Below are 72,089 nucleotides of genomic sequence, written 5' to 3' on the forward strand. Positions count from 1 at the left end.
ACCCGCCGACAGCCACATTCTTAAGACACACACACACACACACAGAAACATTAACCGATTAACACGCACAAACTGACCCACACATTGATTTGTTGATTTACGTACATTCCCACCAGGCTCTTGACCCACAGGAGAGGGAGCTCCTATGCACGTGTGCTGGACCACTGGGGAGCTGCAGGTGTTTATGGGCAACTGGATCGGTGGGGTCTCCCAGAGAGCACCCCCCCAATCCTAGGCTGCCCAGGCACCCACCTGATTCCCGAGATAACACCTTCCATGGAACGAGCTTCTTGATCTATGCAGAAAAGAAGTACAGGTTGAACATCCCTAATCCGAAAACCTGAAATCCAAAATGCTTCAACATCTGAAACTTTTTGAGTGCTGACATGAAGCCACAAGTGGAAAATTCCATTCCTGACCTCATGTGACAGGGTACAGTCAAAACCTTGTTTCATGCACAAAATTATTAAAAATATTATATAAAATTACCTTCAGGCTATGTATATAAGGTATATGTGAAACATAAATGAATTTTGTGTTTAGATTTACATCTCATCCCCAAGATGTCTCATTATGTATATGTAAATATTCCAAAATCCAAAATACCATTGGTCTCAAGCATTTTGGATAAGGGATACACAACCTGTATTAGAATTCCAAGTGGAACTCCCACCTATCTAAGTCCACCTTAATTTAGGGGTGACCCTCCATCTGTGTCCAGGGAGTACTATGACTCCCAACTTTGTCCAAAATACCCTGCCCCCTGCCACCTGAGGGTCTGGCTCTGTACTCACTGGGGGTGGTGGGAGCACAAAGTTGTCTGGAAAAACACCTCTTCTGCCTTGACACTCTCCTTCCCACCAGCCCTTATCCTCTGTGTTCTGGGAAAGAAACATGCCAGCCGAGAGGTGAGCCAGGGCCCCCAAGCCCCTTCTTTCCAGGGCCCCACCCCTTCTCAAAACCCCCTTCCCTGGGCACTCCCTGCCCCGTTCCTCTCACACCTTCCTCAGTACTTTCACTACGTCTCCTCTCCGAAGTGCCAGCTCGTCTGGGGCCTCGGGCTGGTAGTCAAACAGGACCCTGTAGGTCTCAGGGGGGGAGACTGAGGAGAGGTCAGTCCACTGAAGCCAAGCCTCCCCCATCAGTTAGCAGCCCCCTCCTCCATCTGCCTAGCTGGTCTCCCTTCCCCAAGTCAAGAGTGGCTTGGGAGTAGGGGGGCGGGGACACTTTGGCTGGCTGCTCACCTGTCCGCAGGTAGTCTGGAGGGCTGTCATAGGTCAGGCTGCTCAGCTAGTGGGGATAGGGGGAGGGAGGAACAAGTTGAGCTTCCAGCCACCCCAAGAGGAACTCACCATCTCTATGCCCACTCTGACCCAATTTACCTTGGGAGGTCGCTGGGGACCAGGACTGATTGAAGGCATATCTGGGTGACAAAGGCCTGGTGGGGGACAGTGAGGTTAGGGAGGATGATGATTCACAGGTTAGATCACGGGTGAGGGTCAAAAGGGTCACAGGGTCAGAATATGTGGATCACAGGCTCATGCCACAGGGAGGGTCACTGGAGATTGCAGAGTTTGGTCCCAGGGGGTCACAGGGTCACAGGGTCGAGGTCTCACTTGGGGGCCCACTGTCCAGCAACTCCACAAAGTTGGATGGGAAGGCGCCCAGCTGCCCGTTCTTCTTCCCCAGCCACCAGCCGTCCTCAATCTGGGGAGAGGGGGAGGACGCAGGGGCATCTGGTTCTGCCCAAGGACCCCATCCTCCCTCGCTCCTTCACTGCCCATCTCTGCAGCCCTCACGGATCCCATCGCGCACACCCTCACTTCACCCATCCCCCTCACCCAAACCCTCCGATCACCTCATCCCCTCACCTCCTTTATCACTTCCACAATCTCCCCAGCTTGCAGCTTCAGCTCGTCCGTCTGCTCTGGGCTGTAGTTGAAGTTCACTTTGCACCATCTTTGGGGACCCCGAGATTTGGCGGGGTGACCTGGAGTCAGACAAGAGCGCGGCAGCTTGAGCCGTGTGCCCCAGTCCGCTGAGCTGGGGAGAAGAGTGGGCGACAGTGCCCCTCAGTACCTCCAGGCCCCGCCCTAGGGCGGAGCATTGTACTCGAGAACCAATCACAGGTTGCAGACGGGCCTCGCGGCCCCTCCCAGAGCCGCGTCCGTCACCGCGAGCGGGGACCGCCCCGGCCGCGCCGGGTCCGCGCGCCCGCCCACCGGCCCGCCGGCGCTTACCTCGGCGGCGCGCGCAGCGCGGTCTCTGCGCCTCTCCGGCGCCGCGTAGAGGCTCTGGGATCTCCTGGGAATGAGCGTCGGGGAGGGCGCTCTCAGCTCCAGGGCGGCGCACGCCCAGACCCCTAGCCCGCCCCTGGCCCGGCCTCACCTGCACTAGGTGCTCAGGGAAGAGGCCGTGATGGCCCCCCAGCTCTCCGCGCAGCCACCCGCGTGCGGGCCCCTCGCGCACCTGCCGGACCACGTCCCCGGGCGCCAGACTCAGCTCGTCCCCCTTCTGCGCGCGGTATCCGGCCAGGACCAAGACCTCTGCGGGCAGAGGACAGGGCGGGGACGCGGCTCAGTAAGGCCCAGACGGGGCAGCTGGCCGTGGCGGGCGCGCCCCTGGGTGAGTCCCGGGCTCCGTGTGGAGGACAGCGGAGTGGGGTGGTGGTGTAGGCTTTTGCCATTTCCACACGTCTGCAGAGGAGCCACTCAAAACCCTCTGCCCATACCCATGGCTTCCCGGGCGCCCTCCAGAGCCTGGCCGGTCCCGCCGGTGGCCGAGTACTGGGCTCGCGTAGGGTGGGACGGGCCGCGAGATCGTGAAGCAAAGGAGGCGTAGACGCAAGCCGATAGGTCGGGCTCCAGGTGCTGCGAGTAGGTGTGGGAGAGGGGGCGGCCCGGCTCAGCAGGTTTGGCCCCCAACCCAGGGGCGAGGACGACTCCGGGGTCTCTGGCCTGTGCAGAGGTCACAACTCCCTCTAGGCTCTTCCCCGCCCACCTCTATTTTAGTCTAGGTGCCACTCCCCTTCTCCTAGCCTTGGCCCGGAGGCTCCCAACCACAATTTCCACAGATCCTTCCATGGCCCACCCTCTCCCAGGTAGCAAGATTTTAGCTGCAGGGGGAGAGGTGGGGAGAGGCACATACCAGGGTGGGCCCCACCCCCGGCTGGTAGCAACCGCTCTAAGCCAGCCCTGAGTGGAGGAGGTAGTTGCTCTTGCCCGCGCAAAGATATAACTGGTATACTTAAAACCTCCGCTTTCCTATAAGGCGCACCCCTCCCTGGTCCCACTCCTTCCCCAGCCTGGAGGAAGAAGAGAACAAAGACTCCTGCTTTGGAGGCTTAGGAGCCAGTTTGGTTTCAGAAAACACCTTCAGACTCTCCCTAGGGCTTAGGCAGTTAAGAACTTTACGAGCTTACAAGGCTCCCATTCAGTCAAACCCAGAGCTGGCTAGAGTCCGAAGGTTAGAGCTCACCTATAGCCAGTTCCATGTGGGACAGGCTAACTTTCAGGTAATCTTCCTGCTCAATGAACACAGAAAGCTGAGCCTGCTAACCACACCCCTTGACTCTGGCCCCACCACCAAGAAAGCCAAAGTCCTTACCCATGACACCCGTGAAAGTATCTGGTACTCCTGGGGTGGTCAAGGTACAGGATGAAAATCACTGCAGTGGGAATAAGTTCCTGCCAGGCAGAGGAAGAGCTGAGGCTCCCGGGGAACAGAAGCAAGTGTGGGGCTTGTGAGGACGCAGGTGAGCAGCAGGCCGGGCACAGCTTCCACAGGCATTTTCTCTTTTAGGGTCCCTGAAACTATGGAGGTATCTACCACCCCCACCACACACACATTCAGGGTGACAATGACCAGAACCCATTCACATCTGCCACTTCATTTATTTTTTTATTTGCAGGAGGAGTTGAAACAAATTTTAAGGGAGATTTTCATTTTTTTTTTCCCCTAAACATGAATCATTCAAGTAAAACCAACTTAACTATAGAAATGTAGCAAAGTAAGGGGAAAGAAGCACAACAACCCAAGAGGCAAAGGCTGGGGGGAGAGATGGGTGCAGTCCGCATATAACATATGCATAAATGCCTATGGCCCACCCGCTCTGGACTGCCTCCCCAGAAGGCAAGCATAAGGACCCATTTTAAGAGGATGTTTTCCCCCCCAAACATCTGAGAATGTTTCAACTTAAAGCTTAAGGTTAAAAAGGAAAAAAAGAAAAAAAAACCCAAAAAACCCCATGAACCACCCAGCCATAACCACCTTCCTTAATCGATCATAGGAGTTTCTTTTCATTTTATAAAAAGATTAATAAAAAATATTGAAAAAATTATTTTCTCATCTTATATTTGTTAAAGATAATAGAATTCATAAGTTTCTTAGAAAACAGACCAGAAACTGCCCTCCAGTTTCCACCCCGGTTGCTGAGAGGATCAGCACGACTAGAAAGTTTGGGATGCTGGAGCTGCTGGTGGAGAATGGGAAGCCCAGCCCAGAAGAAATCAGAACACATGGGCATAGGGACATGTGGGACGGGGCTAGGAGCAACTCCACGTGATACATGGCTGCACGGAAAAGGGGAACACAAGGTGGTCAGAAAGGCCTTAAACTCCTCCTTGACATACAAAACCGGTTTTTAGCAAGATCCAAGCAGTTTGGTCCCAAACTGAGGTGAACACTTCAATGTTTATTCACATGCTTTGTTTTCTCTTTTAAGAATCAAAGTTGCCCAAATTAAATCTTTCTAATATTACTACATATACCTAAAAAAAGAAAAGAAAAAAAAAGAGAAGGGCTTTTAAAATCAGGACAGGGAAGAAGAGATTGAAAACCATCAAATTAGTCCTCTTAGCTCCAAATGAAATGAAATTAAGAACAAAACTGTTGGTTTCTAACAGGGAACAAATCAAAATCCAAACATCACTCTCCCCCCCTGCCCCCACCCCTCACACCAACGACAAATGAGAAACACAGCTAGAGCCCAATGTGTTGTGTTCTGCTCAAGAGCTGGGCCTGACCCCAGGCTCCACGGCCAGCCTCCTCTGTCCAGTGGGACACAGCGCCAGGGATGCTTTCTGCTGTAGTAGGATTCTGCATGGCTGGTAGGAGGTGGGGGTGGGACTTTCCGTATCTTCTTGAGGCTCCTGTCTCGCTCCTCACCAGCCATCTTCCCAGCGCCTCTCTCCCCTGGGCCAGGGATCACATCCAGAGTGGCCCCTACTCAGTTGTGGGCTGTAAATTGTCCTTCTCTTCTCGGTTCTCTGTCCCACTCTCGTCATCTTCAATCTCCCCTTCCTCCCCACTGAACTTGTCATGGGCCCATTTGGGGCTGGTACTGGATTTCCGGAACATGAACCGGCCCCGACCCCGGGGAAAGGCTCCTCGGCCACGGCCACGGCTCACCCACTTGTCACTGCCTTCACCTTCACGGTCATCATGCTGAGGCGAAAGAAAATTGCCATCAGTGCCAGAGTGAACAAGAATTAGGCAGAACTCTCTTCTCTGCACCCACCCAAATGTGCCTTTCCCAAAAGAACCAGTGCCCTAACCCAACCTTCTGCTCCTTTTCTGCCCTTCTCCCTGTCCCCCACTCCCAAAATGCAATGGTTCAGATCCAAGAGAATATTAGTGACTTAGGAGTTCTAAGGTAATAGCTTGGGCATTCTGATGATGATGATGATGATAAAACCTTCACTGAGCACTGAAGTAACACATGTATGTGTGTATCTCATTTAATCCTCACATTTGCCCTATCACTATCACCCCCCATGATGCAAACAAGGAAACAGGCTTAGGAACCTTAAGCAATTCTCCAAGGATGGGTTTGAGAAAGCCAATCATGCTAAAACGTGAAACTATGTCTGAACTGGGTTGTTAGGCAGTTAAGAGAGGAAGCAACACTTAGAATCTATAGCTGAGGCTCTAGCTCTTCCCGACCTTCTAACCTCAGCCTCCCATCTTGTATCTCCTCTCTTTAGTTTTATGCAAGGAGGCAGCGTGGCAGAGTAAGAAAAACAACTTAACCTACATCTCAAACAATGCCTGCTCTGGTGATCCCATGGGACAGAGGAGAGAGCCAAAGAAAGAATGAATGAGAAAGCATTTTGAAAACCAGAAGTTGTTACCTCATCAACCCCGCCACTTCAAAGAGTCTAAACCACCCACCCACACAAGCCTTAGGCTCCCAGAGGTCCACTCAGCTAAAGTGCCAGCTTCCTCTGATCAAGGCTGCTTGTCTGCCACACTAAATGAATCAGGCTGGCAATGCTCTTTCAAGGGGCCGATGGGACAGGGGTGAGGGGATCTGTGTGGCATTTAATCCCTCCCCTACAGCAGTCCCATTCCAACCAACTACAATTGCAATATACCTGTACATGCATCACATCACAATTTTGGACAAACCAATTTAAGGCCTTGGTCTCAGCTCCGTTATGTGCCAAAGGCCCTCTGGCCCTTCCTGGTGATCCCCAGACACATACCAAGTAATACTTCTTGCTTTTGGGTGTGTACTCTGGGTCCCATTCTTCTTCCCGGTTTCGCTTTTGAAAATCATTGTTGCTGTTGTTGTTATTGTTACCAGAGTAGTTACCTCTGCCCCAGCCTCTCCCTCTGGCTCGAAACTGGGGGGAGAGGGGAGACACAACAAACGATCATGTCAGGAATGGGAAAAAACCTCCCTGCATTCTGTTCACACACATTTCTGGTATGGAATAATAGGCAGCTGTCCCTCCAGTCATATGGGCAACTGGTCTCTAAGCCATTCCATTTCTGCTCAAGTCTTTGGACAAGACAGATGATAAACATGGCCCAAGGGTCTCCCTACAAACAGCAGGAATCGAGGTACGTGGGGAAGTTCTGAGACCAGAAGTCGTTAAGAGGCTTTCTATGAACAGAAAAATAAATATGGAAAGCCTGGGAAATCTAAGAGGGAAGAACCAAAGATACTGGGATCTAGACATTAGACTGCTTATGTCAGAGGCAACAAAGCCAGTATTCTGATGAAACACATTGAGAATTGGTGGGAACAAGGGGCTTAGAGAAAGAGGAAGAGGGGAGGGTCTTACAAAGTTTCCTCGAGCCCTGCCACCTCCTCTTTCACTTGGACCCACAAAGTCTTTGGTCCCCAGTCTCGATTTGTCAAAGCCCGTGGTGCTCTCCTCTCTTTCCTCTGTCTCCTCAGTGTACTCTTCTGCTTTGTAGGAGTGAGATGACTGGGAGGAAGAGGAGGATGACCTGGACCGGTCTCGTGCTCTCCGGTGCTTCCTATTAAGAGAAGAGCCAGGGAAGTCAAAAGCCCATAGGGGACAGCCCTTGGCTAGGACCTTTTGCATAAGAAATACAGAATAATCAAGAGTGTGTCTGTGATGAAGAAACTGAAGGGTGAGTAACCTAAACAGCTCAGCCTCAACCCACCCACCCAGGATACTTGGGAGCACCTCCTCCCAATTCTGTCAGTCATGTTCAATAACACATCTATATCTGAGTCTATGACAAACATGTGACATGCACAGAAAGAGGAACAAAACACAGTCCCTGGCCTCCAGTAGCTCGGTCTAAGACATATGCATGAATTAGAGAGGGAGAAGGAAACTGACAGTGTATTGGGAAGTACAGTGCAGCCGGCACTGGGCCAGAGGCTTTATGTACGACCAGCTATCAGTGCTTTCTATCACTTTTAGTTCTCACAGGACTACGACCTGTCTTATGGGGTTGCTCTAAAGATTAAATAAACAATGTGTTTAAACACCTTACATCGAATAGCGAGCATGCAGTAAATGGCAATATCATTCAGTATTATTTCTCCTACTTTATAGAATGGAGACTCAGGTGACAAGAGCAGAACCTAGATGCCAACCCAGCTCTAATTATACCACGACTCTGCATTACCACCTCCCACTGAGCTCAAACAGGTTGTGTTACTAAGCCTAGGATCTGGCGAAACTCTTCCCAGAGTTATTTCCCTTCCCTTCCCTTCATCTAGGGGAAATTACAGACTAGGGCAAATTAGCTTAATACGATGAGTCACTGTCTATGTACTAAGGTCGGTGCCAGCCCTGCCATGTGGTAGCAGAGATTATCGAACGATTCTAAGGTGGCAGAAAGGCCAGGCTCCCAGGACAGAGGAGGACTTCTAGGGAAAAAAATAGCCCTAAGTGTCAGTAACCTATCGTTGTCTTCCTCCCTTCCCTCAGTCCCCCGTTATGAAAAGCACCCTGCCTTCCGCCCCCTACCCAAACACATTGGCTCTTCCATCTACTCATAAAATGGAGAAACTGAAGTTAGTGTCATAAAATTCTTATAATTCAGACGCATAACTCTGACTCCACTAAAAATCGGTGCTATTTCAAGAGGTTTTCAATAATAAGACTCTCAAAAGGCCCCAAATTTCAGTCTTAGCACTCTGATTAGCTATGTGACCTGGGTAAGTCATTCTTCAGTTATATAAGAAGGAGTTCTTATAAACTGTAGGGTGATATATTAATGAGAACAATGAATTATCTATAATTTTTTCCCTTGCCTCAAATCACAGAACACCAGCGTTTGCAAGAGACTTGTTCAGGGTCACATAGCAAGTTAGAGGTAGGCATGTGTTTCACGGAGAGGAATCAGAACTGGTTATCCAGACCCAACCCTGAAATGCTTGAGGAGTGCTGCTCCCTTTCCACCGTGGCAGCCTTGAGGACCATTGCACCGGCACTTCCAAGCCCTGCTGAGGATTATCAGGTCCTTCATCTATGGCAGACCTGGAAGCTGCTAGGGCTCCTAACACATAAGGTGTAAGTAACAGAGTGGAACAGAAAACAAAGTGGAAAAAAAAGATCTGAGTTTCGATGTTATTAATAGCTGATACTTGTGTGATGTTAAACAAATCATTCTGAGCTTAGCTTCTTTTATCTTTCAAATGGGCAAAACAGGTATTAAACCAACTGTTCAATTTATCTCAAAGAGTTGTTATCAGAAAACTGGTATGTATCTTCTGATGCTGGGCACTAAAAATTAAAAATAAAAAGAAAATGGATATAAAAATGTTTGCCAGCTGAAGTTCAGAAATAGCAGAAGAAATGCCACTTCTTACCAGAAGATATGAGCTTCAGCTGTGCTACTTTTAATGAGACATGATTGAAAAGTCATGGACCTTTCAAAAATGTAAACAGAAACATCAGGACCTTGGTATGAATGTTGCTCTACAAAGTTCAACAATGCCACCTTTGTTTAAGGAATATTTGGAACACCTCTCTTGAAACTGTCTGTGAAACTAATTTAAAAAGCATCAACAATCTTGTTCTGTCTAGTTCCATACCATTTCTTTGACTGAACAATGCTACTACTTGACAACGACTTTGAGCCATTTCTAAAATATAACTTCTCCATGAATATTTGCAATAAGAAAGAACGTGTCTAAAACAACTACAAAAAGAATTCCCAAATGATTCTCTACATCATCCCTGTAGTCAAATTAACAGATTCACGTCTCCCACAAAGCCTTCTCTGGACAAGGATGACACTTTGATGCAGAAGTTCTGTTTTAAAACTAGGGACCCTGCTTGCAGTTACATGGTACAAAAGAAGAAACACAAGTTGCTATAATTCCTAACCCCAAAGCCATCTAGCTTGAAAGGTGTGGTGGTGTACAGCCCAAAGGGGCAGACTCTAAAGAGTCTGAACAGGGTGACAACAGAGACAGGCTTACGTACTTCTGTTTCTTTGATCCTTTATGAGTTTTCTCTGTTTTCTCAGCTGATCTTTCCCTCGAGTGGCTTGAGTCTCGGGAATCCATTGATTCTCTCGATTTACCTCGTTTAAGATCTCTCTCCTTATGTTTTTTACGACGTTCAATATCAAGGCGGAGATCAACAGGATCATCTTTGTATTTTCCCTCAGCCTATCAAAAGAGAAATCAAAATTAAGGTTTTTGGGATTCAGGGCTGCCAATTCAACCACCCCACAAACTGTGGTTTTTACTCCAATGTAAGGGTGCAAAGGAAGCACTGGGAATGTGAGGCAACTTACTCAAGCTTGGGAGGTATGCAGGATGTCCCACAAAAGTTATTTCATGAGGCCCCTTACAGCACTCAACCCAGTTCCCTAAAACAATGAGGACGGTAGCCTTCTGAAAATACTATATATTGATCTCGCTTTGTTCCTTTTGTGGCCCACTCTTGACTGTCTAGTCTAAAAGCTGAGAAGGCTAAAGTTAGCTCTGGAAGGTGGGTGGTTAGGCTGGTTCAGGCTTAGTCACCACTAAGAGTAGAAATGTTCACCTTCCCCTACCTACACTGTAGCAGTCACCCATGGCTTACCCTGTACTTGGAAATTATCTGAGGACTGAGTCCAAACAGAGACAATGGAAGATTTAAGCAGCTTTCCAAAATGCTGAATTATACTGAGAAATTTCTCTACATGGAATATGAAAAACTACAATGGAGAATTCATAAACCGGTAGTACCAGGTCAAAGTCTACTTTAAAAAAAAAAAGGGAAGGGAAAAAAAAAAACTTTTTTGTTAAACTTCCTAGGAAGTTTAGAAATCAGGATATGCTGCAGATACAGCATGAACCCAGGAGCAACAATGGTACACCAACCCAGACCATCACAGCAATGGCTTTCAGCAACTCTCGGGAAACTCAGTGGGGGCAAAGATGCAAGGTAATTTCAGGGACATTATACAATAGGATTTGTCCCAAGGAAGTAAATCTTCTCTAAAGGAAGGAGAAATGAGCAGTTCACTCTGTATTAACGCTGTACTTACATAAACTAGTAAATTTTTTGAAATAAAGTTTAATTTTAATAGCAGGAGTAACAGAAATAGGCTTATTACTATTTTATCACTTCATTTGTTTCTAAGAGAAGGAATGAGGCATCTGTATCCTCCAAGATCAAAAAGGACAAAAAGACCAATGCAGCCACTGCTCCCTTGGGCAGTACAGACAGCAACTCTTAGAGTTGAGTTTTTGAGGCATGGAGGATGAGATCTCTTCTGATATTTCAAAACCTTGGGTTTCACACGGTTAGTGCCAAGCTGATGGGTACTTGGAGAAAGAGAAAAGGGGGCTGGGGAAAGAACAGAGATTGCCCAAGAGTGCCTCTCGTCACATTCAACCAACAAGATAAGTTTGTTTGGAGAACTTGAAAATTAATATTCTTAGAACAGGTTTCAGCAGCAATGGAAGAGCCATCTCTAATTTTAAATTTCAACTGTATATGTGAATGAAGATCAATAAATACTAAGACTTTAAAAACCCAATCTAGTTATTTCACAGTAAAAGATTGCATACAAGCTTTATCCTCTTAATAACAGTGTTTACGTGCACATCATTGCAAATGTAGCTGGGCCATCAAACTAATGTTTAGCTTTAAGGTAACAGTAACCAACAGATGATAGATATGGTACAATGTTAGAAAAAAACTGGACCAGCTGTTTAAAACAGTCTACTAAGTTATGAATATTTCACTCTCCTCTGACATGCATGTCTTTTTGAAATCATGGTTGGAAATAGCGCATGTATACAGTTGATTTGATAATACTTACAAGCAGAAAAATATCACAAAAAGTTTCTTCTCTCATCATGGGCACTTGTTCCAAAACTCCTCTCTTTTTTTTCTCAAGCTCACCTCAACAGACTTTGGGGTCATTTACCATATTCTAACCACTTCACAAAGGTTGTTGATACATTTAATAAAAATTAACCCTTTGTAGTTCATTTTTAGAATTATGCCCATCCTTAAAAGAAAAACACAAACTTAAGTAGAGAGTAATTTAAACAAACACATTTCTGTCAAGTTCATGCCCAACGCACTCATTTTGTTGGAATTACTGATCAAAGCAACAGTTCACCTTGTAGCCAGGTTCCCGGGGACTTTTCATTTCATCATGAGCCAAACCATGTTTTCTGAATGTACTGGGGGAAATGTCTATCCTCCTAAAATTGAAAACACAAACACTATACAATGTTCCATAGTGTGAATATAGTAATGGTAATATTCTAGTTCCTAAGTTGGGTAACAGACTTACAGGTATTCCTTTTTATCATGTTTCATAACTTAAGTATGTTATTACTTACATTCTTTACTTATACTTTCCCGTAGGCAGGGATAGGAATATACATACACACACAATCTCAAATTCCCAGTCAAACTCTAACATAAGTTAGAGAATTTTTGTTCCCTGCCAGTTTTATTCCTTCCTGCTACAGGCAGTAAGATGGACTCACCTATAGCGGTGCCTGTTATCTCATCTATAACCCTATCTATGCCCTGCTAACCTCCAAGAGCAGTTTTTATCTTGAGAATTAGAAGAAATGGTCCCATTATTCCCCTATAAGATTAGGTCTAGGTGCATAGCAGCTGCCTGGAGTGACATATCTGGACAGATCCTAAATCCAAGGCTGTTGTATAAACACGGTCCTTCTACCTAACTTGACAGGTTCAAGAGTTAACTACTAAGGAATTAAAGATAAGGCCAACTTTGCTTGTAGTCCCTATTTGCTGGAAAAATTTCTACAACCAAATAGGATATTCTTTAAACCAGCTGAGTTTTAAATCCTTTTGAGATAATCCTACAAGCTCTCCCGCTCCACTCCCCAGGCAAATTTGTCCAAAAGAATGGAACTACCCATGATAGTTCCAACTACCATTAAATACATGGGTTTGCTTAAAGAGACTATTATAGCAATTACTCTACAGAAAGCTCACAGTAATCTCAGGTTGCCATTTTCCAGCTCCAAGAATACAGCAGTTCATCTATATCAAGAGGGTTGTTTTTCTCAGGCCCCAAAGGGGAGGAGATAATAGTCCTCAAAGCATATTCCTTCCATTCTCAAATATAAATGCCCACAGCTACCCTAGAGTCTGGAGGATATTACCCTAAATTTTGTATTAAAGGTGCACTGGCAGCAGAATTTAACAAGATGAGTTTAATATCTGGTAAGAAGCCTTTTACTACAAAACCTCCAGTGTAAGGCTGAGGTCCTCACCTGTGTATCTCTGGGCTTTTCTTGTTTTTAGCTGCTTCCTGCTCAGTTCCTCTCTTTAGGTATTTAGTAAAGCGTTCATGCAATGTCATTCCTGAGGACCCAAAGTGATGTTCTGTTGGGATTCAAAGAAACACGTTATGATACCAAAGACAGATGCAATGTTCAACTCTTCTGCATGAATCTGCAGCCACAGAGATGTGACTAAAGTAGTCAGATCCATGCAACAAACATACTGAAAAGAGGAAGGAAAAATGGCCAGTTCAGATACAACCCAATGTTAGGCAATGGATTTCCACCACAGCTCCCCTATCTTAGGATGTGGATACAAAGACAGAGAAACCTGGAGTTTACTTCCCTTTGAAGCACAGCACCAACTCTTCCTTGAGTTTAAATTTCAGCTTCTATACATCATTCTCTTAGCCATTCCCTAACTTGCCCATCTCCATTTGCCCAGAGGATGACAAAGTAATTTGGGGAAGAAACTTTCACCATTAGGTCCGCAAGAGACCACTAGAAAGGGAAAAGACAGAGGTGCTGGAAAAGTAATTTTCTTAATAGCTCCTAAGTTTTTGAGCATTTTAAACTTTCACCTTAAGGATTTTTAGGTATTCTCATGATCACAGGTTGTAAGCATTTCGAAACGTTCAGCTCTGTAATTAAAATATGGAAACTTCTCCCTGAAAGGAATTTCCTGCAAGCCAGCTCCTAGCTTCAAAGGCCCTTTAGATGAGATAAATGATCCACAAAGGCTCCCTTATTCACTCACTCATCCTTCTGCTTACAACAGAGGAAGCTAAAAGTGTGGAAAGGGAGTCTGAGGCAGGCTGGGGTCTGGACTCACCTTTAACGTGGTGAACAATGGTCACTATATGCTGAGCAAACAGTTCTGAGGGGCTACGCTGAGACTGAGCTGACTGTATGTGCTGGAAAATGGAACGAAATTCCTGTTCCTTTTTGTTGCTATGGACTAGATCTCGAGAAAGTTTGCGTTCCTGAGCCAATAAGCCACTGGGTCTGTAAAAGAAACAGAGGAGACCAAATGTAACAAGAACATTTAAACCAAAAAGATACTTTTTTTTCCCAAAGAGTTTTAAATCTATCCACAAAGCTCCTTTTTCTCTTCCTACCAAAGTTCAAAGTAACCTCAATGTGTCCTCCTATAGAAAAGGGTATCCAAAATCTCTCTTCCCTTTCTTTACTGGGAATCAAGTAGGGTGAAATGTTAAAGCTTAAGGATTGTTTTTAGGGTTACTGCTGGTTTTAACAACATGACAGATGACAAGGTATATTAAAAGACCAACTAGCTTGGCCAGCTGAAGCCATTCAGGGAGGTAACAGCATGAAGGAGGAGCAAGATGTGGCTGGAACGCTGCTCAAGCAGATGTCCAACCAGCTGGATAGTTACTCCAAGGGAAAAACAGTCAGCTGGGCCTTACCACTCTCTTTCCTTTTTTTTTTTTTTTTTTGAGGCACAGTCTTACTCTGTTGCCCTGGCTAGAGTGAGTGCCGTGGCGTCAGCCTAGCTCACAGCAACCTCAAACTCCTAGGCTTAAGCGATCCTACTGCCTCAGCCTCCCGAGTAGCTGGGACTACAGGCATGCACCACCATGCCTGGCTAATTTTTTCTATATATATTTTAGTTGGCCAAATAATTTCTTTCTATTTTTAGTAGAGACGGGGTCTCGCTCTTGCTGGTCTCGAACTCCTGACCTCAAGCGATCCGCCCGCCTCGGCCTCCCAGAGTGCTAGGATTACAGGTGTGAGCCATCGCGCCCGGCCTACACTCTTTCCTAAAGCTGGGGACAGGGGTGTATCTGCCTCCCTCAACTTTAAAACTGCTACTGTTATTTGATGGTGAGGCCTGGACTGGTGACCCAGCTAAGAATGAAGGAAGGACTGGATCCTGGATGGCTTCATCAGCAAAAGACATCTTAAACACAAAAAGAAACAAGAGTCTTCTGAGGGGTGGGGTTAGGGGACATGGTGATAAACAGAGAGTGAGAGAGACGCATAGGGGACCCAGTAACCAAGAAAGCCAGTCACTAAGGACTCAAAAGACACTTCACCACCTCAGAGATACTGCCCCCAAAGGATATAATCACTCAGTGACATACACTCTCCACTGAAGACAGACAAACATGAGCGTTTCAGCACAGAAACTGAGATGGCAGGGAAAATACAGGAGAATATTCTCAGTGAGAGGGCTTAGGAGACACAACTTAGGCTACGAAAGACCTAAGGATCAAGAAAGAATACATCTTACCGTGCAAGGTCCTCATCAAAAGAGTCCATCCGGACATTGACCTGGGCCTCTCGAGTAATGGAAAAGGAAGACTTCCCTGAGGAAAAGTCTCCTTTGGCTCCCAGCTTGTCTCGGCTCTCAGAGGACTTTCTCGAGGGAGGCGATGAGCTTTTCTCCTGGACTGCTTTGTAAGCAGTCACTCGGAAATTCTTTTCGGGCACAAACCCCCTGTGCCCACTTTCGGTTCTCTTGGTCCCTCCCCGATCCTCCTTTTTGGATCTCTCTGAGAAAGACTCCTCCTCCAGCTCTTCTGTTTTCCTCTGCTTCTCCTTCCCTGAAGGTGCATACACCAGGCCCTCCCATTTGCCTGACTTCTCCTCCTCCTGATTTTTGTTTGCACCTGCTATGACTTTAGACATAAATTTGGGTTCATCATCAAACTCAGACTCCTTCCTTCCTTTAGCTTTGTCCTTATCTTGATCATCCATCTCCTCCTTGTGGAAGTCGGACATCTTCTTCTCAAAGTCATCTCGGAGCTTATATCTTTTGGGAGACTGACTGCCTCGAAAAGGCTTCTCAGAATCAGCTTTGGGAGCAAATGGATCAGATTTCATTTTTGCATCACCCAAGCCTGTATCAGAGAAGCTCCCTTTCTCTTTCATTTTCTCCTTATCAGTATTTGTTTGTTTCTGTTCCTTATCTTTTCCATTCTCTGTCTTCTGCTCTTCCAGATACCTAGTTATATAAAAACACAATAAAGACACACAAGAGACCTCTTAAGCAACCTGCTCTGAAATAGCACCATGTGGTCACTGGTTTTTGATTCTCTAAACAAACATGTCTTATGGATTCCAGTATTACCAAAGGACTTTCTACTTGGTTACTTTCTAATAATTTCCAAAAAAATTGTTATTCACATCTATGAACCTGGTATTTAAGAGAAAAATATGTGGTCCATGGAGTCATATCTTATAAAATGCAACGAAAAAGAGAACAGCAAGTTATTTTTATGATATTAAAAAAGAAAAACAAAAACCTACTTACCTGTAATATGGTCTAGGGGGAAAAAAAAAAATGAAGGTCTCACTCAACCTTCACCCAGTCAGTTAAAATCTGTTTTCAGCAAAGTTAACATAGAATGTTCAACCTTGGACTGTTTTGCTTTTTATACAATTCACATTTGGAAATACAAGTCTCAAAGGAGACTTCAAATTTGCTGCAAGTCACCTAGAAGATCTAAATATGAAATATACTGTGAACACAAATAAAAACAAAATACATGTTAATGGAGGAGAGGGTGGCAGCGGCAAAGGTATTCTCTTTCTTATGGCAGAGTAGAGCTCATGCTCTAGTCTTCTAATGAGATTCACAGTCCTGGCATGGAACAAAACTTACACTTTAAAATAGACTTACTGAAGGCAGGAAAGTACAGATTATCTCATCTGTACCATGAATGGAGAAAGCCTAATCAAATCAGAGTTACATTAATATGGCAAAGAAGAACAAGGGATCAAAGAATATGCTAATAAAAGAAAAGAAAGAAAAGGGGAAACCAGTTGCTGGGTTAAGTCCCTTATGACCACAACCTGGTCTCAATGCAACGTCCCTGTAACCTCTCTGCCATCCCAATCCATCCAACCCTACACAAAGATTCATGTTCCAACTCACCGTGTCCCCCAAGGTAGAAAGACAGAAGCACTGTCATGTCCTCTCCTAACACGCATACCCCCACCTTGGGGTTTCAAAACAAGGCCTTCCTGGACTAAGCCTTGGACTTTCCCATTCTGCCCAGGCTCCTCAACTGCAGGGTGTGAGGGTGCAACTCTTCACCATGATGGGCGGATGCAGATCACACAGTAGATGGTGGGTTCTATAGTGTCTAACAGCTTCAAGGGCCATTCATTTTGGCAAAGACCATATTTTTTTGATAGCTGACCCACAAATCTCTACTGTTCTCTGGCTTACATTGGTAGAATCCAAGGCAAATTTTAAATGTGAAAACATCATTGCAGGGTAGTCTAAAGAAACTTTATGCTGCAATACAAATTTAGGAAGGTAGGAAAGCTAGAGTTAAGCTAAAGGCTTCCTTAGGTGATGCTTTTAATGTTCACTAATGAAAAGTTTAGGAAATGGGGATTACCTTATTACCATGAATCAGAGCTCTAACTTAGATCACATTACAATTACACTGCCAGCTAGTGAAATAAAAACACAACCAAGCAGGGGAAACGAGATACTTGCCTCTTTGTATAGGCTGCTCCTCCTGGAGCAGCACTCTCCTCCTTCTGAGATGAGCCATATGTGGAGCCAGTGGCCGGTGGACTCTTACCCACAGGGCTCTTTTTGGATGGACTCAAGGACCCAGAACCATGGTCAAACTGACCTTGGTGTGTCCCAGACTGATACCCACCACTTGGCAGAGTTGAGCCCATCTGCGATGTGTTGGAAAGTGGAGGACTAGGTTTTGGCACAGGACTAGGACGGGGTGACCGTCGCCTCACCACCACAGACTGGAGGGGGCTTTTGAGAGCTGGACTTCGCTCCCGAGGACTCAGCTCAGATACTGCCGAGGCCCGTGATGTAGAACCGGCACTGTAGGTGGTGGCATCTGGCCATGGCTTCGAGCTCTCAGATGCTTTTGTATCTTGAGAGGTGCCTCCAGAGAATGTCTGCTCCTTGGCCTCATCTCCCTGGTTATCCCCAGCAGCCTGAGATGGCCGGCTATCCTTGGAAGAGGACTTTTTCTCCTTTGCAGACTTGCGCTTAGAAGATTCAACTCGACTGTGGTTGGAGGAAGAACGAGAGGATGAGGAGCGCCTTGACCTGTCAGAAGAAGACTTATCGGAATTTCTAGAATGGCTCCTGGACCTTGGTGAAGGGGACCTTCTCTTTGGGGACCGAGATCTCGAACGACCCCGCCGAGGACTGTATGCTTGCCGGTAATTCTGCCAATTTGAGCGGTAATTTCCATAGCCTCCTCGGTTATATTGACCCCACGGATAAAAGCCTCTGTTGCGCCCACGGAAATAATAGGGCCTTCTATAGCCTCTGTTGTGACCTCTGAAATCCCGATTCTGATATACTCTTGGGTGATTTCTTTCTCTGTTATGAGCTGGAGAATATGATCTGGACCGAGACCTAGAACTGGAAAGGGGGGGAAAGAGAGAAATGTTTGAATTTTTGACACAAACATTCTGATTCAAGAAAAATCTGGCAGCAAAGGTAATCCCTGCTCTTACACGTCATTCATTTTCAGTTTTCTTTTCAAACCAACAGCACAAACTTTAATATTTAGTCCCACAACTTATGATCCATATCAAGTACAAAAACACTGATAAGACTCATTTTAACAAATGATAACAAACCGCTTCATTAATATTACAGTACATTTAAAATGGAGATATATTTCTACAGTGACTAAACATCAAAATTTTCTTAATGTAGTGAACTAACAAAGACTACTGTAATACAGTATAATAACAGCTGAGAGTTTCACAGGCAAAGGGGATTTTTACAGGTCCCCAGGTCATTGAAAGTGAGGAAAAACTGCAAGCTGTGTCTAGACAGGTAACTACTCAGGTCCTCTGTCCCCTAGACTGTTACAACACTCCACTCCCCATCCTAGTCACTGTTCTCTCCCCATGCAGGGCAAATTTCTTAGATCCCAGTAAGATCTGAGATTGTAAAAGTACAGTTACAACAGGTCTACATCAAGAAGCACCTGGAGAATGTGGCTTGGAGAATGCATCTGTTCAAAGCTTAAAATAATTTACTGAAATCAGATGAGCAAAGCATACAAATATTGTTTTCTTACTGGGGACATGGAAATGGTCTCACTATTTAGAAGGTCAAATTCCTGTGGCTGAGCTACATGATCTTACCTCGGTGCCACAAGAGGGCACTATCTGACCACAAGGCACCAAGTACAAATGAGGTTAAAAAAAAATAACTATAAAAAAATCCCCTACCCCCTCAGTGTGCGTATCTTTTAGATCAACCTGAAGGTTAGAGTTGCATGTTCTTCTTTATTAAAAAATATAGAGCTCTGATATAGCAAGGTATATTTCCAGAACCACAGGGATTCAATAGTAACCTAACTTTGTAAAAACTGCATGTTCATGAATGCCAGGCTTGTCAGCAACAGGGAGCTTTGTTTCCATGAAAAAGCCAAAAACTACATTAGTTGGTATAAAAATCCATTGGGGTTCTTGGAAATCACTTGTCTTATCTACTGTGATAGATCATTAATATTAACCAACCGCCACTCCAAAGCAATTAGCTGGAAATATGTAAAATTTACTAGAACTCTCTCAAAAAACAAAAATTTGTTTTTTACATAAATAATAAAAACTCTTCAGTTAATCGGCACCTTCTCATATCTAGGTCTTACTGAGAACAGATGCATTTTTTTATTGTTTAGGGCCAGGAGCATGGGCTCACGCCTATAATCCCAGCACTTTGGGAGGCCAAGGCAGGAGGATGGCTTAAAAGCAGGAGTTCCAGACCAGCCTGGTCAACATAGTGAGACACCATCTCTACAAAAAAGTTTTTGAAAAATTAGCCAGGTGCAGTGGCAAGTGCCTGTAGTCCCAGCTGCTTGGGAGGCGGGGGGGGGGGGGGGGGGGGGGGGGGATCACTTGAGCCCAGGAGTTCGAGGCTGCCATGAGCTATGATTGTGCCACTGCACTCCAGCCTGGGCAACAGAGTGAAAGCTTATAAAAAACAAAAAAGAAAAAAACCCATTGATCTGGCAAATGTGCCAGGCTTTTTAAGGATTTAACAACTACACAAAACAGTCTTTTTAAGAAAAAAGGTACATTTGCTTTAATCTAAAGAAGATAAAGTAGGATTGGTTTTCTACTATTTATTACTCACTGAACTCAGATTTTTTATCTACCCCATGAATAACAGCAACTGGCAAAGATGCATCTTACTGCTGATTGTTAATAGTTGCTATTTAAGTACAATTTAAAAAAAACTTACCTTCCACACTTTTCATTTGAAAACAGTAACAATATAAGAAAAGAAGAAGGGAGAGGCAGATGCAGACTATGAAACTGAGAATGACCGGATTAAATGGCTATGCTTGAGGGAGGTGATCCACCACCAGCACTAAGGAGGGTTTAATTCATGTTCCCATCCTCAGAGGCTACTGCTGCTTCTGTTACCAATTACTAGTGAGGGCCCTGGGGCATACTGCATCCAAAACCTGCAGTCATTGCACAGATGCAGGAACATGAGTCTCTGCAGATTGCAAATGAAGTTATTTAGGAGAAGTCACTTAAAAGGATACAGTCTGTGAAATACAAGGAAATAATCAATTTTCTCCAACTCTGTAGAACTCAGCAGTTAGTTAATTTAAAGGCATGGTTTCCCAAACTCTCTGGATAGATACTTTCCTTGTAGGAGAGGGAAAACAAAAGAAAAAACCATGAAACAGATAAGCCAGAAATAAAAATTGAACATCCAGTGGCAAATTTATCTGTTTCTAAAAAACAGAGAAGTCAGACTACAATCAAGTATAAAAGCGTATTTTCTAGTGGAGAAATTCCTCTAGAATGACAATTTTGTAGGTATAATATAGCACATAAAGTGGCTCTATCTATCTCAGCACATACTGCCTGCCTAAGATATTTTTCCCTCATTTGCCAAGTCAAGGACCACGCATCAAATGATTTGTAGAACAAGGAGAAAAGATCTGCCCTGAATTCCAGTTGTCATAAGTAATTCAAAATTGGTTAACATTCTTCAACTCAGTTTTGTCTCTCACTTTTAGTTGTATAGCCTCTTGGTTTTGAACCAATTAGTTTCCATTTACTAGACTAAATTTTTTAAAGATATTTTTCAGAACCAAATGAGCTAATCTGAGGTTTAAGCTGCCTAAATCAAAACTCTGGATGCAAGGCAGGGATTACTAAGAGTCCCTGCTCAGTCTCACAGCCTTGATAGTAATCTCCTCAGGTAGATAAAAATATAGGCCAGCAGCTGTGGCTCACACCTGTAATCCTGGCACTTTGGGAGGCCAAGATAGGAGGATCACTTGAGCCCAGGTGTTCAAAACCAGCCAGGACAACAGCAAGACCCCGTCTCTACAAAAAATAGAAAAAATTATCCAGGCTTGGTGGTGCATGCCTGTAAGTTCCAGCTGCTCGGGAGGCTGAGGAAGGAGGATTGCTTGAGCACAGGAGTCTGAAGTTGCAGTGACCTATGATCGCGAGACTGTACTCTAGTGGGGTGACAGAACAAGACTCTGTCTCAAAAAAATAAAAAGTACAGCTTAATAACTGACTGTTCCTGAGGTTTATTTTACATTTCGCAATCAATTCATCTAGAACAAGGATTCTAGATATCCATCTGAAATAAACAGCAGGGGTCCCAAGTGGCAAAACTGACAAATTATCTCCTTGCTAATATAATTGACAAAAAGAATGAAACTGCAAAAATCTCCCTCAATATTTAAACACACCAATATTTCCCAAACTCACATATGGAAACTTGTATCTACTGGAAGGTTCTTATCTACCCACAAAAGAAAATTAAAACACTTTTAAAGAATGAAAAACCCAACTCACAATACATCAAAAGAGAAAAGACGCTGGAGGTTTGGCATCTTATTGCAAGACATAACCGAAATCGGGAAATCCACCTAAAAGGTGTGAAAACTGACTGAATTAAAAAAATATTAGCAATAAATTCTAAAGAATTGTTCTCACATTTAATAAGATAAAATGATGTTTATCTGATGTTTGCAACAGTGATTTTTAAATAGTTTTAAGATGTGTTTTACTAAATGGATTCAGCTTGTTAGTAAATGGCACACTAGGAGTACACAAAGGACTCTTGATAAGTTTTAAAAGTTTAATTATTTAGTGAGTTAAGGCTTCTCTTCCTTGCAATGTTGTTCATATTATCAATCCCCTTAGCTATCGTTTCTTTGCTGATGATGCAAATAAACTTTGGTCCAAAACTTCAAAAATACTTCAGTGGAAAATACTCAAGTGTAGAGATTTGAAGCAAGCAGCTCAAAATAAAAATAAAATGCTCTTCCTTCCAAAGTGGATGGGAAATAATATGTGCTGGCAGAGGAGAAAAGGAATTAGGCAAACAGCATGGCAATCAAAGCTGATTTCATTCTGTAGTGTTTGGAGAGAGGTGGGAAATCTTACAGCCCAACCCTGCACCTCAAGCCAACCACCACCACCCCCAAGTCCATTTGACACTCACAGAAAGAGTCTAACAAAAGATATTCAAACATCCATGTTGACTAATGCGATGATTACCTCAATACACAAAGTCATACCCCTTACCTCAGCCTGCGCTTCCTTGAACGAGAGACAGATCGGCTTCGGGACCGAGACTTGGAAAACGAACGAGAACGAGATCTTGATGCAGATCTTGAGCGAGAAGAGCGAGATCCAGACTTGGATTTGTTTGTTTTTGACATCTCTGAAGAGAGGGTCACTTTTCAATTACACCTAATGTAAGAAAATATATTTAAACAAATGAGTGAGCCCCTTTGAAAATTTGAACTTCTTTGGACATTTTAGAAACTTTTTTTTAAACAGACAAAATGACTACTTTTTAAAAAACCAACCATTGCCTTTCATCAAAAAGAATTTCTAAGAAGTACAAATCCCAAACAGATCACGCCACAGCAGCAAATGAAAAACCTGACACGTAACCCAACTAGGTTAACACTATGAAAGACTGACGAGTGAGGGCAGTTATCAGTGATTTGGTGCAGTCTTTTCTCAAAAAGCAGGCAGGTTTTGAGGACTAACTCAGCTGTTAATAAAAGTATGGAGATGACAAGAAACAACAAATTTCTCAGTTTCATGAGAAGAAAACCTGTGCAACCATCTTGGTTATAGAATATGTGGCACATCTGATTGTATCTCTACTCCTTGGACTATGTAAGCACTCAAAGTCACAGGCATATCCTTATTATTTACTTCCAAGGAACTGGTTAAAAGAGAGTAAGAAAGGGTATTCTCAAATGTTCTAATACTATAATAGCATGTACTCTATCCTATAAAATATAGAGTATTAACCATAAATAAAGGACTAAAGTTACTTATAAACTGAACAACAATCACTTTGTTTCAGGTCTTCACTAGAAAAAAGTCGACTTACTTTCAGGGTCATTTTCCCACCAAGGAAACAAAATCATCTTTTTCCTTTTCTCCTGGCTCCAAGAAAGAACAGAGCCTCAAAGTTGCCCTGTGAAGTTAACATCTGTTCTACAAAATGCACTTATTTCTCCTTTATATCCTCCTAGCACCTTGGACATCTTCCCAGCAGCAAAAATTTTAAGTGCTAAAGCATGTGCCTATCAAAGACCAGTAAGAGTAAGAGAGCTGCATGCCCTACCAAGGTCAAAGATATTCCAATATGGAGTTGATTTTTGGCAGTAATGTCACTATACAAAGCTAGGATACAGGAATAACTTACTAGAGTGTGGGAGGTGGAGGTGTAAACAAACAATTTACAATGAGAATGTTAAAAATATATTTTGCTTTTCTGGCTGGTCTTAAGCATATTTTCGGATTCTCTGGGTTCACCCTTGCCAAATGGAAGCTTTTTTTCCTGTCACAAGTTCAGTGATCTTTGTCTTCGCCCAGTAATATCTCTGCCCAATTTTCAATTTTAACATGAATCAGAAACAAAAATCCTTCTAAGCACTTACAGAACAGGTGGACATTATCAGACTTCAAAAGAAACAAAAGGGCAACAAGTTCATGGAAAAGGAAATACTCATTCCAACACTCAGAAACTGGAAAACTAAGAAGTTACTTTACATTAAGATGAAGAAAGGTTGTCAAGTAAATACAAACGGAGCCAAACTTAATACTTCTGCACATATTTAATTGACAGGTACGCTCAAGAGCCACAATACTGGTGACACCATCCCACTCTTACCCCTGGAGCTGCTTCTTTAGTGTGAATTATATTCTGAATTAAGTGGAGTAACTTTGGATGAGACAAAATTATAGCTGGAAATAACTCAATGAATCACCTAAGTCATTCAAGAATACCCTAGACAGTGGAAAAACATTGACATATTAAAATCGGTATGGTCCTTGCCCTTGTGAAGCTTATCATCTAGAGCTGTGGTCCCCAACCCCTAGGCCACCAACCAGTACTGGTCCATGGCCTGTTAGGAATCGGCCACATCACTGCCTGAGCTCTGCCCCTCCCCCACTGCCACCCCATCTGTGGAAAAATTGTCTTCTATGAAACCAGTCTCTGGTGCCAAAAACGTTGGGGACTGCTGATCTAGAGGTTCAGACAATAAGCAAGCAAGCAAAAGGATAATTATAAATTCTAGTAAGTAATAGAAAGAACATATAATGCTGACAAATAATGCAGCATGAATAGTATATGATGGCCAAGAGGTGGCATTTAAGTTGTGATGTGCAGATTAACAAAGAGAAAGTCATGTGAAAACAGGAAAGCGCCCAAAAAACATGAAATTTCTTGTCTTGGCCGGGCGCGGTGGCTCACGCCTGTAATCCTAGCACTCTGGGAGGCCGAGGCGGGTGGATCGCTCGAGGTCAGGAGTTCGAGACCAGCCTGAGCAAGAGTGAGACCCCGTCTCTACCAAAAATAGAAAGAAATGATTTGGACAGCTAAAAATCTATATAGAAAAAATTAGCCGGGCATGGTGGCACATGCCTGTAGTCCCAGCTACTCGGGAGGCTGAGGCAGTAGGATCGCTTAAGCCCAGGAGTTTGAGGTTGCTGTGAGCTAGGCTGATGCCACGGCACTCACTCTAGCCTGGGCGACAAAGCGAGACTCTGTCTCAAAAAAAAAAAAAAAAAAGAAATTTCTTGTCTTGATATACACAGATGTATATTAAAAAAAAATACACTTTAGCATAAAGTAGGGACATTCAACACTAAAGCCATCTGATCAAATGACCAGAATCATTTTGAACTTTACTGCTAATTCACTGAAAACAACTCTCAAGTCTATTTTGAAGACCATTAAACTTCACACCCTTTTCTATTTCTAGTATTTCTTCCATGTCTGTGCTCTAAAATTATAATGAGAAGTGCGGTAGACAAATACCACCTTGGGAATCAATTTAGCACCCTTTACATGTTACGAGTATCTAGCATTTGGTTTCTGTTCAAACTAAAATTTACCCAAAAGGAAGTTTTGCTTCTTCAATAATATCTTCTCTTCCTGGAGATGCCATTTCACTTAGAGTATTACAAAAAAGTTCAGTCCCTAAGAAGAGCTGTGGCACAACATGGATACAGCTCACAGATATAAAACATGCCTCAGGTGAAAACATGTCCCCTCAAAAATAACTATTTTCATTAAAAAATTCTTCTCACAATTAATGTAGGTAAGGCAACCATTTTCCTACAGCAGCATTATAAAAGAATCCACTAATTGAACAAGTACCAATCAGTACTTACTGTCTAGCTGTGCCTGGCATGTTAAGGATGCAGAAATACAGAGCCTAGTTCCAAAATGCCCACTTTTTAAAGGGCCTGGCATATATCTGATCCTATCAACTTTCTAACATTTCTCAGATGACATGGTTTCATATCCACATACTACCCTGTATGCCCCTGAATCAATTCTAGTTTGTCCTTCCTCACTAGGACACTGAATTTAATGTAATTCTCCAAATGTAGCCTAATAAAGAATTATTTAGACACTATTAATGCATCCTAGGATTTCTCTTTCTGGAAGCCACACCGAATGTTGTTGATTCAGGGTGAGCCCTGAAGTCCTTTTTCACAAACGACTTTTCAGCTACAAGATGTCCTCCTCTATCTTGTATTCATACAACTATTGTTCTATTTCTTTCTCCCTCTTTTAATTTAAAACCCAAGTGTAGAATTTCAAACAGCCTTTTGAAATCATTTCAGATACAATTCTATCACTTTGAACAAGAGTTTATTCTCAAACTGTTTTGCAGAGCCACCTGAGAGGGTAGCCCAAACCCATCATCCTTTTCGAAGCCCAAGCCTTCTGGACCAAGCAGATCGAACAGGTACATATTACTTAAAAGAAAACAAAATTGTGTTCTTATATAATTTACATGGCTTTTATACCATTAAAAACACATCTTATTTTTCAACTCCAAGAAAAAGAAACAATATTGGCAACAAAAGCCAAAGCAAAACTCTCCAAATCAAAAACGTTTAAAGATAAACACTTAAGATAATGTTTAAATCGCTCCTTTCACCTTCTCACTCTGGACCGTTAGTTTCTTCTCTGTGTCTCTAGTGACTATTTCAGCATTGTGTACAGCATGTGATTGGTGTCTGCTGAATTCACCAGAACAAACATTTTGGGAATATTTACTATAATTTACCCCATGTTTAGAACCCTGAGAGTAGCCTGTTGAGAGGTTATATTTAACAGGCGGTTAGGTTCCCAGAACCAAGCAGTGCCAAAGAGAACTCCTCAACAGGGTACCCGGGAGGTTCCACCTTGGTCAGCTCCAAATGGCCACGCTACATATAAACTACATAATTATCCTTCAGTCCGTATTACTAAGCTCACATTCAAAAAGGTCTTCTCAGAAAAGCCTTAACTGATTATTTTTATGGAAAGAGGGTTTACTAGTCAAGCAAATAAAAAAAGGCAAACATACTATAATCTGAAAACAATAAGCTAAAACAAAAACAGACCCCAAAGCCTTCCTAATAAGTAAAATCAATTCAAAACTAAGTCCCTGAAGCTGGGAGTGCACGCCTATAGTCCCAGCTACTCAGGAGGCTGAGGCGAGATCCTTGAGCCCAGGAGTTTGAGGCTACAGTGAGCCACTACATTCCAGCCTGAGTGACAGAGTAAGACGCTATCTTTAAAAAAAAAAAAAAAAAAAAAAAAAAACACTAAAATAGCAATTACCTCATAAACCTAAATAAACAAAATCATATTTTAACTACTCAAAGTCCATTTTGGAAATCTTATTTGCAATGAGGTTATTTTGTTTTTTACAGCTTTAAAGAAGGTTAAGAAGGACCTACCTTATAGCCAACTGGGCTCTATTTGAAAAAAAATTTTTTTTTTTTTTGGCCGGGCGCGGTGGCTCACGCTTGTAATCCCTAGCACTTGGGAGGCTGAGGCGGGTGGATCCTTTGAGCTCAGGAGTTCGAGACCAGCCTGAGCAAGAACGAGACCCCGTCTCTACTAAAAATAGAAAGAAATTATCTGGCCAACTAAAATATATATAGAAAAAATTAGCCGGGCATGGTGGCACATGCCTGTAGTCCCAGCTACTCGGGAGGCTGAGACAGCAGGATCGCTTCAGCCCAGGAGTTTGAGGTTGCTGTGAGCTAGGCTGACGCCACGGCACTCACTCTAGCCCGGGCAACAGAGTGAGACTCTGTCTCAAAAAAAAAAAAAAAAAAAAATTTTTTTTATTATAGAAGTATTGTTTCAAACATATACAAAATTAAAAAGAACAGTATAAGGAACCCAAGTATATCCAGAGCTTCAAAAATTATCAATACCCTGGCAGGTGAGCTGTACTCTTGGTCAAATTCCTAACAAGTTTGGGTGGATACTGCCTGTCTCTGCAGCATCTTTCCCATTCCTCCCCCCTGTCCCCCCAAAAATCAGATTTTCCTCATTTTAAAAAAGAGATAAGCAATGAAGGAACACAAATGGCTCTTTCCATGCTCCTCTGTGTATGTTCTGCAAATAAGTCTAAGAACATCATTTACAGCAAATAACACACTGATTTAAACTCAAACAAATTTAAACTAAACTCCAAAGTGCAATCTTAAACTATATCCTAGTTATAAAACACAAGTAGTCCAAAACACCATTCTGACTGTGGGCTGTTCCATCAACTTGTTTTTAGAAATGTAACTACTTTATAACTGCCGAGAAAATTATGACGGGGGAGAAAATACACATTAATAAGCTACTTTTTTTGATTAGCGACCCCAAAAAGCTAAGGCTTCAAACCCTGTGGAGCCCAAAATCCACTGCAAAAAATTGTGAGCTCACTTCAACTGTTTGACATTTAGGGAAATACTTGACATTGTAATTTTTTACCAATGTGCTTTTATGCCAGTCTTACTATCAACTTCCAGAAAATAACTCCTATTAGTGAAAACACATGTTTTAATTCATTTATGAACAATGCATTGATTTATAAAACAAATTCTCAACCATCCTGCCTTCTAGTTGTTGGGTGGAAGAAAATTCTAAGGCAGAACCAGGTTGGCAAACTTCACTGAAAAAATTCAGCACAGACACCACTCTGTTCAGAAACTGGAGGGTTATGGGATGGCCAGTAAAGCCCAAACCCTCAGAAAAACGAAAACTTGGCCCTTGGTTCTTTATCAGGGTAACTGCAAAAACCTAAGACTGAATTCTGACACATGAATGATTTTTCCTAACAATAAGCTCTGAGGACGTTTAAAAGGACAGCAATTAAGGAATGGCACACCTGGCATAATAGTGCCAATGTGGGAAGTACTGGGCCAGCTCTTTTCCATAAGGGGTCAATTCCAAGTCCTCTAAAAAGTCAATTTTTGTCTTTATTTCTTTGGATGACAAACAGGAGCACTAAGTCTATCTGTTTCTGAGAAAATTCATACAAAACTGCAGAGCAAAAGAAGAAAAAAATGACCATGACTTTTTGTTGTTACCTCAACAAACTTGAGGAAAAGAGGTAATTTCTTTCTATAATAAGAGTACTACTACTCACTTTGGATGTTTTCGGTTTGTAAAACAGACCAGTTCTGACAGAGTTTGGTCTCCAAAAAAAACCACATGCCCGACATACTGTGAGTGTGTGGGGAATACAGGCTCTTGTCTATCCAGCCTCTTCGTCGTCGTCTTCTTTTTTTGAGACAGAGTCAGACTCTCAGGCTGGAGTACAGTGGCGTAATCATAGCTCCCTGCAGTCTCAAACTCCTGGGCTCAAGCAATTCTCCCACCTTGGCCTCCCAAAGTGCTGGGATTATAGGCATGAGCCACCCCAGCCCCTACCTCTTTGACTTACCTCCCTTTCAAGCCCAAGTATCAGGTAACTAGTAGCAACAGAGGTTGATCTGGCCTCCTGCCTGCCTATTGCAAACTGCTTTCTTTCCTCTTTCTTCTCCCCCGAAATATCAAGATCCCTGGGAGAAAGTGGAACTGATCTTTCTCACTGCCACTGGTGGGCCATGAAAGTCTGAAAAACACAACTGGCGCCAAGCAACCATTCAGGCTCCTTAAATGAGAGAAATACACCAAAACTAATGTTCCTAAATAAACCCAAAACCCTTACTAGGAAAAGCTTTTACCTCTCTATGCCTATTTTTTCATCAATAAAATGACAGTTTGGAATAGCTCTATGGTTAACAAAAAAAACTTAGAAGTTTGCACAAACAGGGGAGGCCAATCCTCATTACTACTTCAGACAAGTCCTAAAAATGAAATTAAGTGGTAATGGTTAATTTTTTTGCTTTTAAAGGAGAATTACATCCTACTCACACACATTCATTCCACCAACTCTGAAATTTACTGTAGAAGAAATCATTTAAGATTGATGCCATAATTTACCCCCTCCCCCTTCTTAAAAAAAGCTACTCGGCCTGAAATTAAATCTTAATTCTTCAGGGACTTGGCTACTTACCTTCTGACTACACCTAAACCTGCCACTCACATCTGGGGCTATCCATCTACACCAAATTCAGGCAGCACTAACCTCACTTGGGAAAGGTAAGTTCACAGAGTTGAGGGTCAGGGCTCTGCCATAGAATCCTACCAGAGTGAGGGACAGTGTGCTACTTACTGCTGGCTTCTTCCATCAGAGCCAACCAGAGGTCACATTTCCTCCCTGCTTTTCAGCAACTGAATTAGTTTCTGGTCCTATCATACGGCAAATTCCACTTCTTCCATCATTTACTTTTTAAAGGGACAGGACCACATTACTCTCAATTACTGGAAATGCAGGAAAAACTCAATGAGATACATATTTTCCCCAGGGCACAGAATATAGCAGGCAGAGGGGCACTAATTATTTCAAGGCTGATTTCCACACAGGAATCAGGGTTTCCATAAAGCTTTTTTCTTTACTGTTTTCAACATCAGAGAAAACACTCAATAATTTAAGATCATAATACTAAACACCTTTATTCATTCCTTCAAACTGACGTGTTTCTCCTCAATCAAAATTTAAAACATATGGAAGTCTTAACACTGCTGAGATATTATAGATAGTCAAAGAAAGTAACATAATTTTAGTCAATTAATGTTTGAAACTTCTTAAAAAAAAACTCACATACACAAATAATAAACTTAGGTCTCAAGTCACCAGCTTGAAAAAGGAGGAGGTAAACTGTGGGAAATGTATGCAAAAAATTTTACACACTAATATTTTTTATTATAAAAATGCTTCCTAGAGATATTCTGAAGAGATAAGAAGTATATAGGTTGGTAAACTCAACATTATTTGCAAGCACCCTGTGTTATTAAGCATACAGTTTATCTCATAATGTCACAGCAAAAGGAAGAGACTTGGAATGAGAGAGGAATTCTGGGACGACTTTAAGAAAGTAATCTCTGTAGTTTACTCATTTATTAAATGTTGATAATACTGGACACATTACTTTTAACCATGTCAGGATATGTAGGAGGTTGGACTTCACAAACATAAACAGGATACTATACTAAGAGGTGCTTACAGGAAAGGTAAATAACACAGTCATTTCACAATTTAAAAATTAGTTTTCTCTTTAAAGCAGGTTTCATAACCATTGTACTTTATAGTTGTTTTGGTAAAAGACTGGACTATATACTTCAAAAATATCATGGTCCAGCCAGTGCCAAGAGCATTCTTCTGTTCATTACATCAACACTTATGTCCAGTAAGTGTTGATCTAAAGCATACTGTGTCATGTGTGCTAGACGCAGCAAACAGAAAAGACAAGTTCCCTATCCTATTGAAATTATAGGTAGAAAATTATTTTTTAACCATTTCAGGCTCATAATGTGACTTTGGAAGTTTTCTTTTGCTTTGGTTAACTGTGTAAAAAGCACCAAAGTCAAGTCAGAAAGATTATTAGTTGTAGGATCTTTTCCAAGTTGCATCCTCTCTTTGAACTGAAGTTTTCTTATGTGTTAATAATAGGGATGAACACTTCAGTTAATAATAACATGTCAATATTGATTCATTACCATGCTAATGTAAGATGTTAAATACAGAGGAACTGGACACGGGTATATAGGAACTGTTATAGGTTAAATTGTGGCCCACCCACCTCCCCAATTCATATGCTGAAGTCCTATCCACTACCTCAGAATGTGATCTCATTTGGAGTTAGGGCCTGGAGGTATATGACTGGTGTCCTTACAAAAAAGGAAAATTTGGAGACAGAGACATGGAGAGGGAAGACGATGCAAAGAGACACAGGATGAAGACTAGCCATCTATAAAGCCAGCAAGGGGCCTGGAACAGAACCTTTCTCACAGCTCTCGGAAGGAACCAATTCTGCCAACATCTTGACTTTGAACTTCCAGCCTCCAGAGCTGTTGAGACAATAAAATTGCTGCTGTTTAAGCCAACCAGTTTGTGGCGCTGTTACAGCAGCCCTAGCAAATACAGGAACTCTGTACTATTTTCACAATTTTCTATAAATCTTAAACTATTCTCAAACAGAAAATTTATTTAAAAAAAAAAATTGGGGTAATGGTACCCATATCTCACAGTTAAGACCACAAGAGCTAGAATACCGGGAAATCCCTGCTAGATGGAAAGGGAACCCATAATCCCAATACACGGAGAGCAACCAAGCTGGGACTAGAATCCAGGTTCCATTCAGTGTTTTCCATAACATAATGTTACTTCAAGAGGGGCATAAAGATGGGCATTAATTGAGGGAACATGCTAAGGCAAATTATCAATCTAAAATGCCCAGTCCACATGGAGAGATCCCTAGTGAGTCACTTTATAATACTGGGCCAGGTCCTACAGTAAGTAGTCGCTTTGACAGCACAAAAGCACTGGGTTCAAATCTTGGCTCTGCCACCCATTAGCTGGACAAACTACTTACTCTCTCAATCTCTGAAATGTGACCTACACCTCACAGGACTGCCATGGCAATTAAATAAGTATATACAAAGTACCTAGCATACAACAGGTTCAGTTCACACCTTAAACTATGTTTAGGTACAGCCCCAAATTGGGCAGAGGGAGATATTTAGATATTTAGGAACTTCCCTGGGAGTAAACAAATTCCATCACCAATTCTACTTTCTTGCTATTTACTTGCCTATAATTAATAAGTAATCAGGTAACTACCTATACAGAGAAATAAAGTGGTTATTTATTTATTTATCTATTTATTTTTACAGACAGAGTCTCACTCTGTTGCCCAGGCTGGAGTGCAGTGGTGCAATCACAGCTTACTGCAGCCTCAAACTCTTGTGCTCAAGCAATCCTCCTGCCTCAGCCTCCCAAGTAGCTAGGACTACAGGTGTGTTCCACCATACCTGGCTAACTTTTTTATTTTTTTGTAAAGGCAGGGTAGGCTGGGCATGGTGGCTCACACCTGTAATCCTAGCACTCTGGGAGGCCAAGGTGGGAGGACTGCTTGAGCTTAGGAGCTTGAGACCAGCTGGAGCAGAATCGAAACCCTGGGTCTACTAAAAAAAATAAAAAAGGAAAAATTAGCCAGGCATCATGGTGTCAGCCTATAGTCCCAGCTACTCGGGAAGCTGAGGCAGGAGGATTGCTTAGGCCCAGGAGTTTGAGGTTCCAGTGAGCTACAATGACGCCACTGCATTCTACCCAGAGTGACAGAGTGAGACTCTGTCTCAAGAAAAAAATAAAGGCAAGGTCTCACTATATTGCCAAGGCTGGTCTTGAACTCCTGGCCTCAAGCAATCCTCCTGCTTTGGCCACCCCCAAAGTACTGGGATTACAGGTGTGAGGCACTGTGCCTAGCCCACAGAGCAATGAAGTGTTTTATACCTTTACTGGCTAAACTGGCATGTGTCACACTGAAGAGGAACACACTAAATGAAAAGGTAGTATTATCAAAAGACATAGGTCAAAAGGGCATATTCACCTTTGGAAGACAAATCCCTTTGATGCTGGATGCTGGCAGGGAAAATCAACAGTAAGCTACAAGTTCGTTTATAACTTTTTCATCACAATATCCCCAATGTAGGCAACTTGTGGTATCTCCTCTTGAGAATTTACTCAATGGGTGTCTATTAAGCTAAGGATCATCTACGCAATTAATGTTTCATCATTAGGGAAACAGAATGAACAGCAGGGTTGGCAGCTTAAAAAATCTTCAATTAACTCCAGAGGCTCTTCTATCCCTCAGGGAGGGTAACAGCAATTTTAGTTCCCACTTCAAATAAGTGTGTATTACCTACCATTGGGGAATATTTTCTTCTCATTTCTTACAGAAAGCCTCAGCTTTCCTAACTTAATAAAGACACTATAACCTATGTTAATTAATGACCTACAGTTTCCTTCCAGCTCTCATTATGGTAAACCTTTCTTTTTTGAGACAGAGTCTCGCTCTGTTGCCCAGGCTAGAGTGCCGTGGCATCAGCCTAGCTCACAGCAACCTCAAACTCCTAGGCTCCAGCAATCCTCCTGCCTCAGCCTCCCAAGTAGCTGGGACTACAGGCATGTGTCACCCCAAGTAATTTTATAGTCGTATTTCTTTTCTAACACTTGGGAAAATCTGAAATAATCTTGTCTGCCTTCCCCAAATATAATGTAAGCTCCCCAAGAACAAGGATCATGTCCTCCACACTGCTGGTATTCCTAGTATAAAGAACAAGCACAACAAGCACCCGTGTCTACTGACTGAATGAATAAAAAAATGAAAAGCACTCTTAAAGATAAAAATCTTAGGCTAAAATCCAGTACACTTATTTAAAAAAAATTGTGTAACTGGCTTCCTATGTCCACGTCTTTTTTTTAAAGCTTTGTAGGTGACTGCAATATGTACCAGTGTTCAGCCCAAGGCCTTAGTAATAATTTCATTTTAAAAAAATATTGTGTCAGAGTTGGCTGCTTAATGTAGTTTAAATGCATACTAACTGACTGAAGGACTTATAACTTAGATTTAAACAGTACAAAAGCAAATTACGTAACCAAAACATATGTCCCCCCGTAAAATTCTGAAATTAAAAAAAATTCATTAATTTGCTCATGAAAGATACTGTACCATCAATGCTGTGTAGAAATTTGTAAAAAAAAAAAAAAAAAAAAAAAAAAAAGATACTGTATCCATCATATCATAAAAAGACAGAAATGTAATGATAACAGAAGAATAACCAGGTAGTACTCTAAATGCTTAACATATATAAATTCACTTAACTCACAACATTCTATGAGGGAGAAACTATTTATTATTACCTCCACTTTAATATGAAGAAACTATCTACAATCTTAAATATTGCGCTCGTTTACCACGCTGCTTCATTCAGAGAACAAAAGGGAACTCTTGGAAATTAAAAATATAAGAGCATAAGTGAAAAAAATACAACAGAAGGTTGGAAAACACAGCCAAGATGAAATCTCCCAGGAAGTAGAACAAAAACACAGAGATATAAATAGCAGGAAAAATAAAAATAAAAGTACAGGATCACTCTCAAAGATTCAACATCCAAATAACAATTCTAGAAAAAGAACAGAGAAAATAAAGGGGTGAAAAATCAAAGACATTATTACAGAAAATTTCCCAGAACTGAGGAACATAAATTTTGGTTCACCGAGTGGTCAGGACACTGGATGAAAATAGCCACACCAAGAACATCATTATGAAATTTCAGAATACTAAGACAAAGAGGTCTAAAAGTTTCAGAGGTTACATATAGGTTATATGCAAAAGCAACTAACATCTCACCAAGAGTGGAGAAGTATCTTTGAAATTCTGAAGGAAAATTATTTCCCAACTAAAATTCTGTACCTGGCCAAACTAATTATCAATATTAGGGACAGAATGTATGCATTTTTAAATGTGCAATGTCTAAAAAATGTACCTCTTGTGTACCCTTTTCTCAGAAAGCTGACAGATAGAGGTGCTCCTCCAAAACAAAGGATTGAATCAAGAAAGAAAAAGAAATGGGGAAAGATAATATTATCCAATCCAAAAGCAGTAGGAAAAATCATCAGGATGATGACCCAGGTACAACAGCGGCACTGTGCTGAGAGCACACTGCCAGAATGGAGCAGATGAGAAGATAAAACTTACAGCACAGCCAAAATGCTTAGAGGTATTCTGGCTAGAGTTTAGAGAGGAATTATTGATAAAACAGAAACTAAGCAAAACGGACAAAAAGATAATTATTAACAACAGAGAATACAAATAGTGCTGCAAAAAAGGAAAAGTAACCACAGCATGCAAAGTGACTGGGCTGTGAATAAGCTACACGTAAACATAATATTTTGTTGTTGTTGTTAACTATGAATACTGCCCTAACCAAAATTACATTATAACCAGAGTAACAGTGTAGGCATGTGAGTTGGTTGGGCAAGCCTACCAAGAACTGCCACTTTCTAAGGGGTGAAGTTAATAGATAAAACCAAACACTGGAAAGCAAAAGCAGCTTATTATTAGAGAGGTAATATCAAAAGAAACAGTAAACAGTTGAACATAATTTCTTGGGACTGGAAATGGAAGTGGAGAGGGACTGCTGTTTTTCATAAAAAGCCCTGCACAGCTAATGGTCTGATATGTCTAGACATAGTATTTTTGCACATGTATTAAAAGTTATTTTTAAGTACAAAGAAATATGTCAAATGCTTTTTAAACCTAAGAAAATGTACTGTGGGAAGAAATCAAATGCACATAAGAATTTATTCAAGGCCACCAGTTATGTATACGATATGGAAAAATGAGGGGAAAGCCAAAAATCCACCGAAAAGAGACTACTTACATAAGTTATATGGCATATTCATGATGAAATGCTACAAATCATTAAGAAAATGCAAACAGGAAAACTTTGTTCTTGTTAACAAGAATCAGGTGACAAAAAGCAGAACCCTAATTTTGATTGAACATACACACATATCTATGTAAAATATCCATGAAAAAAGACCGTTCTCCCAAAATATTAACAATGATTATACATATGTCAGGTTTATGGCTGATCTTTTTCAAAAAAATACTGTTTGCTAACACCCAGAACTTCCATTAAGGAATCTTCTAGATAATCAATTCTTAATGTAAGAATAATTTTATAAATCAGTGAAGTTATTAATTCCTTTTACCACCATGCATTTACCTTATGTGAACAATGATTCAACTTGCACTGGATCCCAGACACTACCTCAAAAGAATACTGGCAGCGCCACTGGCTTCTCCAATTTATACGTCAGGATACACTTCTGAAATGAGAGGAAATAAGCAGTGATAAAATGGCTGCCCAGCCCGTGCAGATTCCGTTGCTTGAAATCTATAAGCAAAACCTCTACTTTAGCCCTCAACTTCACTCCAAATGGACACAGGCGTCTCTCTCACACACATTTTCATCCATCCAACCTGCTACAGTATGGAAAGCTAAAACCTTCCTTCTTGTAACCTGATACTTTCATTGGCAATATTTCGGGTGGTAGGGTTTTCATTACGCAAGACTAATTCACAAGCTCCATAATTCAACCTGGTAAGCTTGACAAGAATCAGATGTTTGAAATAAGAAAAAATTTAACTGAGGTATGCTGAACTAAATTTAACAAATACATTTTCAAGGTAAAATAACTCTCCATACACACACACACACACACACACACACACACACACACACACACACACACAAACCCTTTCTGCTCCAGTTGTCTATATGTTCACAGATCTGTGAACATGGTTGTACATGAAAGCTATGTGAAGCATTATCCAAAAAAAAAGAGGACCAAGTTCCAAGGCCAGCAAGCTCATGTAAACAGTTGATGTCCTCACTCCTGGCTTATTAAAGCTTTGTTATACAGTCATGTAATTATAAGGTAGTTAGGCATACAAGATCAAATAATCTGAAGATGCCGTCTTGACATTAATCTTTCTTCCACTTACTCAGCATTCAATCAATCGAACAGGTACAGGCTACCCACCTTAGCTTTCCCTGAAACGCTGCGGTGTGCACATAGCTGAATCCTTGTTTATTTAGCCAGGGAAGGAATGTATTTCCTTAAGCTATGATATCCAAACCCTTTGTATATGCACAATCCTCAGACTACAATACCCCCTTCCCTTTCAACCAAACTTGTACTCATTCCCATGAGAAATCTCCTCCAGCAAGCTGCCCCTGGCTCTCCCAGGCTGGGTTAAGCACTGCCCTCTGTGTTACCCTTGATGTGTCTCTCCTTACACTTGTCTCAGTATATCTGTTAATCGTGTCTCTCCTTACACTTGTCTCATTATATCTGTTAATATGTCAGTTCTCCAACTGGGCTGTAAACTCTTTATATGCCTAACACTAATATGTGTTTGCTGAATAAACCAAATACCCAAGCAATAAACTCTTGACCTATACCAAAGGTAATCAGATAATTAACATTACAAAGAGCCAATAAAAGCCTCTTAAAATTATTAACAAGACTTTTTTTATATCCAGATGAAAGCAGTATTCAGTTATAACCTTTGTCAAATTAATGACGATGTTGATATATATTTACTTAGTTGATAATAGTAAAAACATAGCACTTTCAAATACTTTTGCATCTTTCTTGCAGTTTATTCGTAGAATTCATCCTTGGTTACAGCAGCCAAAATATCTTTCCTAACTTCAAAGGCACAAGGGGTTCACATCAGTCAGCTTGCCTAATGAGGGAAATCCCATGACTGCTACAAGACTGAAAACTGCACTTACTCTATAACATGCTGAACTAAAGAAGCAAACTATTCCTATGCTATTCCTTCAAACTCTAACCAGATGGAAAAAGCACACACACAAAAATCTTCCATTTCACCATCCCATCATGTTTCCTTACTATTAACTGATTCTCAGATATTGGCAAGAATTTTATCATTCCAACAAGTCTTCAACTTTACACTGTTGTGATGGGTGGAGAGGCAAATCAGAGACTGTGGCCTTGTTATTCTATGACAGTAAGGAGACCCCTGAAGCCCTCAGTGATCTCTGCCACCACAGTTTGTGCACCCTCCACTCCCAGCTTGTCCTGTGTCATCTAGCCAGCCACAGCATACTTTTCAGCTTCTACCTACCTCCCTTGTCCAGAAACCAGTTTATTAACAAGGAGACCCCACACTGCTAACAGACCCTCTTCCCTTCTATACATTACTGACTGTCCACTTATCTAACAAAACAGAAACTTATTAAATACTGACTACATGCCAGGTACTTTTCTAGGCACTGGAAATTAAACACTTAAAAGGTCCCAGCATTCCTGGAGCTTCCATTCTAAGGGGCAGATGGGGACACGGGAATCAGAATTATAATTTTGGCCGGGCACAGTGGCTCACACCTGTAATCCTAGCACTTGGGAGGCCGAGGCGGGTGGATTGTTTGAGTTCAGGGGTTTGAGATCAGCCTGAGGAAGAGCGAGACCCCACCTCTACTAAAAATAGAAAGAAATTATCTGGACAACTAAAAATCTATATAGAAAAAATTAGCCCGGCCTGGTGGTGCATGCCTGTAGTCCCAGCTACTCAGGAGGCTGAGGCAGGAGGATTGCTTGACCCCAGGAGTTTGAGGTTGCTGTGAGCTAGGCTGACGCCATGGCACTCTAGCCAGGGCAAAAAGAGCGAGACTCTGTCTCAAAAAAAAAAAAAGAAAAGAAAAAAGAACTACAATTTTATATAAAGCTGTGAGAAGAAACCTCTCTGATGAGACAGTGAGCAGAGACTGGAAGAGAAAGAGTGCCTTATTTGAAGGCAGATGGGTCCAAGCAGAGGAAAAAGCAAGTGCAAAGACCCTGGGGAAGAAACATGCTTGGCTTATCTCAGGAAGAAAGAAAAATAAGAGTAGCTGCAATGCTAAAAGTTGCCAGGGAGCTGTCGTAGATCAAGTCAGAGACATGGATCAATAGGTAAGGCCTTGCAAGCCATCATAAGGACTTTGGTTTTCCTCTAGCTAATGTGGGCAGCCACTGGAGTGTCTTGAGCATAGGAGTAATATGAGCAGAATTATGTTTTAAGATACCACAAACTGCAATGACGTGCTGTCTGCTGAGTGAAAAAGTGAAGAACAGACTTTAACGGGCCAAGGACAGAAGAAATTGGTAGATATTGCCTAAAACAATCCAGATAAAGGGACAAGGGTCCCTTAGACCAGTGGCCTCCAACCTTTTTGGCACCAGGCACCAGTTTCATGGAAGACAATTTTTCCACAGACTGGGGCTGGGGAGGGGAGGTGCGGGGGGGGGGGGGGGGGGGGGAGTGCAGCACGGTGGAGCTCTGTGGTCCAGGGGTTGGGGACCGCAGCCTTAGACTAAAGTATAGCCCAGAATACTGCATGTTCCAAATACTACTACACCTTAAATAACAATATAGTTACTAAATCCAAACAAGAGGTAAATAATATTCTAGGACCATAGCATTTCTATCTTCTATAGTAAACTACATCAAAATTCTTTTCCTTATCTTACCACAGGCACCCCAGCAGTCTTTTATTGACAGCTACAGAACATAAGGGAACACAAGGATAACCTTACATACTCCTGTGAACCTGAGGTCAAAGTTAGTCCTTTAAACCACCAGGCACAACATGCTTACATAATACTTAAAGACTAACGTGTTCTGGCTTCAAAAGCATGACTGTAATTAAAAGTGAACAAAAGAGGACAGTGTCTTCTCTTCAAGTTAACACAAAGTATCCAATGAACAACAAAAATTAACCCCAAACACTCCCCACTGAAAAGCATATTAAGAACTGATAAGATTATGACAGCTGAGCAAATAAACAGATACTTCCAAATGGGTCAGGTACACAGGGCCTTCTACATTAGGGGTCGGCAAACTGAGCATATATGCCCAATCTAGCCCATTGTCTGTTTTTGTAACACCCATGAGCTTAGAATGATTTCTACATTTTTAAATGGTTGGGAAAAAAAAAAATCAAAGGTATATTTCATTACATGTGAAAATTATATGAAATTCCAATTTCTGTGTTCATAGATAGTTGTACTGGAACACAGCTTTGCTCATTTGTTTACAGATATTAAATAGATACTTGTGCACTAAGTAGACTTGAGTAGTTGCGACAGGGACTGCTACAGTGCTCTCACTGCTTTGCTCTGCTACAACTTGTAGTGACACAGTTAACAACTCAACAGCAGTTCAAGTACCATGTATATCACCATACCACATTTTATTATTATTTTTAAATTAACAGTGCATACCTACCATATCAAAACAAGAAAAGTGGACTTTGACATTACCCTTTTAAGGCAAAATGTGGAGTGTGGATTATTTTGTTACTCAATTTGATGGCCAAGCATTGTGTTTATTATGAAATGACACTACAGATGTGCCAAGAATACAGTACATCAGCATTACCAAACTAAGCACTAATGACAATATTCCCAACTTAAAGGAAAGCAAATGATGGTGGTAAAAATATGCATGTAGAAAAGGCTTCGTTGGGGAAATTTACAAACCTTGTGAAAATATAAGGTATTTAAAGCCTGTGGTTATTTGCTATACTATTCATCAGCAGATACTTTGCAGAAAACTTTTGAATCTATCACATTACTGTCAAGAGTGACCTTCATCTGCTCTCAATTCACCCTTATATCCCAAACCATCACCAATTCTGTGAATTTCTGTCAGAAATAGAAAGTGAATATCCTGACTTGTCCTACTATCCAGCAGTTCAATGGCCTAGAAGGAGTAACATTTTATCATGGTTTTTGAGCTTAGGGTTGAGTATGAAATTTTTCTGAACAGGAAGAACAACCCTGAACCACTATTATCACTGTTATTGAACACTGAACAGCTGTGGAAGTTAGCTTTTGCTGCAGATTAAATATCAAGAAGAGAATTTAACAGAATTCTGTGTCTTCCAAAAAATCAATGTGCTCTATTAAAATCACAGGCTCATGGATTAATATTAGTACTTGGCAGTATCTATCTGTGTGAGAAGACATTTTCAAAGATGACATATGTAAGATTTCACTACAGATCCACATTAACAGATAAACATTTGCCATCAATTTTGGCAAGTAATGCTAACTTTGAACCCCAATTAAGTGAAATGTTATTCCCCAAAAGTGAAGTTACAGTCTTCTAACAAACCTGCATTACAAAGATTGTACTCATTATTACATTTTGAATTCCACTAATAAAAACTTCTTGCAAAGCTGTTTTCTCTCTTATCATTTAAGTAACCAAAACAATAGCCTCAATTTTGCCTCTTGGCCAGCAAAGCCTAAAGTATTATCTGACCCTTTGGAGAAAAAGTTCGTCAACCTCAGGTTCTATATCATTTGCCTAAAAAAGGCATTTAGTGCAGATGGCCAACAAGAATAAACCCGTAGGGAACAGTAATTCTCAAAACTGCAGAGGTCCCAAATGGTAGGAAGTGCCAATTTTTTAATATTTATGCCCAGCAACTTAGGAAGGCAAATAAAATTTGTAATCATTCATCCAAATGCAGTTTCCAAAGCAGCTGCTGAATAAATAATAACGAGCACATCTGGCTCTAAAACCAGACTGCCCAGGTTTGATTCCCAGCTCCACCAACTGGTTGTGAGACTTAGAATAGGTTACTTAATTAAATCTCACTAGCTCTGTCTTCTCATCTGTAAAACTGGATCCTACTTCACAGCATTGTTGTTGTGAATTAAATAAATTAATATATGTGTAAAGTTCTTGAAACAGTGCTTAGCATATACTAAGTACTCAATAAATATTATTAACTGGGCCAACACCAAAATGATGATTGCCAGGGGCTGGGAGAGGGGTATAAAGAGTTAGTGTTAAATCGGTACACAGTTTCAGTTTGGGAAGATTAAAAAGTTCTGGAGATGGATGGTGGTGGTGGTGGTTGCAAAGCATTGTGAATGTTCTTAATGCCACTGAACTGTACACTTAAAAATGGCTAAAATGGTAAATTGTACATTATATATGTACAATTAAGAGTTAAGAGACAAGAAGACTTCTCAGCTGCTATGAGCAGTCACATGGTCACTGAACAATTACATTCTCTTGAGAATTCAGAATGTGGCTTTAAGGCAGGCTCAGAATATAAGATACTAATTAGATCTTCAAAACCTCTTTTAAAAAAGCAGTATGCTCTGGCAACAAACCCAAGCCTGTGCCTGATTCCAGGCTGAATAAGTCTGCCCCATAAATAACCCCATTATTCTGTACCTCAAATTCTCAACTTACAACATAGAGGGGGATCAAACACGCCTTATGTGCACCTGAAAGTCTCTACCTAGACCAGTGATTTTTAAACTCATGCTCTCAGGCTATGTAGATGCCTCAGAACAAAATAACATCCCCAAATCAGACTGAAATTGTGGAGAAATCTTAACAGCTACTTTCCCAGAATGTATCCCTTTTTAGCACATTATAAAACTTTTATAAGCTACCACCATTTCCTTACCACTCAAGACTCTATGTCCTTGAAAACCACTAGTCATGCACTATTACTAGACTAAATTGCTCCTTGAGGGCAGGTACCCAGATCAAATTCCCTTTTTTATCTCCAGAGTTTAAAGACAAATGAATGAATATTAGTCATCTTGTTCTCCCCATGGTAAAATATATAATGTACAATTTACCATTTTAGCCATTTTTAAGTGTACAGTTCAGTGGCATTAAGAACATTCACAATGCTTTGCAACCACCACCACCATCCATCTCCAGAACTTTTTAATCTTCCCAAACTGAAACTGCGTACCGATTTAACACTAACTCTTTATACCCCTCTCCCAGCCCCTGGCAATCATCATCCTACTTTCTGTCTCTGAATTTAACCTCTCTAATCATACAATATTTGTTTTATTATGTCTGGCTTATTTCACTTAGAATAATATCTTCAAGGTTTATCCACGTTGTAGCAAGCAGGTGTATAAGGTTATAAAGGGAAAAACGTGCAGAATCATAAAACTTGAGGTATATAAACTATTTTGCCTGGACTAACTGAAATATTTAAATCTTTTTCCCTAATCTTTTTCTTTTTAGCAATACATGCACAGTAAAAATTTCCAACTGTACAAAAGTACATAATGAAAAGAGGTTTCCTGCCTAATTTCTACCTTCCCTACCTCCAACTTCTAGTTCCCCTCCCTGTTTTTGTTTTGTTTTTTTGGAACACAACCACCAACCACAGTCTTAAGGCTGTCTTATTAGTAAGATACTCAGCTGGCCTATCAAGACTGGCTGTTCCTTGCTCCTCTCCTAAAATACTAATATAAAGATCCAAAACAGGCCAGGCATGGTAGTGCACACCTGTAATCCCATCAGTTTCGGAGGCCAACGCAGGAGCATCACTTAAGGCCAGGAGTTCAAGACCAGCCTGAGCAACATAGCAAGACCACATCTCCACAAAAACATTTAATAATTAGCCAGGTGTGGTAGCATGCACCTGTAGTCCCAGCTACTCGAGAGGCTGAGGCAGGAGATCCCTCAAGCCCAGGAGTCTGAGGTTGCAGTGTGCTATGATAACACCACCGCACTGTAGCTAGAGTGGCAGAGAAAGGAAAAAGGAAAGGAAAAAGGAAAAAGGAAAAAGGAAAAAGGAAAGGAAAGGAAAGGAAAGGAAAGGAAAGGAAAGGAAAGGAAAGGAAAGGAAAGGAAAGGAAGAGAAAAGAAGAGAAAAGAAAAGAAAAGAAAAGAAAGAAAAAGAAAGAAAGAAAAAAGAAAACATTCCTAAACAATCAATCTCACTACTATTTGTGTACTCCACTGGAGGCTACAGAGGATGCTAAATCTCTGATTATAAGAATAAATCTAATTCACTAAAGGCCTATTTGGAAAGAAATTTCAATCAATAAAAACTACTAATTTTAGAGTTGAAAAAGCAGATAAAACATATTCAGAGTCTATCTTCCATAAATGCCTAATTTTGCTAGAAATTCTTCATCCAAAATAGTAATTTAACAACTCATTTAACCCCAGCATCAGACCAGGATAACCAACTTTTAGATAAGTCACATTTGCTTTCAACTGTAAACAAGCAATAGAAAAGAGACCAAATTTGATGCCAGGATAACCTGTCACAAATATGAGCATGTCTTGTTTCTCTAATGGTCCTTCCTGCTTACTGAATAAAATCTAATATGTGCACATCACAATCCTGCTCTACCTGCTCCATTTTCTACCACTCACTTGTACTTCTTTAATCAAACTACATTTTTGGAATGAATTTTTCTGCTTCCACACCTTTAGACATGCTCTTCCTACTGCCTTCAACAGTCTCCTCTCAATCACTCCTGTCCCAAACCCCACCACACATACACAAAACCCATCACTGTTCAACTTCACCCCATCCTTCCAGAACTAACTCAGATATCAACTCCTGTAAAACCTTCCCCCAGCTACCCAGGAGTTAGTATGTCATTCCATGTTCTACTATTGCCCTTAGCATACTGCATTATAATTAATTATGTCTCTGTCTCTCCCACTAAGGTTGAAGGTCCCTAAGGACAGGGATTGTGTATTATTTATCTTTTATCTCCCCCAATGCCTAGCACTTGGTATGATGACATTCCTGGCACTTGGTATATTTCAACATGTTTGCTGAATGCATTAAGTTTGAGCCCCAAGATAACAAACATCTAAGTAAGTATGGCAATAGTGAGGACACAAGTATTATATGAACCTAGTGATATCCCACATACATAAGAATTTACTGAGAATAACACTGTACTGTGCTCTACAGAGGATACAAAGAAATATAAACTGCCCACTGAGCATATAAACTAACTAAAGAGGCAAGGTACAGGAGGATCTTTGTTACCCAAGTACTCTTGTCCCTGCAGCAGGTAATACAAAGAAATACCAGCACAGCCAAAAAACATTCTCTGATGGACTTATAAAATTCCTCAAATACCCATCCCCACTTAAAACACTAGAATCTATTCCTGATCTGACAAAACAATCTTTGAATCAATGTCTAGCTTTCTCTACCAGCTATACAAATACACATAACTCAAAATCATTGAAAATATCTAACAATAAAATATAATAAAGGCAAACTGACTACAAAAATAAAATTATCTCTAGCAAAATATGCACAATATCATTCAACTGATGAAAGAGACAATCGAAAAGTCTTCAAATCACAATCAAACCACCAACAAATGAAGATTTGGCAGGGTCAGACCAGTTAATAACTGAGAAAGGAGATCAACAAAAATGAAGACCTCGAATGCATTAATAAACTGTGGTATATGTATACCACGGAGTATTACTCAGCTATAAGAAATAACGGTGATACGACATCTCTTTGGTTCTCCTGGAGAGAGCTGGAACCCATTATATTAAGTGAAGTATCCAAAGAATGGAAAAACAAGCATCACATGTACTCACCAGAAAATTGGTTTCCCTGATCATCACCTAAATACACATCGGGGAAGGATACCAATTGGATATCAGACTGAGGGGGGGGGCGTGGGGGGAGGGGATGGGTGTATGCTTACATGATGAGTGCGTTTGCTCTGGGGAATGGTCATGCTTGAAGGTGCTGACTCGGGGAGGTGGGGGGTGGGGGATGGAGGTATGACTACATGGTGAGTGCCAGGCGCACTGTCTGGAGAATGGACACGCTTGAGGCTCTGTCTCAGGGGGATGGGTGGGACACGGACAATGTATATAACCTGAGCTTTTGTACCCCCATGAAGAGGTGAAATAAAAAAAAAAAAATGAAGACTTGCAAGAAAAGAATCATATATTTGAATATTAAAAGATTAAGGGGGGGAAGTTAAGGAGATGTTGGTCCAAGGATACAAAATTTCAGTTAGGAGGAATAAATTCAAGAGATCTGCTGTACACAGTAACTAGTTAATAACAATTACTGTATATCTGAAAATTGTCAAGAGTAGATTTTAGTGTTGTCACCACAAAAAATGGTAAGTATGTGAAGCAATGCATATGTTAATTAGCTCAATTTAGCCATTCCACAATGCATACATATTTCAAAACATGTTGTATACCATAAATATATGTAACTTTTTGTCAATTCAAAATTAGTTAACTTTTTAAAAAAGATTAAGAAAGGCCCTTGAAAAAACTGAAGCCCTCAATATTTTGGCAAAAGGTATGAAGTGAACAATGTATCATCACACAATTTTTTCAGAAAATTAGAAAAAAGAACAGTTGTAAGAAATACCCACTATGGTGCCTGTGATGCTATTTACTAAAAAAGAAAGATAAAAAAAAAAAAAAACCAGACACAGCAGTGTACATCTATAGTCCCAACTAGTCAGGAGGCTAAGCTGGGAGGATCACTTGAGCCCAGTTCAAGGCAGCAATGCACTATGATCACACCTGTAGAATAGCCACCACAGTCCAGGCTGGACAATAGCAAGACCTCGTATCTTGAAAAAAGAAAAAAGCAAGAAAGAAAAGAAATAGCACAGGGTTATAAGTATAGTTTACATTTGTTAAATAAAATATTTTTAAAAACTAATTTTCATGGTTATTTTCTTTTTTCTTTTTTTAAGAGACTGGGTCTCACTGTATTCCCCAGGCTAGATTCAAACTCCTGGGCTCAAGTGATTCTTCCACCTCAGCCTCCAGAGTAGCTGGGATTACAGGCATGCATCACCATGCTTGGCCACAGTTGTTACTTTCATTTTTCAAAATAAATTACCAAACCAGGCAGTGTAGTCCCAGCTACCCAGGAGGCTGAGGCAGGAGGATCACTTGAGCCCAGGAGTTTGAGGTTGTAGCGAGCTATGATGATGCCACTGCACTCTAGCCAGGGCATATTAGAGTGAGACTCTGACTCCAAAAAAAAAAAAAAAAAAAGAGCTAACATCTAATGATGTCCAAAGAAAACATGAAGCTTCCATAGCCACTAGAAGAACAAACAAACAATTAACTTTAGTGGATCAAACCTGTCAAATCAACTATCAGAAGACGTTTGATAATGCATGTTAATGTCTTGATTAAATGTCACAATGTTAAATGTCACACATTAAGAATTCCAGCTGGTAAATATGACCTGGATACTTGTAAGAATGTATGTCATACATGTACACCCATTATGTTTTCAGGTAACAGAAGGAAAAATGCAGCACATTTTTTTTCTCTTGTTAAGGTACTGTCTAAACATAAACTTGGAGTTCTCAAAATAGAATTCAGGGTTATAAGATGAAAGTGTGGTGAGAAGTGTCACATGGCAGAAGCATGTGTATCTGAAAAGCAAAAAATCTCAAGAAGGAAAAACAGAAATGGCACGCTTTATCCATCTTGCCTAGTGAAAGAACTACAGCTGAAATTACTTAAAGGAGCAGGTACAATTGTGTTAATTTTTGAAGCAGTGTCATGCTGATGACCAGTCATACCAAAAATATGTCCAGGATTGTATTGATATCTGTATTTATAGTCTAAAAAATGGAGAGTTGATGAATTTCTGTTAAAAGCTGTTCCTGTGTGTTACGTGTAATAGATATGGTAAATATTTATTTACAGTATTTAACAAACCATGTATTTAAATTTAAGTGAAGTCAACAAAAAGGAAATAGATATATGGATATGTGATTTTGAAATTAGTCTTTTAGAAAATAAAATGTGGAACGTGTCCTCAAAAAATAATGATTAAGATGGTAAAATTTTTATGCCACATATATTTTACCACAATAAAAAAACTGAAGAGGAAAGATGAACTAATTAGTATAAAGAAGTGACAAAGCAAATACAGCAAATGCTAACAAATGTAAAATCTAGGTGATGGGAGTATGGGTGATATTCCTTCAACTTTTCTGTATACTTGAAATCATTCATAATAAAATGTTGGAGGAAAAAATAAATCAAAGAACTTATCATCCCTGCTAGAATACACTTGTGAGGGAAACACAGGCCTTACAGGGACGATGAAACTTACAGGCCAGCTTATTACACTAAATATTCTAAAAGTATAGCTGACTAAATCTTCTAAAAGTCCATTTTAGCCACAATGAGATCATCACAGCAGCTGTAATAACACTTTAACGGAGCCCCAAAATAGACACTAAAAAACAATTAAGCTTTAGCTCACCCATTTTAAATAGCCAATATCTTGAAGACATTTGAAGCCCTTACCTAAGCACTAAATTAGTCTGAAAAATAATTTACCTGGATAGAAATTAAGTCCTAAAAGTCTATCAATCAATAAAGATTCTACATACTACATATTTCATCCCAGCAAATGCCCAGCACTTTTAGGCATTTATTAAGTAGTTAATGCTTAATTTCCCAATTTCCCAGAAAAACAAAAATCAAGTAACATCAGATGCAGTCCTTACACCAATCTAAATTCTAGTTCTACCCACTTGTTTTTAAAGTAAGAAACAGAAAGTCTAATAAGGTTAAACATGTGTACAATCCAGAGCTAAAAGGTTCAGCAAAACTGCCCCCACATTGTTCACTTCAACCACAGAGATAACAGCATTCTCTCTACATTCCAAACAAACCCACCGTGGGCTAAGAGGTAAAGAGAATTTAATTAGTTAACATGAAATTGGTGATACATAAATGACAGCCAAAGGAAATTCCAAAACTCTTCTGTGAAATGAAAGGGGAGAAAACTGTAACTAGTATGAGGCCCCATCTCTGCCTGGCAGAGGGATACTAATAAAAATACCAAAAGGCAATGTAGACCAGCACTGTCCACCAGAACTTTCTAAGATGATGGAAATGTCCTGTATCTATGCTGTTCGATATGGCTAGAATGACTGAGGAACTGAATTTTTAGTTATGTTTCATTTTAATTCAACTTAACCAGCCACATGTGGCTAATGGCTATTTAATTGGACAGTGCAGATCTAAACCAAAGGCCACATACTCTAGGTAACCTTCCCCTCTACACACCAAAAAAAGAATCTAAAGCTCAATACACACTTAATAGACACTGACTAAGGAGGAAATGGAGAGACACAAAGGTTTTTGAACCACACAAAAGCATCAGTTCTGGGCACTTTTTTATTCACTGTATTATGCCAACAAATAAGGGTATCCAGTCTCCATCTCTTTTCTACCTAGCACTCCACTGTATAAATGTACCGTAACATAAGCAGTCTTATAGTGATGTGTACATTTAGGTTGCTTTCTATTTTTCACTTACATAAATAATACTGTGAAAATTACCCTTATCTTTAAGAACCTATCTAATAAGAAATTCCTGAAGGTATGTTCCTAACAGATACACACCGTTGTTCTCTAAAAAGGGCTGCAGCAATTTATACTACTACCAGCAGCGTTTGAGAATGTCCATTTCCTCCTACCCTCACCAACAATAATTGTTATATTCTTTTGTGTCATAGTGGAGATCTCAGAGAAAATGGTATCTCACTGAATAATCCGTATGTCTCTGGGTTTTATATGGGACTTACTTTGTTGGTATTAATCTAATTTTCAAAATGGTCAGCCAACTGTTCCAGAACTGTTTACTGAATAATCAGGCCATCCTTCCCCTCACTATCTTGAAATACCACCTTTATCATGTACTCTATTTTTTACATCTTCTATCAGTCAAGGGGTCTGGGTGTTTCTCATTGGCCTTTCAGATTTAATTTCTTATGACTACTTTCCAAACAGCTACCAAAACAACCCATCTTCTTTTGTTTCCATATATAATAATATTAATTTATTGAAACCTACCACGTGCCCAGCACTGGGTTAATCATCTAACCATCACAATTGAAGGTAGACAGAGGTTTCTATCTCCATATGAAATTGAACAAATAGATACTTGGAAGTGGTTAAACAACTTCCCCCAAAGTCCCATTAAATCAAAAAAAAATGGGAGGGAGGAGGAGGGGTTGTGTATATTCACACCTAATGGGTGCACTGCACACCGCCCCTCTGGGGGATGGACGTGCTTGAAGCTCTGACTTGGGTGGGGCAAAGACAATATATGTAACCTAAACATTTGTACCCCTATCATATGCTGAAATAAATAAATAAATAAAAAGCTTCTGATGAGGAAGCAAAGACTTCAATGTCTCATCACATTCATGTGAGAAAAACCAAAGCCTCTAGGAACCATAGATCATACACCTCCACAACCATGCCCGATTAACTAAACACTGCAGCTGAAAATTCTCTGCTAGAAATAAAACAGAGAATATTAATTCCTTATATCCCCCAACACCAAGCAGCTTCCATAGCAAAAACGGAGACAAAAAGCCAACAATCAATTAAATATACAGATGTTCCTGGCCTTACAATGGGGTTATATCTCAAAAAACCCATCATAAACTGAAAATATCGTTAAGTCCAAAGTGTGATTTCAACTTACAGTATTTTCTACTTACACTGGGTTTATCCAAATGTAGCCCCATCCTAAGTCAAGGGGAATACTGAATACTGCATTCTGCTTTCCTACTTCTAAGGTCAAATCCTAAGTCTGGGACCATCTGGATTCTCTTCTTCTTTCTATATTGCCACTCAATATGACACAATATTTAAAGACACTTTAATCATCCCTGGCTGGCTGAATGGTGAAACAATTTATACTTGCGGAAAATAAAATGTTCTGCACAACAGCCTTTATGAGATGGGTTTTGGAACACAAACTTCTATAAATCAACCAATTCATGTAAAATAATGTGTGAATTTTAAGAACAGCTCAATGAGTTTTGAAAAAATATACTGTGTAAACACCACCACAACCAAAATACAGAATATTTCCATCACTGCAGAAAGTACCCTTCTTGCCCCTTTGTAATCTCCTCACCTACCACTATACAAATTCTTTTCAAATGGTAACTTAACAGAATCTGAGTAAACTAGGACTTGACAGTGGAGAACTTCCAGAGACTGCCACCCAGTCAGCCATTTATTTATTCCCGCATTAACTCATCTTTTTTTCAATATCCACTAAGCCTCTTGTATGTGACAGAATGTCCTAAGTAAAGATTCAACACTAAATCTAACAAATCCCCGCTTACCCTCTAAAGAGGAGAAGGATGGAACACAATAGATTAACAATAAATATTATGATGTCATGTAGTAATAATACAGGGGTAAGGAGGAAAAAAGTATCAGTCCATGAGGGCAAGCACTATTACAGAGTAGTCAAGGAAAGCCTCTCCCAGAACGTTTCCCAGTGTGATACATACATGCATGCAAAGATACATCAAAACTGCCAATTTCCTGCAGATATGCGGCAAAGAAAAAGAACTGCCAAAGCCAAAAAGGTGATAAAGCAACTTCTTGACACTTAACCAGTAAGAACTTAATATACAATGCAAGACTTTGTAAAGGATCATTTTATTATGCATGAAACAAGAATTGCTTATATTAAAATATTTACCCAATTCTTTTTTTGTATTGGGCAACCTCACGCTGGCACATAACCAACTTCCTCAATCTCCTTCATTTTTGAAGTTTTTTTCTGATAGCCCATAGTCTTGAAGCCAAAGGTATTAGTCAAGACTCTAGCCCACATCCTTTAGATCAACTGGGACCGTCTTCTGGGAAGCCCTGATGTAATGGAGACCCTCCCAGTAAAGACACCTCCTGGGTAAATTTAGAAAACAGTTTCACCTCTGGGAATTCCTCCAGCAAGCCTTTATTTAGCCTATCCTTTTTACTAAAATACAGAAAAAAAGAAATTGAGTTATTAATCCTCGCCCCCTGCCTCAAAAAACCACATAGAATCACTGAAAACAATGTGACGGGCTTCACAGATGTCATATTATTTCTAAAAAATAACTTTGGTTATGTCTCAGGAAAAGAGCCAAAAATCTTATAATTAGACATTCAATAACTTCTCTTTGTTTGGCCTTCTATCTTCTCAGACAGGCCAAGCTATGCAGTTACAACATTCCAGATGCTACAAAGCAAACCAGGCAGAACAAAAATGAGGACACTGCACACCTGCCAGCAAAAAAAAAGGGACTGGCAGGAGTCAGATCAATGTGTTTATGCTTTCTAAAAGTCCTTGGGTTTCTTCAGTTTGGAAACAAAATAATTCAATGTTTTGGTTTTTCCCCTCTTACTGCTTCACCTCTCTCTTCCAAAGTTACCTAAAATCTTCTTCAAAAAAAAAAAAAAAAGAAAGAAACAAAAGAAATAAGGCACCAAGGCAGCAAAAAATTAAAAATGGTGATGTAAGACAGCAAAATGATTTTGAATCACAGCATTAGAAACCTCTATCATATAGCCAGAACAGGGACAGCAAATTAAAATGTCTACAACAGACAAGCAATATAAAGGTATAAAATAATAAATACCAACTGATACTCTGCTCCATGTCAGGGATGTATGTCAATTTGCAGTGGGGTCTGTGGCAAACTGAATATGACATGCCCCAACTACAAAAGATAGTTGTTGAAAAGAGAACTGCAGGTCCACGACTGCCAGATCTGACTTTTCAAAAGCAGCCTGAATCCAGATTTTTATAAGAAATCTCATCGTTTTTAAATTTTGACAACTAATTCAAATTTACAATAATGTGTGCGCCCAACAAAATACATCTGCAGATTGGATTTAGTCCATGAGCCTTCAGTTTTCAAACTCTACCATAAAAAGAAAAAAATACATGGTTTCTTCCTTTAACTTTGAGGCAGAAAGCACATCTTCTGCCTCCAATAAAACACTATCATCTGAAAATACATGAACATGCATCTGACACCCCTGCTGAAGGAAAGCAAAACAACCATATTACTAAGGTGCTCCATTTCTGCCACTAAAATAGGCACTGTAAACAAAATTCAACGGAAGAAAACATTAGGCAATGAAGTTTCATGAAAATGGACTCACTAAATCTCAGGTCCCTCTCTATGAGCATAATTAGCCCCTATCTTCTAGACAAAAAGAAACTAAAAGATGATTTCTATGGCACACCATTTAAACTCGTTATGTCTCCTAAAAACAAAATCACTTCCCTCAGAAGACTACGGGTGTCTCTCACTGCCCTGGTAGGCCTTGGGCAATTACTTTCTTATGGGTCATGAACCTGCATTACAGGGTCTAGAGCAGTGGGCAAAGACCTTTTGAGAAAATGCACTCCCTCACAAAAATTTCACAAAGTTCACGGGCCCCGTGGAGTCAAAGACCATAGATTCAGAATGTCTTGCTCTAGAGATATCAAAGCGACTTAATCTCTAAACCCTCTGCTTCCTCCCATGCTACATCTCCATTCTATCACTCTGCATCAGGGAACTACCATCTCCAGCCTAGACTACTACAATAACCTCTTAACTGACATCCCCACAATCCATTTTCCACATCTCTACAAATGATTTGACAATATAATCACCCCCAACTTAAGTCATAAATCCCCTTCCTTCGGCCCTCCCTCCTTTGTGGGTTTTGTACTACTGAAGTAATGGAACATTTGTTGTAAATGATACATATATAAAATACGGCAACCCCTCCCACCCATCAGAAAGCTCCAATGGCTTCCCTAACAACCTTACCTCTCCAGCTCATCTGTAACCACTCTCCTAAAATACGCTTGGCCTCCTTTCAGTTCTGAAAGCACACTAAATTCTTCCCATCTTCCATTTGGGGCACTTGCTGTTTCCTCCACCTGGATTCTCTCCTTGGCACCTTACAAAATTGGCTCCTCACTCTCCCCCCAAAAAGAACTTCTGTGACTACCCTCAGGTCTCTCCCTTTTCAGTGTCTATCAGTCCCTTACTTGACACCTCCACATCACTATTCTCAATTTTTAATTATTTGCTTACCTTTTATGTCTCCCCTCACTATCCTGTAAGTTCCCCAAAGATAAGACCTCATCTGTCTCACTGCAGTGTAATCATAGGCCCTAGTACAGGAGCTGGTAAATGGTAGGCTCTCAGGCACTATTTGTTGAATCAGTCACTGAATCAATCAAATAGTGAATAGGTCTTAGATGTTTATAAAATCAATGTGAACAATCCACGAAAATCTAGTATTTGGGAGAATAGCATTAACCACACTTCCTTCAATTCAGGATATCACTAAGCCCAAGAGAAACAGGCTAGCATCCTAAGATTTTTAGAGATTAAGACTATCGGCAAGGCACAGTGGCTCACGCCTATAATCCTAGCACTCTGGGAGGCTGAGGCAGGAGGATTGTTTGAGCTCAGGAGTTCGAGACCAGCCTGAGCAAGAGCGAGACCCTGTCTCTACTAAAAATAGAAAGAAATTATATGGACAACTAAAAATATATATAGAAAAAATTTGCCAGGCATGGTGGCACATGCGTGTAGTCCCAGCTACTAGGGAGGCTGAGGCAGGAGGATCGCTTGAGCCCAGGAGTTTGAGGTTGCTGTGAGCTAGGCTGACATCACGGCACTCACTCTAGCCTGGGCAACAGAGTGAGACTCTGTCTCAAAAAAAAAAAAAGACTATCCATTCTAAAAACAAATAAAACTGTATGTCTGTGTGCCCTCCCAGTCAGTCTCATCACTCCCTACTTCTGTGCTAATCTCAGAAATATTCCAAGCTTCCTTCCTCCGATGTCTCAGTACAAAACAAATCATTTTTGTAATCTATAACTCCACTGACTAAACCAAATTCAATCTTTCTCTAGTTTAGGACTGTTCAAAAATAAATAAATACATAGAATAGAATAAACCAAATGCAGAAGTGCCTGTATTTGGTATTAAAGAAATACTCTAACGAACAACCACTACCACTACTTCTATCACCACCACTGCAAATATTGGACTGTACCTAGTCTGCAGACTAAAAACATCATTCTTTAAAACTGGACATCTTTTCACTGGTGCTAAAAGGTTTAAAAAACAGAAATGGAATTATACTGGACATAAAGGCATAAACGTTTTTAATTAGTTTCTTTTCTTTTTTTTTTGGAGACAGAGTCTCACTCTGTTGCCTGGGCTAGAGTGCTGTGGCGTTAGCCTAGCTCACAGCAACCTCAAACTCCTGGCCTTAAAGAATCCTTCTGCCTCAGCCTCCCGAGTAACTGGGACCACAGGCATGTTCCACCATGCCCCATTAATTCTTTGTATATATTTTTAGTTGTCCAGCTAATTTCTTTCTATTTTTAGTAGAGACGGGGTGTCGCTCTTGCTCAGGCTGGTCTCGAACTCCTGACCTCAAGCAATCCTCCTGCCTCAGCCTCCCAGAGCGCTAGGATTACAGGCGTGAGACACCTCGCCCAGCCAAGGTTTTTAATTAGTTTCTTACAGAAACTTCTAAACAGCTCTCTTACAGAATGCAGTCAAGCCTAAACAGCTGCAGTACAACTTGTTTTTGATATCATTAGTTCCCAAAATACATCTGCTCAATTTGCTCCCCAAGTTGTTCGTGACAGCAGTCGCTTTTGACTCTTTGGCTTCTTTCTATATAATAATACACATATCAGGCTGTCCAGATGACAGACGAAAGTCTATGACAGTATTTCCACAAATGAAAAAAGGGACGGTCACCCGAAAGAGAAGAAAATTAAGGTGTGATACGTGCCTTTCCATTCAAGGCCCACAATCTGGAAATCCCATAAATGATTACAGTAGTAATAGTGACTAACTGGTTTTTAGTTTATTTCATTTAGTATCCACAATAATCCTATTAAGGGCCACTGTTATTCACTGCCATTTTAGAGTTAAGGAAACTGAGGTATCTGGAAGTTAAGACTCTTGACCTAAAATTAAAACCTAGCAGAGTCAAGATTTGAACGCAGGCAGACTGGCTCCAGCATCCTTCTGTTACACTTCCACCAGAAGCTTCACTGCTGCTCTCCTGCCAGGCCCTGCCATACTCTCAGAAGCTTTCCCTTCAATCCAATTAGCAAGCTCCCGGTAAACACTGTACTCCCGCTCACAGCTTCCAAGTTCTGGGCACCAGTGCTGTTCCACAGCTTCTTCCGCCATGCTCTACCCCTAACACTGAGGAGGACAAAGAGAATAGGTGATAAAAGTTGCTTAGGTGCTAAGAGAACCAAAGAAAATCACCTCATATAAGCAGAAGACAAGCCAAGGACCACTGGAATGCAAGTCGGCCTCAGTTCCAGTCCAAGAAAAAAGTGGGAACACGATTATTCCCGTCGAAGACAAATTTGGATTATGCCTCTTTTGGCCGCAAGGCAGAAAAGAACGGAAGAGGTACTAACGTTCACAGAGTGCCAGCCACATGCGCCCTCGGAGAAGACAGAACCAGGCCAACGGAGGCTAGGTGGGGGGAAGGGCACTCAAGAGTTCCGGGAAAAGAAGAAACCCAAATAATGGGGTGCGTACGACCAAAAGGGAAGGGAAAGGAAGTGGACGCCTCCCCCACAAGCAGAGTGCAAGAAATAAAAAAAAAAAAGTGTAGGAGCTATTTGGAGAGAAGGCTGCCGAGAGCCTCCGAAGCTAGGCCGGAGCGATGGGAAGCCCCAAAGGGCGGGGAGGGGGAGGAGCCGAAGGGAGTAGGGCCCGCTCAGAAGAGGCCAGAGCGTAAGCGCGGGGGAGCGGCTCCGCGCCAGGCCTTCCCAGGAACCCTGACCCAGCAGCCGCAGAAAAAACATAAAAGATGAAATGACTGGAGCCGGTTGCACTTCCCTAACTTCCATCAGAGGTGTTCACTCACCTGGGTCCGCCGCAGCGATCGCAGCACCAGCCTCGCAACGGCACAACTGGCCTGAACCTCGCCCCCGCCCGACAGCGCGCTCAGCGTCCCCGCTCTCCGGCGACGCCAGCGGCGACGTCGGCCCGCGGCCTCCTGGGAAATGTAGTCCTGGGCCCGCCTCTCCTTGGCAACTTGGAGGTCTCTTGAACTACGCTTCCCACAAGACACAGCGAGCGTTGGGCCCGCCGCTTTGCGTCACGCGCCCGGTTGTCGGCAGTCACGTGGGCTGCTCGGTTCCTCCCCTCCCCCCGCCTAGGTGGCCTGGTGAAGAAGGAGGGAGGTGGACAGAAGGGGCGGGGGCGTCGCTGACGCCACTGCCCCCACCATTTTGGAACCAGCCTCGAGGGAGGGCCTGAACCTCACCTACTCCTGGCCGGCCTGCGCCGTGGAAAAGTCTCTGAGCTGAGAATCAGGACGCCTGGTTTTCAGTCTCTGCTCTGCCACCTCTCGCTGTGTGACCTTGAGCCATCGTCTCCTTTCTGAACCTCAGTTTCCTACCCTGTAACATAAGGCTCATGGTTCTACCCCACAGAGTTGTTACGAGTCTCCGACAAAATAAAGCACATCGAAGCGGCTACTGGCCTGAAAGCACAACGCAAAATAGAGGGTGGTTCGTGGGGTTTTTTTGTTTTTCCGTGTTTTTTTTTTTTTAGTAGTGTGACCTCATTCGGAGACCCGGGAGCCCGGATGGACAAAGCTCTCTCCAGCCTCACCTCCCGTTACTGCTCTCTCGTCCTCCTTCCCCGTGACTATGAGATCACAGGAAGATTTCCTGAGGGTAGTTCTGGGACGTTTGTTAAAATGGGTGCTACTTGCCTATTGAACCAGAAGTTTCCAGGGGAATGTGGCCCTGGAATCTGCATTTTAAACAGACCTCTCAGGTGATTATTACCCACATACAATTTATCGGGGTTTTGCACAGGCTGGTTTCCTCTGGAATTCCTGCTCTAATGCACTCGCACCTTTAAGGCAGCTCAAATGTCACCTATTCTGTGATGCCTTCCAAGTTTACTAGCTCCTCCCCATCTCTGTGCTCCCACAGTTAAATATGCACCATATTCTACAATTATCAGGGCCTCTGTTTATCTTCCCCACCAGACTGTGAGCTATTTGAGAACAGAGATCAGTTTGGATGGATTTCTGCACCCCCAGGGCGAAATAGACAAAGTACACGTCAATAAATATTTAAAGAAATCTGCTCTTCCTGAGAGAAAAGCTGCCAGGTTGAACTCAATCCCAGGCCATGCCACATCAGTCCTCACCCTTCCTGCTCTCAGCAGCATTCCTGCCACACTGCTTACTTACTCCTTTCTTTGAGTACTTCTTGTGGGCCACGTACTGTGTACTGCTTCTTGAAACGTTTTGATTCTATTTAATTATCAATTCACAGATTTCCTGGTTGTCTAACATAGACCATGCCCAGTGTGAAATACTGAGAATACAGTGGTAAACTAGATGGATACAAAAATACATAGTCACTCCTCTTGGTTTCTGAAATATAGGAATATCTTAGAGATGTTTTGGGAGTTCTGTTCCAGACCACCACAATAAAGTGAAAATTGTAGTAAAGTGAGTCACACAAATTTTTTGGTTTCCCAGTGCATATTAAACTTGTGTTTGTATTATATTTTAGTATATTAAGTGTGCAATAAAATTGTCTTTAAAAAGGACATATTTTAATTTAAAAATAGTTTTTTGCTAAAAAATTCTCATCTGAGCTTTCAGCAGATCATGCTTTTTTTTTTTTTTTTTTTAACAGGCCCCAGGACAGGGGCCCGAGAAGTCGCCAGATCATGCTCTTTTTAGTGGTAGAGGGTCTTCCCTATATTTTGATGGTTGCCAACTGATCAGGGTGGTAGTTGCTGAAGATTGGGGTGGCAATTTCTTAAAATAAGGCAACAATGAAGTTTGCCACCATCAATTCATTCTTCCTTTCATGAAAGATTTCTCTAGCATGTGATGCTGTTTGGTAGCATTTTACCCACAGTAGAATTCTTTGAAAATTGGAGTCAATCCTCTCAAACACAGCCACTGCGTTATCAACTAAGTTTATGTAATACTTTGAATCCTTTGTGGTCATTTCAGCAATGTTCACAGCATCTTCACCAGGAGTAGCTTCCATCTCAAGAAATCACTTTCTTTGCTCATTCTTGAGAAGCAACTTCTTCTCATCATCTCAGGTAGCAGCAATTCAGTCACATCTTCAAGCTCCACTTCTGTTCTAGTTCTCTTGCTATTTCCACCACATCTGCAGTTACTTCCTCCACTAAAGTGTTGAACCTTTCAAAGTCATCCATGAGGTTGGGCGTGGTGGCTCATGCCTGTAATTCTAGAACTCTGGGAGGCCGAGGCTGAAGGATTGCTTGAGCTCAGGAGTTCAAAAGCAAGAGCAAGACCCTATCTCTACTAAAAATAAAAAAAATTAGCTGGGCATGGTAGCACCTGCCTGTAGGTCCAGCTATTCGGGAGGCTGAGGCAGGAGGATCGCTTGAGCCCAGGAGTTGAGGTTGCTGTGAGTGAGGCTGACACCACGAAACTTGCACAGGCAATGGAGTGAGACTCTGTCTCCAAAAAAAAAAAAACCAAAGTCATCCACAAGATTTGGAATCAACCTCTTCCAAACTGCTGTTAATGTTAATATTTGGACTTCTTCCCATGAATGACAACGGCATCTAGAATGGTGAATCCATTCAAAAAGGTTTACCAATTTACTTTGCCCAGATCCATCAGAGGAATCGTTACCTATAGCAGTATAGCCTTACAAAATGTATTCCTTAATGAGACTTGAAAGTCAAAATTACTCTGATCCGTGAGCAGCAGAAAAGATGTTGTGTTAGCAGCCATCAAAACAATATTAATCTATATATCTCCATCAGATCTCTTGGGTGACCAGGTACATTGTAAATGAGCAGTAATATTTTGAAACGAACCTTTTTTTTTCTGAGCAGTAGGTCTCAACAGTGGGCTTAAAAGAGTCAGTAAATTGGCTGGGCATGGTGGTGAGTGCTTGTGGTCCTAGCTACTCAGGAGGCTGAGGCAGGAGGATCACTTGAGCCCAGGAGCTGAGGTTGCAATGAGCTATGATCATGCTACTGCACTCTAGCCTGGGTGACAGAGCAAGACCCTGTTGCTAATAAATAAATACATAAACAAACCATGCTGTAAATAGATGTGGTGTCATTCAGGCTTTGTTGTTCCATTTCTAGAGCACAGGTAGAACCGATTTAGCATATTCTTAAACGTCCTAGAATTTTTGGAATGGTAAATGAGCACTGGGTTTAACTTAAAGTCAGCAGCTGCATTAGCCCCTAATAAGAGAGTCAGCCTGTCCTTTGACTTCTCCCTTGAAATCAGCCATTGACTTCTCCTCTTCAGCTATGAAGGTCCTAGATGGCATCTTCTTCTTCTTTTTTTTTTTTTTTGACTAGTCAAGTGCAGTAGTGAGAAGAGGGGAAAGTAGTAGAACAAAGAGTTCAATTTGTAACTGTGAATAATCAAGTGAGATAACTCACTACCTTCGGACCAGCCGGCATCTTCTTCTAATATAAGACTATTTCATCTACATTAAAAATCTGAAGGTGGTTGTAGCCATCTTCAACAATTATTTTAGCTAGGTCTTCTGAATAACTTGCTTAATCTTCAGCACTTGCTGCCTCACCTAGCAGTTTTATGTTATGGAGATGCTTCTTTTCTTGAACTTTGTGAACCAACTTCTGCTAGGTTCAAACTTTTCTTCTGTAGCTTTGTCACTTCTCTCAACCTTCACAGAATTGAAGAGAGTTAGAGCCTTGCTCTGGAGTAGGCTTTGGGTTAAGGAAATGTTGTGGCTGGTTTGATCTTCTATCCAGACCACTAAAACGTTCTCCATATCAGCAATAAGCTGTTTTGCTTTCTTTCTTTCTTTTTTTTTTTTTTTTTTGAGACAGAGTCTCACTCTGTTGCCTAGGCTAGAGTGAGTGCCATGGTGTCAGCCTAGCTCACAGCAACCTCAAACTCCTGGGCTCAAGCGATCCTTCTGCCTCAGCCTCCCGAGTAGCTGGGACTACAGGCATGCACCACCATGCCTGGCTAATTTTTTCTATACATATTTTTAGCTGTCCAAATCATTTCTTTCTATTTTTAGTAGAGACGGGGTCTCGCTCTTGCTCAGGCTGGTCTCGAACTCCTGAGCTCAAACGATCTGCCCGCCTCGGCCTCCCATAGTGCTGGGATTACAGGCATGAACCACCTCGCCCAGCCTTGTTTTGCTTTCTTATCATTCGTGTGTTCAGTGGAGTAGCGCTTTTAATTTCATTCTAGAACCTTTCCTTTGCATCTACAGCTTAGCTAACTGTCTGGTGCAAGAGGCCTAGTTTTCGGCCTGTCTCAGCTTTCAACATGCCTTCCTTACTAAGTTTAGTCATTTCTACCTTTTGATTTAAAGTGAGAGATGAGCGACTCTTTCTTTCACTTGAACACTTAGAGGCCGTTGTAGGGTTATTAAACTGGCCTAATTTCAACATTATTTTGTCTCAGGGAACAAGGGGGCTGGAGGAGAGGGAGAGAGACAGGGAACAGCTAGTTGGTGGATCAGTCAGAACACACACACATACAACTGGCCAGGCACAGTGGCTCACACCTGTAATCCCAGCACTTTGGGAGGCCAAGGCAGGAGGATCACTGGAGCCCAGAAGTTCAAGGCTGCAGTGAGCTATGTTCACACCACTGCACTTCAGGCTGGGCTATCGAGCGAGACCCAGTCTCTGAAAAAAAAAAAAGAACACACACACATTTATTGACTGAGTTTGCCATTTATATAAGTGTGGTTCATGGTGCTCCAAAATAATAGTAACATCACTGATGTTAAGTGATAGTAAGATCACTGATCACAGATCACCATAATAGAAATAATAATTGTGACAAAATGTGAAATATTGCAAGAATTACTGAAATGTGACAGAGACACAAAGTGAGAACATACTGTTGGAAGAATGGTGCCTATGGACTTGCTTGTACAGGGTTACCATAAAACTTCAATTTGTAAAAAAACATAATATCTGTGAAGAGCAATAAAAGCAGATATGCCTGTACTTTATCTTGGATCTCTTCTTACCTCTCCACCAACCTTTGCCCCTTCTCTGGCCCAGAAACTTACCCCAAGTTTCCAAGTCTCTACCCTCTCCTCTCTGTATTCAGCCTCTCTCCCTGAGTGACCTCTCTTCTTGAGTGACCTGGCATACTCAGGTAGCTTTTACATCTCTTTTAAGCATTCTACTCCCTTATCTACATCTTAGACTCAACTCGGGTAGTGCCAGATGTTTGGGAGCCACCATACCCTGATTTCCCATTGGCATCTCAAACTCAACCTGCCAGAAACTGAACTCCTCTTCCCTCCATACAGCATGACCTAGTTAATTGTTTATATGCCTGCATTCCCCACTAGGTTTTTAGTTTCTCTCAAAGGAGAGAAAACTTCATTACTCCATTCATTTATTAAGCTCCTACAATGGGTTGGGCCCTCTACTAGATGCTTGGGAGAAGAAGTGTAAACAAACCAAAACCTGTGGTCCCTTCTCTCAAAGAGCTTACCTCCAACTGGGGAGATAACATTGAGAAATCGATCACATTCAGGCCGGGCACAGTGGCTCACGCCTGTAATCCTACCACTCTGGGAGGCTGAGGCGGGAGGATCGCTCGAGGTCAGGAGTTCGAGACCAACCTGAGCAAGAGCAAGACCCTGTCTCTACTAAAAATAGAAAGGAATTAGCCAGACAACTAAAAATATATACAAAAAATTAGCCGGGCATGGTGGCACATGCCTGTAGTCCCAGCTACTTGGGAGGCTGAGGCAGATGAATTGCTTGAGCCCAGAAGTTTGAGGTTGCTGTGAGCTAGGCTGACACCACGGCACTCTAGGCCGGGCAACAAAGTGAGACTTTGTCTCAAAAAAAAAAAAAAAAAAGAAACAAATCGATCACAGGCATAAGTAAATACTGATGTGATAAGTGCAATACAGGAAGAACATGTGGTATATGTTATGACAGCATAGAACAGAGGTCTGCAAACTACAACCTAGGGGCCAATTCCAGCCCATGTCCTGCTTTTGTATGACCAGAAGCTAGGATTGTTTTTATATTTTTAAATGGTCAGGAAAAAAATAAAAAGAAGACTATTTCATGATATGAAAGTATATGAAATTCAAAGTTCATTCATGCATTGTCTATGGCTGCTTTGATAGCAGAGTGGAGTAGTTGCAACAGAGACACAATGTCCTGCAAAGCCTAAAACAGTTACCATTTGCCCCTTACTAAAAAAGTTTGCTGACTCTTGGCATAGAATCTGGAGGGTCCTTCCTAGGCTAGAAGGTCGGGGATGCTTCCCTGAGGAAATGACTCATAAACCATGTAGTTACCCAGGCCAAGAATCGGGGAAGAGCATTCCAGACAGAAGGAACAATATATGGAAAATCCTTGTGGCCTGGAGGAACTTGGCACATCCTAAATATTGTTAGGGCTGCCATTGACTCTGGAGTGTAGTAGGAAATACAGCACAAGGAGGCTGGTGAGGTTCCCACTGGTCTGATAATCGAGACTAAGGATACTGGATTTTACTCTGAGAGCGATGAGAAGCCATTGAAAGGGTTATAAACAGGGGAGGGACCTGGTTCAGATTTCCTTTTCTAAAGGATTACGCTGGCCCAGTGTGAGAATGGATTTGGGCAAACCAGAGAGAAAGTGAAGAGACCAATTAGGAAGTTAGAGTATTTCAGATGAGAAGGGACAATGGCATCATCTAGTTATTCTCAGTGAGGATGAAGAAAAGTGGGCAGATTCAAAAGATAGTCATAAAATATTTAGGAGATCAAATCTATTGGTCTTAATGATTGAGTGGCTGAGAGAAGGAGGGAGGAGTCCAGGTTAACCCCCAGGTTTCTGGCTCCAGCAGCAGGTTTCTGGCTCGAGCAGCAGTGTACTACCTCCCAACCCTACACTGCTTGTGCAACACTCATCACGATGTGTTGAAACTACCCACCACCTGCTTGTGCCTCCTGCAGAGACCAGCTCCAGGAAGGCAACTAGTTAGTTCTTTGTCTTCCTAGAGCCTGGCAGAGGGCTATGCACAGAACTGGCAGCAGTGTGTGTGGACTTTTAGTTTTTCCTTCACTGTTTTCTGTTAAGAGTTCTTCTGGCCTTCTGATCACCCAGGTTCAAAATCTCAGAGGAATCCTGGCTTCCTCCTTCTGCTCATCCACCACATTGCATCAGTCACAAAGTCCAGTGTATTCTGCCCCCAGAACGTCTACTGAATCTCCTACCACCCTGTTTCCAGGGCTTAGATAAAACAGTGCCTGGGCTGGAGTAAGGGATACAAAGTGTGGGCTATGATAAAATCTCTCCCCAGGCCTCCCTGCCTAGTGCCCCTCTCCATCCAGGCATCCTCCAAAAAGTAGTCAGAGTGCTGTTTCTCAAGTATAACTCTGATCATGCCATTCCCTGGCTCCAGGGCCCTCAGGATCAAACCCTAAACCCTCAATGTGGTCTACAAGGCCCTGTGTGGTCTAACCTCTGATTATCTCTCCAGCGTCACCTTCACCTTCAAAGGCTCTCCACTGTCAACAGAACAAAGGACAAGTCCAAGACCTTCCACCCTCTGGCCTCCATGTCTTACCGGCTACTCCTTCATAGCCAGCACTCCAGTTACATGTGCCTGTCTTGACCATACCCTGGGCTTCCTGCCTCCTGGAGCCTGTTCATGCCCTTCCTCCCAAGCGACCCTACCTAGCAAAGGCTATCTCTTTGGTCACACCTCCCTCCTTTGGGAGTACTCCAATGCCTATACTGCATTTGTCAGACTTTGCCTTACCTTGCTGTGATTTCTGCACGTCACATCCTCTGCTAACCTGAGAGCAAACAGAGTGGCCATCTGCTGTTCTGCCTGCTTAGCGGCCTTCCCCTCCTCCTCCTCTGGTTAACAGCACTCTGATAATCCTTTGAGGAGCTATCCCTCCCCTGCTCTGTCTCCAAGGTGAGCAGGTGACCAGCATATTTCATTTCCCTGGCCACAGTGACTGGCAGATGGCTCAAACCAGGAGAGCAGAGGAAACAAACACCAGTCTGCGACCTTGGCTGGAACACTGAAGAAACCAGCCCTCTCTCTCTTCTGGGATTGCTAAACTGGAAAGGCAGCAGCCTGGACGAGTTAATGGTGATCTTTGCCACTGTTTGGAGAGAACCTTCCTGAGAAGTCCACATAGCTGGAGAGCAGAGCCATAAGTTGAGTAAGACATATTCCCAGCCATCCCAGTTGAGCTCTTGGATTCATCCACGCCTGAGGTTAGCACCACCTCTGGACTTTTTCATGCCAGGAGCCAACAAGTGAGTCGGTTTGGGTTGGGTTTCTGTCACTTCTATGCTGGAGTCATGGCTAACAGAGAGAAGCTGTAAGAGCTATCTATTGTGTACAAGAGGCTGTCGGGGTAGGAAGGAAGGTGGGAAGGTAAATCAAGAGAGGCTGTGGCCGCCACCATTGTCTGACACTCTCAGTCTGAAGGGCCACTGTGGACAAGAGGAGCAGTTACCTTTGCGGTTGCTCAAACTGCCCAAGGTGGCTTCACCTCCATCTTTGCTTTCCGGAAGCAAACCAAACATTCTGGTCAGGGCAACAGTGGCTTGTTTTGCTGTTGATCATTGGCAAGAGGAGGGCCTTCATCGCTGAGCTTGAGCCAGAGACAGTCACTTCTTCTCCAGTCAGCTAACATCTACCATCAGGGAATATGATACTCTAGTGGGTCCTAAACTCATATGGACATTGGAATCATCTCAGGATGTTTTTAAAATCCCAGCTACTTGGGAGGCTGAGGCAGGAGAATTGCTGGAGGCCAGGAGTTTGAGACCAGCCTGAGCAACATAGCAAGACCCTGTCTCAAAAAAAAGAAAAAGAAAAAATTCCAACACTCAGTCCACATCCCAAACCAGGTAAGTCACAGTCTCTAGGGATGGGACACAGGCATCGCTATTTTTTTAAGTTTCCTCAAGTGATTCCAATGTGCAGACAAGTTTGGGAAGCATTGCCAGAGGTTCTCATCCTTTTGTTTCCAAGGCTGACACTTCCATAAAGCAGAGATTCTCCACCTACCTGCACAGTAAACACCCTGAGGATTTTCCAAAAATGTCCATGTCTGTGCCCCACCTCCCAGATTCTGATTTAGTTGGTATGGGGTGGGGCCCCCATAATGACATTTTTTAAATGCCAATCCAGGAGATTCTAATGTGCAGGGAGGGTTAAGAGATGGTTTCTAGAATAGTGCTTCTCAAATTACAATGGAAGACTAGGGTAGTTTTTGTTTGTTTATTTGTTTTTAATTTCCCATCTATCACAGACTGAGTCTTTTATATAAAATGTAATAAAAATGGATTGTTAGAAAAATGAAATTTAAAAAGACATACAAAATACAATTTTTTTTTTTTTTGAGACAGAGTCTTGCTCTGTTGCCTGGGCTAGAGTGCCATGGTGTCAGCCTAGCTCACAGCAACCTCTCCTGCCTCAGCCTCCCAAGTAGCTAGGACTATAGGCGTGTGCCACTATGCCCAGCTAGTTTTTTCTATTTTTAGTTGTCTGGCTAATTTCTTTCTATTTTTAGTAGAAACAGGGTCTTGCTCTTGCTCAGGCCGGTCTCAAACTCTTGACCTCAAGTGATCCTCCCACCTTGGCCTCCTAGAGTGCTAGGATTACAGGTGTGAGCCACCACGCCTGGCCCAAAAATACAATTTGTGTTATTAGATTCAACAGACATAAAGTCACTCAGTCTCATTGCTATAAAAGTTTTTTCTAACTTTATTTTTTGTTTTTCTTTTTTAGAAATGATATCTTGCTACGTTGCCCAGGCTGGACTCAAACTTCTGGACTCAAGCAATCCTCCAGCCTCAGCCTCCTGAGGAGCTGGGACTACAGGTGTGTGCCACCAAACCTGGCTATAAAAGTTTTTAAACACTCTCAATTCATTAAGGACCAGACAGACACCAACGTATGCAACACACTTTGAGTAGCACTGCTCTAGGATACACTTCCAGCCCCCTCGCCACCCACCTCCCTCTCTATCCCCACCTATGGAAAAGCAGGACTCACTATCTGATGTCACTCTTCCCGCCACTGGCTCCAAGCAAGTTCCTCTTGCAGTTGGGTTGTCCCCCGTGAGGTGGCAGTGAATGTAGTATCACTGACTCCTCTTGGACTCTAATGCAAAGCCGGTTATTGCCCAGAAAGTCAAAGCATCAGGCCTCAGAGGATCACCACAGCCCCTGCTCCGGACTAGGATGAGGACCTTAGAAGCCACCTCCCCCAAGCCACCTTGCATCAGAAGCAGGAGCATGGACCTCACTGATTTACCTCCCCAAAGCTACTCACTGGCACTTTTTATTTATTCCTAAGAACTGCTTTGTGGAAACAGGTGCTTTTTTATCTTTGATCTAACTCCATGTTTCTCAACCAGGGACAATTTTGTCCCCCAGAGGACATTTGGCAATGTCTGGAGTCATTTTTGGTTGTCACAACCCTGGCGGGGGGTGGGAGGGTTACCACTGATAACTATTGGGTAGAGGCCAGGGATGCTGCTAAAAATCCTACAACGCACAGGACAGTCCCTTACAACAAAGAATAATCCTGATCAAAATGTCAGTAGCTATGGTGGCGCATGCCTGTAGTCCCAGCTACTCGGGAGGCTGAGGCAGTAGGATCACTTAAGCCCAGGAGTTTGAGGTTGCTGTGAGCTAGGCTGACGCCACGGCACTCACTCTAGCCAGGGCAACAAAGCGACACTCTGTCTCAAAAAAAAAAAAAAAAATGTCAGTAGCGCCGGGGTTAAAAAACTTTTTATCTTGTCTAAAGAGAAAAAGTTCAGTGGCACTAAGCTTTAAAATATTCTTATGGGGCCGGGCAAGGTGGCTCACGCCTGTAATTCTAGCACTTGGGGAGGCCGAGGCAGGTGGATCACTTGAGCCCAGGAGTTGGAGGCTGCAGTGAGTTACAATGAGGCTACTGTACTCCAGTCTGGGCAACAGGGCGAGACATTGTCTCAAAAAATATATATATATATATTCTTGTGGTCTGGTCAGCAACAGTTAACACAAGTTTGTTGTTTTGCAATTCATCAATAAATTCATGCATTCCGGGCATGGAGGCTCACGTCTGTAATCCTAGCACTCTGCGAGGCTGAGGTGGAAGGATCACTTGAGGTCAGGAGTTCAAGACCAGCCTGAGCAAGAGCGAGATCCTGTCTCTACTAAAAATAGAAAGAGATTAACCGGACAACTAAAAATAAAAAAATTAGCCAGGCATGGTGGCACACACCTGTAGTCCCAGCTGCTTGGAAGGCTGAGGCAGGAGGATCACTTGAGCCCAGGAGTTTGAGGTTGCTGTGAGCTAGGCTGACACCACCGCACACTAGCCCAACCAACAGAAAATAGAAATAAAAATAAATACATACATGCACACTCTTCTCTAGGGAGAGGTGGGGAAGGTGGTGGTGGGGGAGGTAGATTGGGGTCTGGTGGAGATGAGAGATGGGTCATAAAGCACAGGCTTTGGTATCAGATCTCAGTTCACATTCCAGCCTTGATTACTTTGGCAGTATGCTTTCAGGCAAGCAACTTATCCTCTTTGAGCCTCAGTTTTCTCAACTGTAAAATATGACAACCCCTACCTAACAAGGTCCAGGCACTCAGCTATTAATAGAACTTCACCCTGAAGAGGTAGGGAGCCACTGGAGGAAGTTATGTGAGCGTGGGAGAGGCATGTCAGCTTTGAGTGGTCCCTTGGGCAGCCGGGGTTGGAGGCAGGGGTGGGGAACAACTTACCCTCACAGTGCCTGTATTTAGTTTCCCTTCAGGTAGGCCAGGAAGTCCTTCTTGAAGTCTAGCCAGAATCTCTCCTTTTGTTTAGAGCCTCAGCTGGTTGTTGCCACCACAACCATCTGATGGTGCAGCAGAGAAACATATTGAGGTTATAATTTGCATTTTGGTCTCCTTGCTGTGCTGATGTTTCCTCCTTCCTGCCTAGGGGTGGAGACTGAGGCTGTTAAACACTTTGGGGTTGCCAAGCCAAAAGCAGAGGTTGCCAGGCACCAAAAGACATCCCCCAGCCAGGGCTTTTGTTTACCAAGAGTAGGCTCCCGGCGCGGTTACTGTGCTGGGTTACTCCACAGCACAGGGCTCCCAGCTCGGAGGGGCGGAAGTGGGCCATCAGAGAAGGTCTGACGAGTTTTTCCAAGCCTGAGAAAGCGAACAGGGGTCTGCGTGTCGTTGCTGCTGCTGTTGTCTTCCCTTGAATGATAGTGACTTTGCACCACCCCCACTCAGATCTCCCAGGACTCTGATGGGCCTGCAGGGCTGCTGTTTTCTGGAAGGGGATGCGTGTGAGCACGGAGAGTGCTGGTCTTGGAAGTCACAGCAAAGACCTCTGTGGCTAAGCCCAAGCAGATGCAGGAGGTTAAGAGCTGATTGAAGGGCAGGTATGGCGGCTCACACCTGCAATCCTAGCACTTTGGGAGGCCAAGGTAGGAGGATGGCTTGAGGTCAGAAGTTTGAGACCAGCCTGAGCAAGAGCTAGAACCCTGTCTCTACAAAAAATAGAAAAATTAGCTGAGCATGGTGGTGAGTGTCTGTGGTCCCAGCTACTCAGGAGGCTGAGGCAGGAGGATCACTTGAACCCAGGAGTTAGAGGTTACAGTGAGCTGTGATGACACCACTGCACTGTAGCCCAGGTGACAGAGTGAGACCCTGTCTCAAAAAATATTTAAAAAATGAGTTGAAGATCCCCTAAATGCTCTAGACTGGATAAACCCCCAGAAATTATACCCACTGCTTCAGAGAGGTGGAGACATTATCAAAAAAATTGGATTGGGCATGGTGGCTCATGCTTGCAATTCCAACACTTTGGGAGTTCAAGCCGAGAGAATTACTTGAAGTCAAGGGTTCAAGACCAGCCAGAGCAATGTAGTGAAACTCCATCTCTACAAAAAACAGAAAAATTAGCCAAGCGTGGTGGCCCACGTCTATAGTCCCAGCTACTCAGGAGGCTGAGGCAGGAGGCTCTCTTGTGCCCAGAAGTTGAGGGTACAGTGAGCTATGATGACACCACTGCACTCTAGCCAGGAAACAGAGCGCGACTCTGTCTCACACACGCAAAAGAATTTTTGATTATAAATTTACAATGGAATAAAGTATATTCAAAGATAATAACACTCAAAGTGCATCACTTCCTAGTTATTTTACTACATTTTATTGCTATCTATGCTCTTGAGGCTGCTCGCGTCTGTGGCGAACCCCTGCAGGATGCCTGCCGCTGCTCAAGCTTCCCAGTTCCCCCTTCGGTGACATCACACTGGCAGCTGGAAATTGGCCATAGTGGGAGGATTTACATCATGGAAATTGGCAACTGTTACAAAGCGAGTCCCTCCCTAATGCACCCGTCCCCTCAAGTCACTTGTAAACGTTTACTAGCACACCACTAGGAAAATCTTCCCCCAAAATGACTGTGACTGAATGTCCCACCAGCCAGCCAGCCTGGCAGGGGGTTTTTGGAGCAGATAATCTGATTTAGAGAAATAAATAAATGGGACATTTCTTACCTCTAACTATTATGGAATAAAATGCACACTTGTTACAAGTATCTGGTCCAGACACACTTGGGGGCTCCAAGAGACAAGAGCGCACACCCACTTGCAAAGCACCTGGCACATCCCCAAGCACACTGTGGTGCCTTCCGGATGGAATAAGAAAGAAGCTCCATGAGAGCAGGGGTGAGTTCACTGCTGTGTCCCTGAGACACCCCCATCAGTCTCAGCAGCTCTCCCAGTTTCCTGGGCTTCCCAGGGAGGACGGTCAAAGCCATGCTGCAGCAGGGGGCCCTGTGCACAAGGGCTGATGGGGGAATCGGCCAGACACACAGGAGTAGCCTCCTCCCAAGAACATAAATCAACTTGGGGGACAAGGAAGGTTCTCAGCTAGGGGCAGTCCCTTTCCAGAGAACATCTGGCAATGTCTGGAGACATTTTTGGTTGTCACAACAATGGAGGGGCTCTTCTGTGCCCTTCCTTTTGCTCTCCCTTTGCTGTGACAATGGGTCTGGTTGTCATCTGTGGCATATGTATCATGCTCTGTAAACCTATATTTTGCTCTTGCCCTGTAATCCTATTTTTCTCTCCTCAATAAACCTCATTTTCGTGCTTGCCTTAAAAAAAAAAATGGGGGCAGGGGGCCATATGCTGCTGGCATCTTGTGGGTAGAGGCCAAGGAGGCTAGTAAACATCCTACAATGCACAGGACAACCCCCCACATCCAAGAATTATCCTGCCCAAAATGTCAACAGTGCTGAGGTTGAGAAACCCTGGGACAGGGAAGCAGTAGGGAAGAATTCAGACAGGACAGGGTCTGGGAAGAGACAGAGAAAAGGTCCACTTTGGGCCAGGCTTGGTGGCTCACGCCTGTAATCCTAGCACTCTGGGAGGCCAAAGTGGGAGGATCACTTGAGGTCAGAGTTCAAGACCAGCCTGAGCAAAAGCAAGACCCCATCTTTACTAAAAATAGAAAAATGAGCCGGGCGTCATGGTGCATGCCTGTAGTCCCAGCTACTCGGGAGGCTAAGGCAGGAGGATCACTTGAGCCCAGGAGTTTGAGGTTGCTGTGAGCTAGGCTGACGCCACGGCACTCTAGCCCAGGCAACAGAGCGACACTCAGAAAAAAAAAGTCCACTTTGCCCTGCAGCTCCTCTCCTGTCTCCCCCACACCCAGCTCTCCGTGGGCCTTTGGGCTCCTGTGTTGTCCCTCACTCTGGTTCTCCAGGCTGTCTCTTTGGTGCTGTCCCTGTTTCCCTCTCTGTTTATCTCTTGGTCTCCGTTTCTCACTCAGTGGTGCCATCCGCTCTGGCTGGATCCTTGTGTTCTGAGACATGAGACAAGCCTTTGGCATCCGTACTCCTTCTCCCACACTAATCACTCCAGCTGCCTGGGCCTGGGCGCAGGGCCAGGAGGCTGACGAAGGGGGAGGGTGCAACGACAGGGGCCTGTGAGGCCCCTGCTCTCCTCACCGCTCCTCCCGCCCTTGCTCCTGGGGCCCTGCTGTCCCTACTGGCTGCCCCTGAGAGACCTGGAGATCCAGCACACCCTTCCTCTCTCCCCCAGGGCCTGGGATCAAGCCAGCCAAGTGGCCTTGCCCTGCCCACTGACCCCTTCCTCCCCACCCCACCCCCAGCTTAAATTTCTCCTCTAGCCCAGTCCAGCAGCTGTTACAAA

General features: G+C 42.4%; 2 protein-coding genes across 6 annotated transcripts in view; both read right to left on the reverse strand.

Moving 5' to 3' along the window:
- SH3D21 (SH3 domain containing 21) overlaps positions 1-2,817 on the reverse strand; it is a 7,976-nt gene extending 5,159 nt beyond the window's left edge. For 2 of the 4 annotated variants that reach the window (XM_045548257.1, XM_045548256.1), the window contains exons 1-10: positions 2,732-2,817; positions 2,389-2,546; positions 2,241-2,304; positions 1,872-1,990; positions 1,617-1,707; positions 1,383-1,438; positions 1,245-1,290; positions 1,002-1,102; positions 795-881; positions 106-295 (exon numbers count right to left, since the gene is read on the reverse strand). In XM_045548257.1, coding sequence (XP_045404213.1) covers positions 106-295; positions 795-881; positions 1,002-1,102; positions 1,245-1,290; positions 1,383-1,438; positions 1,617-1,707; positions 1,872-1,990; positions 2,241-2,304; positions 2,389-2,546; positions 2,732-2,735 — 916 coding nt within the window. In that variant the 5' untranslated portion in view covers positions 2,736-2,817. Of the gene's footprint in view, positions 1-105; positions 296-794; positions 882-1,001; positions 1,103-1,244; positions 1,291-1,382; positions 1,439-1,616; positions 1,708-1,871; positions 2,192-2,240; positions 2,305-2,388; positions 2,547-2,731 lie in introns of those variants that run through there. The other 2 variants (XM_045548259.1, XM_045548260.1) reach the window with 2 other exon arrangements.
- A 1,059-nt stretch (positions 2,818-3,876) lies between these two features.
- On the reverse strand, positions 3,877-56,991 carry THRAP3 (thyroid hormone receptor associated protein 3). Of its 2 annotated transcripts, none has more exons than XM_045548255.1 (12): positions 56,786-56,991; positions 36,441-36,543; positions 22,529-22,696; positions 17,463-18,365; positions 15,243-15,956; positions 13,821-13,993; positions 12,980-13,091; positions 11,842-11,926; positions 9,702-9,889; positions 7,071-7,269; positions 6,486-6,626; positions 3,877-5,445 (listed from the first exon to the last, which is right to left on the reverse strand). In XM_045548255.1, the coding sequence occupies exons 3-12, from the start codon at positions 22,663-22,665 to the stop codon at positions 5,224-5,226; spliced, it is 2,874 nt and encodes a 957-aa protein (XP_045404211.1). In that variant the 5' UTR covers positions 22,666-22,696; positions 36,441-36,543; positions 56,786-56,991; the 3' UTR covers positions 3,877-5,223. The 2 variants fall into 2 exon arrangements, with proteins under 2 accessions (XP_045404211.1, XP_045404210.1); XM_045548254.1 differs by lacking the exon at positions 56,786-56,991 and adding an exon at positions 56,173-56,527.
- Positions 56,992-72,089: the final 15,098 nt, after the last annotated feature.

Source organism: Lemur catta, chromosome 3, assembly GCF_020740605.2.
Source record: "Lemur catta isolate mLemCat1 chromosome 3, mLemCat1.pri, whole genome shotgun sequence".
Classification (NCBI taxonomy): domain Eukaryota; kingdom Metazoa; phylum Chordata; class Mammalia; order Primates; family Lemuridae; genus Lemur; species Lemur catta.

What these genes read in the sequence shown, in the direction of transcription:
- THRAP3 (XM_045548255.1), bottom strand. Translation starts at nt 22,665, where the DNA reads ATGTCAAAAACAAACAAATCCAAGTCTGGATCTCGCTCTTCTCGCTCA. An exon ending in CATTGTTCACCACGTTAAAG is followed by an intron (nt 13,092 to 13,820) that starts GTGAGTCCAGAC and finishes GAATCCCAACAG; the next exon opens with AACATCACTTTGGGTCCTCA. An exon ending in AAAGCAAGAAGTATTACTTG is followed by an intron (nt 5,446 to 6,485) that starts GTATGTGTCTGG and finishes CTTTCGCCTCAG; the next exon opens with CATGATGACCGTGAAGGTGA.